This window comes from Peromyscus maniculatus, chromosome 23 (genome assembly GCF_049852395.1).
Source record: "Peromyscus maniculatus bairdii isolate BWxNUB_F1_BW_parent chromosome 23, HU_Pman_BW_mat_3.1, whole genome shotgun sequence".
NCBI classification, from domain to species: domain Eukaryota; kingdom Metazoa; phylum Chordata; class Mammalia; order Rodentia; family Cricetidae; genus Peromyscus; species Peromyscus maniculatus.
Genome location: NC_134874.1, coordinates 54,483,321 through 54,553,010, shown reverse-complemented (window position 1 = coordinate 54,553,010; position 69,690 = coordinate 54,483,321). Strand labels below are relative to the sequence as shown.

The window sequence follows — 69,690 nt, the reverse complement described above, 5'->3', positions numbered from 1 at the left end:
ACACATTCAGGGCTCAAGCCTATGTTCTAGCCTGCTATTCTGTTGCTATGAGAAGAACCTTGGCCACACATACACACACACACACACACACACACACACACACCCCTAGCACCTCAGATAGAATAAGAGTTTATTCTGGAGCCAAATTTGAGTGACCATAGCCTGGGAACCTATACTTAGCTTTCCCCAAATATAACATTCGAATGTGGAAGCAGTTTCATGGAGTTCTTATAGGAAAAGAACAAAGGGAGTTATAAAGTTGTTTTTAAAATGCGTGGGTGGAAACCTTAAGGGGACATTTAGAGCAGACAGATGAACTCAGCTATCAGCCTCAGATGTAGCCAATGGTGTTCTTAGCCCCGGGTGGAGAAGAGGGTTATGTTAATTTATTCCTAAGTTTTTTTTTTTTAAATCTGTTTATCTTGAATTTTATTAAATCTGATACAGAGGAGGGCAAGGATTAGCTTTTGGCCAAAAATAAGTTGTAATTAGCCTGTTGGAGCAGCTGGTCCCCCTCTCCCCTTAGTCCCTAAAGTGTTTACCAGTCAATCAGATGGACCCATGCCTCCAGTTCCAATTTACAGAGGAAAGGATTTGTTTCTGCATAAGCTTCTGGGTGACAGTTCATCACTGAGGGAGGTCAGGACAGGAACTCAAGAAACCCAATTTTAGGTACGCAATATTCCATATTTTAACAAATGTGTGCACTCATGTAACCATCATAAAAACAAAGATGTTGATCTTTCCAAAAGATTCTCTGCTGCTGTACCCAGTGGCAACCCGATCCTCTGCTCCAGGATCCCACCAACCCAATCCTCTGCTCCAGAGTCTCACCAACCCGGTCCCCTGCTCCAGAGTCCCACCAACCCAGTCCCCTGCTCCAGAGTCCCACCAACCCAGTCCCAATCCTCTGCTCCAGAGTCCCACCAACCCGATCCCCTGCTCCAGAGTCCCACCAACCCAGTCCCCTGCTCCAGAGTCCCACCAACCCAGTCCCAATCCTCTGCTCCAGAGTCCCACCAACCCGATCCCCTGCTCCAGAGTCCCACCAACCCAATCCTCTGCTCCAGAGTCCCACCAACCCGGTCCCCTGCTCCAGAGTCCCACCACCCCGTTCCTCTGCTCCAGAGGCCCACCAACCCGGTCCCCTGCTCCAGAGTCCCACCAACCCGGTCCCCTGCTCCAGAGTCCCACCAACCCGGTCCCCTGCTCCAGAGTCCCACCATCCCGGTCCCCTGCTCCAGAGTTTTACAGACATGCTGTCTGTCTTTATAGATCATTTTCCTCTTTAGAGCATCCAGCACGTGGAACCACTCTGCACTGTGTTTTGTGTCTGTCTTCTTTGGATCAGCATAATGGTTTTGTGGTTTGATTCATCTATGCTGGGAGAGCTGTTAGTTTGCTCTGTCTTATGACTGAACAATCCCACGATAAGAATACACCACAATTGGTTTACTTATTCATTTGTTCACAGATGTTTGAGTTGTTCCCAGTTTGAATTATTTTGTATAAAACCACTGTGAACATAGTATGGGTCTTTGTGTGGACAAAGGGTGGATCCGATTCACATGAAATTTCTTAGGCCTGCTGGTACTAAGAAAATTTCCAGGAATTCAGTAGTCCTAGCCCATTGCAAAGTATCCCTTCTAAGGTAAAGAACAAGCTTTTACATCTAGTTCCTCTTACTACAGAGGAAAAGACATAATTCCTAGATTTGAAGAGCAGCATGTCATGTACTTTATTTGGCCATGGCATGGCAATCCAGTTATCGAGTAATCTAAAAAGCAGCCAGGATTTGACCCCAGAGCAATGAGGGCCCTACACACAAGGTCAGGCTGCCATGTGCAAGGCCAGGTCACCACATGCAAGGCCAGGTCACCACATGCAAGGTTAGGTCACTACATGCAAGGTCAGGTCACCACATGCAAGGCCAGGCTGCCATGTGCAAGTCGCTACACTACTTGGGTCTTGAGGACCAAATAGAAACGATGTACTTGAAGTGCCAGGCAAAGACAGGGATCTTGGGAAGACAGCTGTGGAGATCATCAGCCAAGCCCCTGAGGACTCTAAATCAAAGCCACGCCACCCTCTGGCGATGACTGGAGGCCTTTGGAGAAAGTTGATCTGCTATTGACTATTGATAAGCATCCAGCACATCACCATGGGCCACTGTGTCAGCTTCTGAACCCGAGTTTTCCATTAGAGATGTCACCTGACACAAGTGAGAAACTTGGGTCCTCACCGTCCACACAACAACATTTCTGATAATTTCATACACAAATGCTATGAAATATGATGATGTCTATCCATATTACCCTCCTCCAACTCCCCCCATATACTCACCAACACACCCCCTCACAACTTCATGTCCTTTGTGGGTTTTTTTTTGATAACCCACTAAATCCAGACGGTGCTGCCCACATGCGCATGAGTGGGTCCGAGCACTGGAGTATGGAAAGGCGTGGGACATCCTCAGTGAGGAATGAGTCTCCTCCTCAAGCACCTTTCACAGCCAATAGCTCCTCGGTACAGAGCTTGGAGACCATCTACTCCAGGAGGATGTCTCGATCTTGTGTAGGTCTTATGCAGGTGAGGTGTGAAATGGTACTTGGGGTTGCTTGTTTTTCTTTAAACTATATTGGCACGTGACATTTAGAACAAAACATGCCTGTGGTCTCTTTGTTCGTCTCGTTTATCTTCCAGATCAGTATTGGTCTGAATATTGTTTTGAGCAGCTGAAGTGAAAGCAAATTATTTTGCAACGATATCTAATTTGTACCTATAGACCAAGCCTGTGTCTTCCTGACTTCCCTAGGACTGGTCCTATCTCCTGTGCCCTGTCCCTCACCGTCACGTGATGGTTAATGCTTCTTTTAATGAGCGTGGGGGCAGCCTTGCAAGAGAAGTGAAGGAACCCCGAGGTGCATGTGGAGGACACATGAATGCTGTTCCCTGGCAGCCAGGCAGAGTGGTCCCATGTTACCATGGCAACGGAAGTGCATTGATGCTAAATGTCTGAGCAACCTCCACGTTTTTAAAAAGCAGCTGGTCAGTGCCACTGCCGTTCCTGGATTGCTCTCTCTCAAGTCACTGCTTGGTCCCTGCTCTCTGTTGACAAATGGCTGTCCTTCACAGTCACACCACTAATAGCACGCTAATTAATGAATATGCTAATTATCCTTCCCAACTCCCAGGACGTTTGTCTAAGTGACCTGTCACACACAGTGATGCAGCTAACGTTGAGTCCCGAGGGGCTGGGCATGAGACAGTGGCTTCATAACCTTGGAGTTGTGAGGTACTTCTGGTGAAATTGCCTGAACCCAAAGACAGGTGTCTTGGGGACACATTATTTCCTGCAACAAATGTATGTTTTCCTTTTAAAAGAATCTCTCTTCAGAAGCAGAGAGGCGTGGCCCAGTTGTTAGCCCCTGGGAGATCTGCTAAAACGGAGCTGTAGAAAGACCAGGATTTCCCAAGACCCCCAGATTCCACAACAGAACTTAAGAGTGGTTGGACCTCCAGGTTCTGCAGCGTGATCTCTCTCTCTCTCTCTCTCTCTCTCTCTCTCTCTCTCTCTCTCTCTCTCTCTCTCTCTCTCTCTGTTTGTGTGCACGCCTTTAATCCTAGCACTCGGGATAACTTTTTTTTTTTTTTTTTTTTTTTTGGTTTTTCGAGACAGGGTTTCTCTGTGTAGCTTTGCGCCTTTCCTGGAACTCACTTGGTAGCCCAGGCTGGCCTCGAACTCACAGAGATCCGCCTGCCTCTGCCTCCCGAGTGCTGGGATTAAAGGCGTGCGCCACCACCGCCTGGCTCGGGATAACTTTTTTAAAGATTATTTTATTTTTAATTATGTGAATCAATCCCCCCCCCCCGTGTGTGTGTGTGTGTGTGTGTGTGTGTGTGTGCATGTGTGTGTGTGTGTGCATGTGTGTGTGTGTGTGCATGTGTGTGTGTGTGTGTGTGTGTGTGTGCATGTGTGTGTGTGTGTGTGTGTGTGTGCGCGCGTGTGAGTACAGCAGCTCAAGCATCAGATGCGGGATGCTGGGGATCAAACTCAGGTCGTCTGCAAAAGCCATCTTTGCAGCCCCTGGTAGGGATAATTCGTCCCCTGGAGGGCTGCCCGGAAGGACGGCTGTGGAAACGTTTGGCAGAGAGCCGGGCCCAAACCGCGTCCCAGGACACAGCTACCCAGTGCCTGTGGATGTAGGCGGCCGAGTCCGACTGCGCAGGTGCTGCAGCGGTGTGGCATGCTGCAGGTCTCCCTGCCGGGAAACCCGACCAGCGCTACCTCCCGCCGCACCGCTGCCCTTTTGTTCCGTCTCAGCAGCTCTCTATTGAGATAAATGGCATTTCCAGACGCTTCACCTCTGATAAGTGCTCCTCTGCTGCCGTTGCCAGAATCTTAATGTGTGCTCTGTGATTTAATGGCCATGTAGGCTGGCTATTAACACGCTCTTGGGTGGAGTGGACTTGCGTCTCCACCACAGGCTCTCCACGCTCATTTGGTGACGCTGGGGAGCCTAGAGGGGGGCGCCCCTGGACCACTTACCAAAGGTCTTTTCAGCCTGCTGTATTGCAAGTGGTTGTGCGCTCTGCTCCCTGTGTGAGGCTCTGGAAGGTTTAGGAAGCAGGCAAGGGCCTCCCCTTCCTGTGTCCCAGAGCTGGGAAGAGTCCCAGTGAATACAATTCTCTATGTGGGGCCCCTGAGCACCCCTTTGAACGTAACCACTAGAGCAGGAAGGAGATGCAGATGAGCTTCAAGACAAGCGTGCGATCCTGAGACGTTTAAAAACTGAACGTTGGCAGGCTGGAGACGCCGCTTAGCAGTTACCTAGGACGCGGGTTCGGTGGGCAGAATCTGCATCTTGTGGCTCACAATTGCCTGTAACTCCAGCTCCAAGGGGATGGATGCATGGGTAAACACGGCACACACAGAGAGAGAGAGAGAGAGAGAGAGAGAGAGAGAGAGAGAGAGAGAGAGAGAGAGAGAGAGAGAGAGAGAGAGAGAGAGAGAGAGAATATTAAAAGACCCCAAAAACCTGCAAGGAAGAACAGATGGTTCAGTGGTTAGGAGCACTGGATGCTCTTGCAAGGACCTGGGTTCTATTGCCAACACCCATGTGGCAGCTCCCACCCTTCTTTAGTTCCAGGGGATCTATCTGATGCTCTCTTCTGTTCTCCTGGGCACCAGGCATGCAGGCAGTCACAGACACACATGTGGTCAAAACACCCATACATACAATTTAAAAAATTAATCATAGAAAATCTTGGAAATTTGGGGGCCGGAGAGTTCAGTGGGTAATGTTCTTGCCACATAAACACGGGGACCTGAGTTTGATTCTCCTAACAGAAAACACCCTGTGTGTGATTACGGACCAGCAGCTTATTCTAATTGCTGAGTTCTAGGCTGGTGGGAGATCACGCGACAAAATAAAAAATAGGGCTTGTAGGGCGGGACTGGTGAGATGGCTCAGAGGTTAAGAACATGTAATGTTCTTCCAGAGGGCCCAGGTTCAATTCCGTGTCAGGCAGTTTACAATTTCCCATGACTCCAGCTCCAGGGGACCCAACACTCTGGTCTCAGTGGGCACCCCATGTATGTGGCATACATGTACACAGACATGCAGGTATGCACATGATTAAAGATGAAATACATTGTCCCCTCGAGCTTTGCCCTCCCAGAGCTCCTGAAAGGCAGATTGGAGGGCAATCTCAGTGGCCTAGGGGTAAGTGGGCCCAGGGGCCACTAGAGACAAGGCCCTGGGCAGGGGTGGGGTGGAGGAAGGGGAATCTTAAAAAAAATAAAAACAAAGCCGGGCGGTGGTGGCGCACGCCTTTCATCCCAGCACTCGGGAGGCAGAGCCAGGCGGATCTCTGTGAGTTTGAGGCCAGCCTGGCCTACAAAGTGAGTTCCAGGAAAGGCGCAAAGCTACACTGAGAAACCCTGTCTTGAAAAACAAAACAAAACAAAACAAAAGAAAAAACTCAAGGTGGCCAGTGCCTGGGGAACGACACCTGAGGTTCTCTTCTGGCTTCTACATGTACATTTCTGAGGGGGTCCCTGCAGGGATCCAGGCAGGGAATCAGACCTGGATCAGACTTTGGGGAGTCTAATACAGTACAATTTGGGTAAAGGTTTCCAGGCAACAATCAGTCCAATTTCAGGTGTACCATAAAACTTAAGGCATGGCTATATAGACACTCCTTTACAAAGTTCGCGTGACGGTGAGGGTGGGTTCTAGCTAGCCTGGACTCTAGTGTGGCCTCTGACCGAGAGAACATAAAGTACATGTGACATCCCCCTAAGGATGGGTCTGTTGACTGGGAACTAAAGATAGCGGTCTAGGGAGGGAAAGTCCGAGAGAGACATTCTGGGGAATTTGGGTGAGGCCCAACTCTGTAGCGAACGGTGGGTGAGGTCTACAGGCACTGGTAGTAGAAAGGTCTCCAGGTCGTTAACACAATCTATTCCCAGCCTTCTGGGCTGGCAAACAGGTATTTTATCTCCTCCATTGAGAAGAGGCGCCCGTGTGTTAACATTCCTGGCTCCCTAGTGCTCTGTGGGCGCAAGGACATGGGTGCTCCCCACAGGTTTCCCTTTCCCCAGTCTCCAAATCCGGAAACTTTAGTTTTGGATTATAAGTGGTGGGAAGTCCCAGCTGTAACGTGGGTCTATCAACAGTTCCTAGGACCTTATTTTCTAGGGGACACTCCCCTCCTCCAGACTCTTTCCTCTTCCGGGCCTTTGTTTAACCTCCTGGGAATAGAAATCCTGACAATTTGAGATTGTCCTCAGAGCTTAGCTTAGCAGAGTCTACCCTCGACAGGTGACAGATCCCATAAGATGTTAAAAGGCCCAACTTGGGCTGGGTGTGGTGGTGCACGCCTTTGATCCCTCCACTAGAGAGGCAGAGGCAGGCGGATCTCTGTGGGTTTGAGGTCAGTCTGGTGCACATAGTGAGATCCAGGACAGCAAGAGCTGCATAGTGAGACCCTGTCTCTCCAGCCACCACGAACCAACCAACAAACCCAAGTGGTAGGCAAGATAACTTCCGCTGTGTGGAGAAAGTTGTTCTACACAGAGGAAGTCCAACATGCCAGGGAAACGGGAGAGACTGTGGTTGGTGGAGGGCCAGTGCTCCATTTGAGCATGCAGTGTGTGTGTGTGTGTGTGTGTGTGTGTGTGTGTGTGTGTGTGTGTGTGTGTCTGTAGAGAGATCCCTCCCTAGCTCCAAGGTCCAACCCCGTTTCTGTTCTTTATAACTTTCAGTGTTTCAGCCCTTCAGAGTCTCTGGGCCAGAGTTCTCCCTCCCTTCCCACAAGCCAGTTTGAACTGTTTCTCTTCCGTGTGTCTGGAGATCCTTTAAGGGGACTGATACGTCATCACTAAGGTGGTTCCTTTTCTTTCCCTTGTTGGAGACAGAGCCTCACTTTGTAGCCCGGGCTGAACTCAGATCCTAAGTCTTCCTGTCTCAGCCTCCCAAGTGCTAGGATTTCAGGCATGGGTCTCTGTGCCAGCTGGAAGAGCTAACTTTTTTTTTTTAAAGACTTATTTATTTTTCTTTTATGTGTATGAGTGTTTGCCTCATATGTATGCCTGTGGAGGGCAGGAGAGGGCACCAGATTCTCCCGAACTGGACTTAGAGATGGTTATTCATGTGGGCACTGGGAGCGGAACCTGGATCCCTGGAAGAGCAGCCAGTGCTCTTATCACCCAGCGGCCTCTCCAGCCATGGCTGACACCGTATCTTTATGGGTGCTCAGATTTGTTCTCCGAGATCTCACCCTGGTGCACACACACAAATCTTGCTAGTGTTGAGTCCCTAACCAAGTATGTCGCAACTGTGTGTACCGGGTCCCTGGGTTATGGAATGCCCAGTTAGCTGATAAAAACATTGTTTCTGGGTGAGTCTGTGAGGATATTTCTAGATGAGCCCACTGAATCACTGATCACGTGAAGATCTTCCTTCAATAATTTAGGTGAACAACATCTGGTCTTACTGAGGCCCAAGAGGAACAAATAGAGAAAGAATGAATCCCCCTCTCCTGAGCTGGGACATCCACCTTCCACCCCTGGAGATGGAAGGACTGGTTCCCTGGCTTTGGAATTCAGTCACGGCCTTGTACCATTGGCGTCCCCGACTGTAGCACACCATCTTCTTTCCTGGGTCCCCGGCTGGCACATGGCAGATCATGGGGTTCCTTGGCCTCTGTGTAAACGATCCTCACATTTAATCTTAACTATACACCACCGAGTCCTGTGTATCCCAGCTCCGCACACCACCTCTGTGAACATCTCAGAGTTCACCGAGGACACACGATCTGACCTGAGCTGCTGTAGATGTAGCGCAATGGCCTCATGATTGCTGACAAAGACGCCCTCATTCAGTGTGAGGTTTTCACAAAAGAGCCTCCTGAATATTTGGGTCTGGGACAAAAATTGCAGGCAGCTTGCGTTTTCTGTATAATTTCCGAAGGATTGCTATTTACACAGAAAGATGCCATGTTGAGTGGCACCCGCCAGCAGGTCTACCCATACAGCATAACTTATATGTGAGAACTGTAATATATTTACATATTTATATATAAATGACATAACTTTCCCTCTTACTCCCTATAACTTCTCAAATCCATTGCCACTTTCTATAATTATTACTGTTATTTACCTACAGACATGTACATACAAGCATGTAAATACACAGATATAGCCTGCTGAGTTCATTTAATGTTGCTTGTATGTCTATGTATTAGGGCTGACCACTTGGTATTGGATGACCAATTGGGGGGCTCATCCCTAGGGAAGACTTAATTCTCCCATGCTCAGTGGTCATTAACTGCTTGCATTCATCTGTGGGTGGGGTCTTGTGAGATTTACCTCAGGCCTGTTGACATGTCAACTGGTGTCATCGTTCAGTTCTTGTTTGGGTGACCATATTGTTTTGATTTCAAAGGTCCAGCTTCCCTGTCATAGAGGACACAGTCTCCCCCATGCACTTCCTGTCACAGTGGGAACTGGACTCTTCTCATTAAGCTGGAAATAAATCCGGGGAAGCCAGTCTAGGTGTTTGACAGTCCTCTTCCGGGCGTTCTCCTGGGGGGCTGTCTGGTAATCCTGTTTCTGACTCTTTTTTTTTTAATGGGGTTTTTAATTTTATTTATTTATGTATTTTTTGTTTTTAGGTATGAGTACTCTGCATGCCAGAGAGAGCTTCAGATCCCATTACAGATGGTTGTGAGCCACCATGTGGGTGCTGGGAATTGAACTCAGGACCTTTGGAAGAGCAGCCAGTGCTCCTCACCTCTGAGCCACCTCTCCAGCCCTGTTTCTGACTCTTGATGTATTCTTTGGTTAGTTTTAATCTGTAATTGAATGTATAAATTCCTATTATTCATTTCCTTTTTTTATGGTGTGTGTGTGTGTGTGTGTGTGTGTGTGTGTGTGTGTGTGTGTAGAGATCAGAGGTAAACCTTGGCTGTAGCTCCTCCAAATGAAGTCATCACTTTATTTTTTGAGACACAGCCTTTCCCTGCCTGGAACTCACTATGACGCGAGTCCCGTGGACTCGCCTGTCTCTCTTCCCCTAGCGTGGGGTTATAAGTGTTCTACCACACTCGACTTGTGTGGTGCTGGGGATTGAAGGCAGGTCCTGACGCTTGCGTAGTTAATTCTTTACCAATGAAGCCAGCTCCAAGCCCCACAGTTTTCTTTTATTGCAGGAAATGAGCCACCAGCTGTCTTGTTATCATTCGTTCATTCATTCATTCACCATCCCTCCGTTCGTCCCAGCCTACGTGGCTGCTATGCTGCATCCTATAATATGTCACATGGCGTTGCCCACTAGGAATTCAAAGGACAAAGGGCGCACTCAGGACACAGGTCTTTTGGTGCTGTATTCCCTTCATTTTATTTTTTAAAAACTCATTCCCCCCCTTTTTTTCCCAAGACAGGGTTTCTCTGTGTAGCTTTGGTGCCTGTCCTGGAACTCGGTAGACCAGGCTGGCCTCGAACTCACAGAGATCCTCCTGCCTCTGCCTCCCGAGTGCTGGGATTAAAGGCGTGCGCCGCCGCCCCCTGGCCCCCTTTTTCTTTCTTTTTGACAATGCAGGAAATGGTGGTGGCTCCTGGAGCCTCATGCTGGTCGGGGTCCGGAATTCCTGCTGAGTGCTCCCAGGGAGGCTGCCCAAGACAAGCAATATTGAGAATGTGCCACACACTTGCTTTTCCCCCAGACTCTGCTATTCCTGGAAGGCAACACGGAACCATAGTCCGGCCACTTTGTGGAATAATAATTAGAAAAGAAAGAATGAAAAAAGAAAGGAGGCGGAGGAGCAAGGGGAGGAGGGAGGAGCAAGAGGAGGAGGGGGGAGCAAGAGGAGGAGGGGGAGGAGCAAGAGGAGGAGGGGAGACAGAGGAGGGGGAGGAGAGGAAGGGGGGGAACAAGAGGAGGAGGGGGAGGAGCAAGAGGAGGAGGGGGAGGAGCAAGAGGAGGAGGGGGGAGCAAGAGGAAGAGGGGGGAGGAGCAAGAGGAGGAGGGGAGACAGAGGAGGGGGAGGAGCAAGAGGAGGAGGGGGAGGAGCAAGAGGAGGAGGGGGAGGAGCAAGAGGAGGAGGGGGAACAAGAGGAAGAGGGAGGAGCAAGAGGAGGAGGGGGAGGAGCAAGAGGAGGAGGGGAGAAGCAAGAGGAGGAGGGGAGGAGCAAGAGGAGGAGGGGGAGGAGCAAGAGGAGGAGGGGGAACAAGAGGAGGAGGGGGAACAAGAGGAGGAGGGGGAACAAGAGGAGGAGGGGGAACAAGAGGAGGAGGGGGAACAAGAGGAGGAGGGGGAACAAGAGGAGGAGGGGGAACAAGAGGAGGAGGGGGAGAGAGCAAGAGGAGGAGGGGGAACAAGAGGAGGAGGGGGAACAAGAGGAGGAGGGGAGGAGCAAGAGGAGGAGGGGGAGGAGCAAGAGGAGGAGGGGGAACAAGAGGAGGAGGGGGAACAAGAGGAGGAGGGGGAACAAGAGGAGGAGGGGGAGGAGCAAGAGGAGGAGGGGGAACAAGAGGAGGAGGGGAGGAGCAAGAGGAGGAGGGGGAGGAGCAAGAGGAGGAGGGGGAGGAGCAAGAGGAGGAGGGGAGACAGAGGAGGGGGAGGAGCAGCAGCTGTGAGTGACTGTGCTGGGACCTTTGGAAACTCTGATGGTGAAAGGCAGAGCCAGGCTGGCACTTCCCCTTTCTGCACAGTGCAGCGGAGGCGCTGGGGCCAGACTTGTCTCTGGAGAGCCTGAAGCCAGGATGGATCAAGAGACTGTGGGCAATGTTGTGCTCTTGGTCATTGTCACCCTCATCAGCGTGGTCCAGAACGGTAAGGGGAGCCCTCCCCCAGGGAGAACGGCGTTGTGCGTCAGGCACACCCAGTTCTGTGTGCGCATGGACTCCACATCTCTACTTCTCCGGACTTGAGTGTGTAGGGGTGGGGGCCTCTCTATGTGAGTTTGGGTTTTCCTCCTCCTGGACCTTCTTTTGCTTGAGTGGTGATGACCGGTCATGTTTCCGGAGGAAAGACAGCAACCTGGCCCAAGTGTCTGCAGTTGGTGTATGGATATGGAGGGGTGGAAGGCACGGGATATGTGTTCATTCGGATGTCGGCTGAATCGACTAATCTGCAGGGCAACCGCGATCACCTGTCATCTGTGTGTGTGTGGGCGTTGATTTGAGAGCTATAAACGGAAAAGCACTTATTATTTTACTTCTGAACTTAAAAAAGTTCTTTTGGAGAAACATTCAAAAACATACTGTGTGTATGTGTGTGACTGGGGCTAGAACTCAGGGCCTTGTATATTCTAAGTAAGCAGGTAAGTTCTCTACCATTTATCCACACCCCGGATGCTTGGTGTACAGCTTTACACACACACACACACACACACACACACACACACACACACACACACAAATCTATGTATGTGTGTATATATGTATGTATATGTATATCATCTGTCTTTCTGTCTATCTCTCATCTATCATCTGTCTATCTGGGGAAACAGTCCTGTTTCTTAGCATTGCTATTAACCACATTAAAAGCTAAAGAACTGACAGGAAGGACACAGATCTGTGAAGGGCAGAGCTGTCACCAAAGTTCTGCTTTGGGCCTTTTTCAGGCTGATTTTTTTTTTGGGGGGGGGGTTAAGGATACCAGTGGCTTTGTGGTTTACGGTTTATTAAGAGAAAATGGGAGTGTCATCACCATAGGCAGCAGCCAAGGCTTCCTGGTAACTGCTCATGGTTATGCATTGTCACACTTGGGGATGTGGAGCACTGAGCCACCTTGGGATGCTCTAATATTTGTCCTCGTCTTGAGTGGGGAGATGCTGGCACAGAGCAAGGGCCCCGCTCGGCACACCATGCGCATGCTTTCTATATGCAGCAACAGTGTGGAGCGGCCGGACACCATACGCATGCTTTCTATATGCAGCAACAGCCAGACCCAGACTACTTCATGCTGCATCACGCTTGACCAACTTGCCACTCGGAGAGGGAACAAGTAGCTTATTTAGGCCACTACTTCCTCAAACGGCTGCTGCCTCATGCAGACTCTCTTGGCTCGGGAAACTGACAGGGAGGAGGAGTAAGTGGCCGACCCACACCCACCCATGGTAGACCTTGCTTGGCGCTAGGCGGTGTCCAGGGGCCTGGTGATAGGGCAGTAAGCAAGGCTGCCTTCCAGGGACAGTGACAGCAGGACTCCTCCAGTCTCATGAAGACAGCTGTGTGGGGGCAGGACAGCGCTTCTCAGCCCCGGGTAGGGGTCCCCTCTATCCCTGTCCTCTGTACCTGACACTGTGTCTTACGAGCATCAGGCTGGCGACTGTGTCCTCTCTTCTGCCAACGCAGCTGGAACTGGGCTCAACAGGAAGTTCAAGTTCACTTTCCCCATCGGGAAAGCTGCCAGGCTCCTGGTTAGACTGGAGACCCCTGCGTGGAGACACCACTGCTCCCCCCACCCCACCCCGCCCTCCTCCCCGTCCCCCGAGGAGCCCGGTAGAACAAGGTGGAGACAGAGCATCACGCCGATGTTGGCACCCAGCCATTCCACCCGTGCTCAGGGAAGGGAGAGGCCGCTGCCTTGAACACCGATGCCACACTGTGGCTTGGGATGAGCTCTGCTCTCCTGTGAGGGAGGAGCCTGGGCGACCAGGTGAGACTGAAAGCCATCTGCGAGGGCCTTCTGTAACTGCTGGAGATGCCTGTTGGGGACAAGAGTTCTTTAAATAACTTCAGACACAGTACTGGTGCTGACCTGTACCCGTGAGCACAGGCCAACGCTAAGTCCTAAGTTCAGGCTCTCTTTGCAAGTCTAATGAACTCTGGGCTTCATCTATAAACCTGTGAGAGAGCTAAAAAGATATGCAAACAACCCACGCTTTTCGTCCCCCACGCCAAAACACCGTAGGGAAAACTTCCTGTTAGTCAAAAATGTTTTCCATGTTACCGAGTATTGAACACTGTCTTGTGGGCCACATAAGGATGTGCAGTGGCCGGCTCCACTTCCTCAGTGACCCCGAGAGCCTGGTTTTCGGAGGATGGGCAGTGCCCAGCCTGCCTGGTGTGATTTCCTCCTCTGCCTTCAAACACTTTAGTCATCAAGACGTTTGAACTTGAGGCGCTCTTCCAGTTTGAGCCGGCAGAATGCCGATGGCGAGGCCAGGCTGAGCTGGGAAACCCAGTCGGGAATCATCAAAGCCCAGCTGCTTTCCCAGCACGCCTGTGGAGGAGCCTCTGCCCCTCCCGCCAAGGGGCCAACAGCTCTGTCACCAGGCGAATCTGGAAAAACCATGCAGATAGTCTCTAACTTGCTGTCCTGGCCAGTTTTAGGTCAATTCCACACAAGCTGGGGTCATCGGAGAGGAGGGAGCCTCCACTGAGAAGATGCCTCATAAGACCGGGCTGTCGGCAAGCCTGTAGGGCATTTTCTTAATTAGTGATCGATGGGAAAGGGCTCAGCCCATTGGTGGTGCCACCCCTGGGCTGGTGGTCCTGGGTTCTATAAGAAAGCAGGCTGAGCAAGCCACAAAGAGCAAGCCAGTAAGCAGTGCCCCTCCATGGCCTCTGCATCAGTTCTTGTTTCCAGGCTCCTGCCCTGTTTGAGTTCCGGTCCTGACTCCTTTGATGATGAGCAGTGATGTGGAAGCGTAAGCTGAATAAACCCTTTCCTCCCCAGGCTGCTTTTTGGTTATGGTGTTTCAGCGCAGTGACAGAAGCCCTAACTAGGACACTTACTATGGTTTCACTCGTGACTTTTCAGTTTTATCAAGGTAAAAGAAGGCTGCCTACAGAACCATTCCACCTTTCACTTTTAGCAGGACATACAGTGGGTTATGTGAAAGTATTGCAAAATAAGCTTTCTGTTAGATACTGGAAGTATCCCGAGCACATTTAAGATGGTCCAGGCTGAGCTGGAGCCCTGAGCAGGTTAGGTGTATTAAATGTAGTTGTGACTTAAAATATTTCTTACTTAGGGTGGATTTATTGGGAAAGCAACTCCATCAAAGCAGAGGAGCATCTATTTGGGAAAAATGATCCAGGAGCCCCGGGGAAGAGGGTGGGTGAAGGAGGTCTGTCCTGGACACGGGGACAGCGAACACAGGACTCCTAGAAGGCAGGAGCGCTGTTCCCACAGCCCACGGAGTGATGAGGAAAAGTGGGAGGAGTTAGCCTCCTCTCCCCCTCCACCATGAGCCGCCTTCTCCCTCCCTGGGTTCTTTCTGCCATGAAGACCACAGAGGAGTGGTTCTCAACCTGTGGGTCACAACCCCGCAGAGGGGGTCGCATATCAGCTATCCTGCACCTAGCCTAGGACATTTACATTACTATTCATAACAGTGGCAAAAATACTGTTAGGAAGTAGCAATGAAGGAATTTTATGGTTGGGGGTCAGCACAGCAGGAGAAAGTGCATTAAAGGGTCACAGCGTCAGGGAGGTCGAGGACCACGGCCATAGAACAGCTCCTGGTAACGCCGGCTACAGTAAAACAGCCTCACATAAAATACTTTTCCGTGGACCCGTGGCTGTTAACTCTGCTGGCTCCTATTCACGTGGTAGTGAACTGGAATCTCAGGATCCTTTTTATGTGACCCCAAGAACCTTATCTGAGTCCTCTCAGTCCCCGCTCCCCATTCCTCATCTGGGAAGTGCAGTAGGGTGAGAACTGCTGGGGTGGATGTTGAGGGTGTTGTAAATGATGCTTCAGGAGTTGTCGGGATCCCCTTGGCGGTGAGTTCTGAGGAACTGTTTGCGGCCATCTGTGGGTGTTGGCCTCTCATTTGCTTGCTGGTTCTGGTTTAACATTAACAAGCCAGGAAAGGGGGCACTAGCGGCCTTTGCCTACGTGGCTTCTGGAATTTGCGGGAGGATCCCAGGGGCTTAGGGAGAGTGGCGAGGAGTAAGGAAGACGAAGGAAGGAGAGGGTGGCATCCACAGATACTGGACTGAGGAAGACGTGCCCAAGGCGGGCGCGTGGGGAGGCAGGGTTTGCAGGTGTCGTGAGGTGACGTGAAAAGGAGATCCCGGGAGGGAAAGGAGTGAGGACAGTGAGGACGAATCGGACGTGAGGAGGGCGGGGGGCTTGGGCCGCACAGCAGAGAGATGGCTTCTTCTCGGGGGGGGGGGGGGGGGGAAGGGAGGCTTTGCTTTTCTGAGTGCAGACGAGGCGAACAGCGACACGTAGCTAAGTCCCGCTCTTGACTGAGGCGCTAGCCTTTGAGTTCCATGACACCAGTCTCAACTCTGTTCAGAGGCAAGAGAAGCCATCTTGAGTCCTGGAAAGGAGACACCTAATTTTCTGTTATGTTTTCTGCTAGTAGAGACATTCAGAACAGACAGACTTATATAATAATAAGAGTAAGTATAAGTATAATAGTTCAGTATCTATTATACTTATGTGATAGCAAGAGGTGAGGCTCGACTGGGCTGGAATTCAGCAGTCCTGAGGCTGAGCCCCCCTGAGCTGTGATCCCCCATCTTCAGAGCAGAACACCCCCTCTTCCGAGAGTTCACAAAGATTCAATGAGGGGATGCTTACAGTGTGGTGAGCTCTCTTCTAGACAAGCTAGTCCTTTGGATGTGCTCAAAATGGGCATGTTCCTACAGAAGAGTGTTAATTTGTGTTTATGTCAAAAAAAAAAAAGCCATGAAAGGCTGCATTTGGTGCATCTGGTAAGGCGCCCTTCTCATAATTTTTGGAAGAGACGAATAGGAAATGGGTAAAGAAGGAAACCAATCACACGCTCCACTTTCCACTCCTAGATAGGAGTATGGGAAGAAGACAGGAGAGGGAGAAGCAGCCTTTATTCTGCACCATCTGCGGCCAAGCCCTCTGGATCCTCTCTCTTTCCTCACTACAGCCATGGCCAGCTCTTTAGTTCTTCCCACTTGGATCTGCCTTCTCTAAGCATCTGACGCACTTCAGACAAAGCAGCTTTTGGTTCTGCAGTTGCTGTGTAAGGCCGTAAGACGCTCCTTGTTCTCAGCACGTAGCTCTCACCAGGACCCGGCAGCTTCTCTAAACCCAATGCACAGCTCTAGACACTCAGCTTCCTTGAGTCTTGGCTCAGGTGCTGCCTTCTTCTCGAGCTTGGGCCTCCCTCTGGGAATCCTGTGCTGTACACGTTTGTGGCCTCAGGCTGGCCTCAAACTTACTGTATAACTGAGGATGACCCTGAACCCCTAAAGTCCCTGCTTTTACCTCCTGAGTGCTAGGATTAGAGGTGTCTGCCACCATGCTCGGTATTATGTGATGCCAGGGATCAACCTCAGGGCTTTGGCAAACCCTCGACTGACCCGAAACTACAACTCCAGTCTCTCTCTCTCTCTCTCTCTCTCTCTCTCTCTCTCTCTCTCTCTCTCTCTCTCTCTCTCTTTCTCTCTCCTCCCCCCCCCCTTGCTGGAGTAGAACCCAGAGACTTTCAGGTGCTGGGCAAGAGCTCTTCCACTGGGCCACACCCCAGCTGCCTCCATCTCCTTTGTCTCTAGCTTTATACACCACACATTTGTATTCTAGAGGTTTTATTTACTGGCTACCTGTCTCCCCTTTTTGCTATTGTCAATAAAACATGAGCTCATTGGGCCAAGGACCTCAGTCTATTTTGTTTTCAGATTCAAGCTAAACGTCTGGTTCATAGTAATAGACAACAGATAAATCTTTAAAATAAATAACCATTCACTGGAGATGGCTGAGCTGTTAAGAGCACTGGCTGCTATTGTAGAGGACTCTAGTTCAACTCCCAGAACCCACATAGTGGCTCACAACCATCTATAACACCAGGTTCGGGGATCTGATGCCCTCTTCTGGTCTCCATGGGCACTGCATGCATGTGGTACATATACATGCATGCAAGGGAAGAACCCACATACATAAAAAATTAGAGTAATCTATATAATTGGAAAATTGTCCTTTATAAAATAATCATTCTTAGCCTCCTTTGCAGTTCTGCTGGGTCCTGATTCCCAGCTCAGTCCATCTCCAGTCCTGAGCTGGACCTGCTGAAGCACACACACACACACACACACACACACAGTTCTTGTCCTAGCTGGACCTGTTGAACCACACACACACACACACACACACACACACACACACACACACACACACACACACAGCTCTTGTCCTGAGCTGGCCCTGCTGAGGCACACACACACATAGTTCTAGCCTTTGCATAAGCTTCTCCACTCAAGCACAAGTGATTCCTGTTGCCTCCCCTGCTCCCTGCAGCCATTGGCAAATTCCTGCCCCGTCTTCAGATTTTATCTTAGGTATCGTTTTCTCTAGCTATCCTGTGACACAACCAATAAATTAAGCTAGTGGGTTTGACCCTTCTGAGCCATTCTGTGGAGTCATTGCTGCTTTTCTCGGTTGTCAATAGTTTTCAACTGTGAGTTTCTTAAGGCAAGGCTGTGTGTGCCTCGCTCGCTGCCTCGTCCCAACACCAAATGCATCGATGTCGGAACCGATGCTGAGTACATTCTCGCTCAGTGACATTTATGGTGGTGGGGGACATGGAGGCCTTGTTTGGACACCAAATCCAGGAAGCATGCTTGTGTTTTAGGAAAACAGTTAGGGAGCAGCCTCCCGAATGTGCCTGATTGTGAACCTCACCCAAATCTTTCCCTCCGGCAGCGTTCTTCGCCCACAAGGTGGAGCATGAAAGCAAGACGCAGAACGGGAGGAGCTTCCAGAGGACCGGGACTCTTGCCTTTGAGCGGGTCTACACTGCCAAGTGAGTTCCAACTCTGCTGCTGCTAATAGCAGGACATGGGCATGAAGGGATGAGACTGTCCTCCAGGGCACATCTGCCTCTGCTAACCTTCAGAGTGCTCAGGAGGCAGGCTTCTGGGAAGGCTGGACTTCACTTGGAAGGCTTCTGGATGCCCTTCCTCATCCGGGAGATCACAAGCCTTAGAGGAAGGAAGTGGGCCAGGGGAGGGAGGAAGGGGCTCTGTGATCCAGAAACACCCAGGGACCAGTTTCCTGTGGGCGTTGAAGCTCTTCATCGCAAGCCAGCTGCGATCCACAGCAGCTCTGAAAGCGCCTCCCTCATACCACCCTGGCCTTGTCCGGCGGCAGTCTGGAGGTGACATCAGTGAGTTTTATAACACAGGGTCCCCTTGAGTAACCAAAATGAGAACAGAAAGATGGAAGCTCTGAGTAATATATTCCCCTGCCCTCTTGCCTTGAGTTTTGAATAGAAAAGCTGTTGGCAGACACCTGAATGGCCTTGGAAAGAGGTCTGTGGGGTTCTGTTGGGCTCACAACCCTGAGATGACATTACTCAAACATGATCTTCCTTTATGCAGAATGTATTTAACCAGGGGTCAGCCGGGCACGCTGGCGGCCAGAAGGGCAGCTTCCCTGCTTTGATGCAGGGCTACTTTGAGAGAGGGTGTCAGTTCCAACCCTAGGGGTGACTTTGGTTCTTCCAAGGGAAAGTCACGGCCATCCAACAGTAGGATCAAAGCCAGGGACTCTCTGGGAAGGTCAGGAGGCTCTGTAAGGGGCCCCTGCCAGACCTGTGTGAGCCACTTGGTGGGGGCTCCCATTCAGCTGTCATTGGCTTCTTGTGAATTAAACTGATTCCGGGGGCGAGGATAGGATGGACCTCAGGAATGAATGCATCTTCCCTCTCGTAGATACCATTCACTCTTTCTGTGAGGTATAGGGTGTGTGCAATCCCAGGGAGGGTCTTCTCCATTGGTATTTCCCAGCCCTGGCTCCCTTTGCCCCTAAGCTTCTAAATTGGTGCATGCCTTGTCTGGAGCACTCACAGTTACTTCAGGTGTCCCCACAGAGCACTCCGAGATGCTCGATTTCCATCCCACAGCAGACACTCCCGCCAGCTGAAGGAAATCCTTTACTGAAGTACCCACAGGGAGATTTCTTTGTTAGCATTTAGACCTTGGCTTTGTTAATCCTCAGTGTCAATCAATGTAAGGCTTTAAAAGACGTGGCTTAAAAGGCATTACAGACCCATTTGAAGAAGAGCAGAGAGAATCTATAGGTTGGCATCAATGTTTCTGCACCATTTTCTGTGGAGATAACACAAAGGGGCCCTCAGAAATGTCATGTGTGCAAGAGATGTAAAGGTATATCTCTGATCAGGGGTGGAGACAAAATTGTTGAAAGAAAACCACAATTTCTAGCAGTGGGGGTGAGCAGTGTCCTTCTGCCCTGATAATTACTTTCTCACAGTGACACTGAGTTTTTACAGACGCCTCAATCCTCCAGTGAGAAGCCGCAGTGGACTGACCCGCACGTTCTTAGAAGTTAAGTTCCCACCATGCTGGCAATGCACAGGGAATGAAGCGTCCTGGGCAATCTGGAGTCTTTCTTTTTTTGACACACAGTCTCACTGTGTAGCCAAGGCTAGCCTCAAACGTGTGGTCCTTCTGCCTGTGCCCTGCCCAGTATTGGGATTCCAGGCGTGTGCCACCATGCTGGGTCTCACCTCTGCCGCTTCCCCCTGCTTGATGAATAGCTTTGTTTTCTATGAGCCTGGTGCCGCTGGCCTCCAAGTTGCACCAGTACCCGAGGCTGGTGGTTGAGCCGCATGATGGGGGGAGAGTGCCTTAGAAACCCTGTGATTGTGTGGAGGTTCCAAAGATAAGAACCTGTGCGAGGCAGCGAGTATCGGGTGATCGTTGTGTGTGGGGACCCAACCATGAAGACACTGCCGTCTGGTTTTCAAAGTCCCTGTCTTTACCACTCAGCCCTCGTGAGAGGTGGAGGAGAAGGAGCAGACGGGAAGTTGTGTGGAGTGGTAGGAAGTTAAGCCCCGGGGAGAGAACTTTCTCTAAGATAGAAGTTGCTCAGACACTGTTGCGGTTCTGTTACAAAGACCACTTCCTCCCTTGGCCAACAAGCATGCGTGCATGCACATGCAGATTGCATAAGGGGCTGAAGCTCTGTACAGCAGGATCCTGGCAAGGCCCAGGCGTGCCCTGGCTGTTTGCCTGTGCGGGTGACCCCCAGGAAGGTGCTGAGGGGGAATAGAAAGCCACACCAGCAGTCTCCTCTCCAGGCCTCCCTCCCCAAAAAACAAAGCACCAAGAAGAGGTAGAAGAAGAAAAGAGGATGTCTTTAAAGAGTCACTTATTTTTACGTGTTGAATGTCTGGCCTGCACGTATGTATGTGCACCTTGTGTGTGCAGTGACCATGGAGACCAGGAGAGGGCACCAGATCACTGGAACTGGAGTTACAAATGGTTATAAGCTTCATGTGGGTGCTGGGAATCAAACCTAGGTCCTTTGCAAGAGTAGCCAGTGCTCTTAACCTCTGAGCCATCTCTCTATCCCAAGAGCATGCATTTAATCTTGCTATTTAAAATTTAGGATGTGAAGCTGTATCTGTTGTTAATACACAGAATGACATTAGTACACTATACATACATACATGCATAAATACACACATATCTATACATACAGCACACTACACTATAAGCTATATATAATTTATATGCAAATATATCTGTCCATAAGCTGTAAGACCCAGTTGTTTTTTTTTTTCTTTTTGAGACAGGGTTTCTCTGTGTATCCCTGGCTGTCCTAGAACTCACTCTGTAGACCATGCTGGCCTCGAAGTCACAGAGATCCCCCTGCCTCTGCCTCCCAACTGCTGGGATTAAAGGTGTGCTCCACCACCATCCTGATAAGACCCAGATTTTTGTTGATGAGTGTAGGATCATGAATATTTCGAGATCTTGGCTACCAAGGAAATAACCTGAAAGGCAATGATATTTACTGATGGACATAGAAGCCCAAGGCATGTTATTTGAGCATGAGCTGTGACTGTTGAGATATAGATAGACTGAGAGTCTGGGACAGTGGATGATCACATGACCCAGCCAACATCAGTAGAGTCCATCAGGTGAAATCCCTTGACGGACGGCTGTCGGACCACGGGGGCAGTGCTGAGCCAGAGCTTTCTGGATAAAATGAGCTGGACCTTGGCTCTTTCATGTGTGCAGGATGCAGATCAACGCGCTGGTCTTGGAGCATCAGCACAGCTAGTGAGTTTGTGTTCAAGTTTGACTTTGGGAGGAAGATCCTAGTTAGCTGACTGTGGGTTCTTCCTGGGGAGTGAGTGCAGGTAAGCATAGCTGTGGCGTGACATGGCTGTCCAGAGATGTGTAATTTCCTGAAATGTGTTCTAAGCTTCCACGTCCATGAGTCATTAACAAACGAAACAACAAAGAACAAAGTCCTGGCGATGCCCAAGAAGCTCCAGAGGACAGTCTAGTTCACCAAGAGAGGGGTGGCGTAATTAACCACAGAGATTCCCCTTTCTGCTCACTTTTTGTCAGAATACATTCGGAGAAATGTCACGATACTCCAGCATCTCTTGGTGTCCACTGTGGGCTCATTTTTTTTTTCAAGCAGTGTATAGTGATTTAAAGTCACCGAGGCTACAGGAGCCTGACTGGGGTCGATAGTGTGATTAGCTCTTATTCATGGTACTTCCTTTTTTCAACGTAATCCAAACAAACTAACAGAATTCTAAAGGGTTTCTCTATTGTATTTCCAGAGGTGGGAAAAAAAAAAGGAAAGAAAAGATAGCCCAGGGCCTCTCCATAAAACAGTCAGATTGTGGGGCTTCAGCTTTCCAGCATGGCGATTCATTGCAAGACCAGCTGAGCGGGCTCTGCTTAGACCTGCATGAGGGTCAAGATGGGATTACCAGTTCTGTTCTGAGAAAGAAAAGATACAAAGCTCCTCAAAAGGAAAAGAAATGCAGTAGTACTATGTGGGGTGGAGGGGTTCATTCAGATGTACCGACTCTCCACAGAACGGAGCGTGTTTCATTAGGAAGAAGGTAACTGGAATACAGGCAGGAACAGTGGAAGCCTGCTGAAGTCACTGGACAGTTCTCGCTAAGCTACAGACTTCCGGGTAGCTGGGGATCCTCGCCTTTTCATCACCGAGCCAAAGTGACTACTTCATGGGCTGTGGAGACGGCTCAGGCAGCGAGGGCTTGCTCTGCAGACATGGGGACCAGAGTTCGAGCCTCAGCAACCCTGTGAGAGAACAAAGGAAAGAAGAGGGAACTGGGTGGAGGGGTACAAGCTTGTAGCCCAGCTCTGGGGATGCAGAGACAGGCAGGTCTCAGTGCTGGGGAGGCAGAGACAGGCAGATCCCAGCTTTGGGGAGACAGAGACAGGCAGGTCCCAGCTCTGGGGAGGCAGAGACAGGCAGGTCCCAGCTCTGGGGAGGCAGAGACAGGCAGGTCCCAGCTCTGGGGAGGCAGAGACAGGCAGGTCCCAGCTCTGGGGAGGCAGAGACAGGCAGATTTCAGGGCCTCATGGGCCAGCCTAATCCACAAGCTCCAGACTCAATGAGAGAGCCAGGCCACCAACCTCTGTGCTCCACACACACAGGTGCTCACATGCACATGTGCACACATGCACACCAGCCTGCACATCCCCTCCCAAACCACTACTTCAAAACAGACAAAATATGAGGATCGGACTGAAGCAGAGAGAAATCCTTGTTACTAATCGTCAAGCCAGCTGGCACTGTATGCTGGTAACCAGGTGGAGGAGTTTACCCTGCCTTCCCTGAGCTGGGGGACGGCTCTCCGTCTCTCAACCCTGAGGCTGTGGTGTTGTGACTCTACTGATAAGTGGGCATAGGAATACCACTGCCACCCCAGGGCTGCTGCAGTTTAATGTGGACCCACCTGTTGAGTAAGGTCAGGAACTGCAAACAGTGTGAGAACCTCCTGCCCTTTGGAATTCTGGGTTCACCAGACCCGTGGAATGTATGGGTGCAGATCACCACCCCATGAGACCAGCAGGTTCTGCCTTGTGTGCTGTGCCTAGTCTGAAGCTGTCTCCAGGAGAGGAGGCATGGGTCTGTCACCTCTGACATTCACAAACTTCTCTAGTGAAAGGCTCCTTTGACTATCGAGGGACATAAAGGTCCTCGTGGCTGGGAAAGGACAACCCGACATCTCTAGGCTCTCTTTACTACATGGATCAAGGGTGTTTGATTAATCCAGATGTATTATCCAGCTGTGCTGGTTAATTTTTTTTGTCAACTTGACACAAGCTAGAGTCCTCTGGGAAGAGGAACCCCAAATAAGAAAATGCCTCCATCATATTGACCTGTAGGCAAGTCTGTGGGGACATTTTCTTAATCCATGATGGATGTGGGAGGCTTGGCCCACTGTGAGCTGTACCACCCCTAGGCAGGTGGCCTTGGGTAGTATAAGAAAGCAGCGCCCAGTGGCGGTGGCGCCTTTAATCCCAGCACTCAGGAGAGGCAGGCGGATGTCTGTGAGTTCAAGGCCAGCCTGGTCTACAGAGTGAGATTCAGGACAGGCGCAAAGCTATACAGAGAAAAACCAAAAAAAAAAAAAAAAAAAAAAAAAAAAAAAAAAAAAAAAAAAAAAAGCAGGCTGAGGGGGGCTAGAGAGATGGCTCAGTGGTTAAGAGCACTGACTGCTCTTCTGGAGGACCAGGGTTCAATTCCCAGCACTCACATGGCAGCTAACAACTGTCTGTAACTTCGAGATCCGACACCCTGACACACATGCAGACAAAACAACAATGCACATAAAAGAAAGATAAATTATTTTTTAAAAAAGAATGAAAGCAGGCTGAACAAGCCATGGGTAACAAGCCCGTAAGCAGCTCTCTTCCATGGTCTCGGCTTCAGTTCCGGCCTCCAGGTCCTCTCCCTGACTTCCCTTCATGGACTATAAGCTGTAAGGTGAAAAAATAAAGCCCTTTTATCCCGAGCTGATTTTGGTTATGATGTTGTATCCCAGCCATAGAAAGCAAAAGCAAGCCAAGGTTTTTGCTACTATAACAAAACAGCTGTCTCGGGCTGGTTTTGAAGAACCGAGGTTTGTTGGGATCGTGGTTCTGGAGGTTCAAGTACATGATCAGCTGGCCCGATAGGGTTGGGTTAATGGTGGGGGAAGCATAGCTTGGATCGCAGTGGAAAGGTGTTAGTCTGAGGGGTCATAGTTTAAGCCAGAGAAAGAGGGGAGGAGGGCGGGAGGGAGAGTGGTGAGGGTGAGAGAGGAGAGAGTGTCCCGCAAACCCTTTGAGGGCACATCTTCAGTGACGGCCATAGGCCCGTCTCCCGGAGGTCTTTAGCACTGCATTCTTGGGACCGGTGTGCAGTGTATGTCGATATGTAGTGTATGTAATATATGGGGGACTGCACCCATACTCAAACGAGAACAGCAGATCTGAGTGGCTCTGAGGCATGAGACCCTAGCCAGAAGCAGCCTGAACATCGAATTTTGGCTTTTACCTGCGTAGCTTAAACCCTGCCGACCCATGGCCCCAAACTGCACCATGCATGGAACCACCTGGAAGGCTGGCTAAGGCATGGGTGGCTGAGCACCTTGCCCAGTTTCCAGTGCCACACGCCTAAGCTGGGACGTGCACTTGTGGATCTAAGACGTCCTCAGTTGCCTCGTTTACATAGTGAAAGAGTTCCGGGGTTTGGAGACCAACAGGCTGCGTGTGAGGACTTCTGGGATGGGGCCCACATGAGTACCTCTGCATTACACCCCCAACTTAGAACCTCAGAGGGCAGAGTTACTGCTGCGCTCTTCATTTTGTGGGTGAGGGCATGGAACCCAGAGAGGCAGCTCATGCCAAAGCTGGTTAAAGTCCCGCCAAGGACTGCGTCCCAGTCAGCTGTTCTTTCCAGTCTCCTGTGGCTCCCTGAATAATACCTCTCCTTCCCTTGTTCCAGTGGTTTTCCATATTCATTGCAGTTCTTTGGTTGTTGTTTGTTTTTTGAGACAGGGTTTCTCTGTGTAACAGCCCTGGCTGTCCTGGAACTCACTCTGTAGACCAGGCTGGCCTTGAACTGACAGAGATCTTTAATCCCAGAGAATGCTGGGAATAAAGGGGTGTGCCACCACCACCCGGCTGCATGTATTTTTTAAATCCTAGTTTAGGGTCTATAAGCTGTACCCAAGAACACTTACTGTTTACATTGTGAAAAAGTTCCAGGGTTTGGATACAAACAGGCTGGGTGTGAATTCTGGCCTTCTTCAGCCCCCACTCCTGAGCTGGGAAACCCTAGAGAGTTAATCAGCTGCTCTAGGCATTTGGTTTCTCCTCTGAATATGGCTGTAGTTATGGTAGGCAGAATAATGGCCCCTAACACACCCTATTCCTACGAGGCTGTCATTTCATTATATGGAGAAATGCAGGTTGGTTTTGGGGAAAAAAAATCTTTCCTGGCTCATGTAAGTCAGGCGTGTGTGTGTGTGTGTGTGTGTGTGTGTGTGTGTGTGTGTGTGTGTGTTCAGGTGCCCAAAGATGCCAGAAGAGGATGTTGCATCCCTCCCTTGGAGCTGGAGTTACAAGTGGCTGTGAGCCAATGGAGATAAATGCTGGCATCTAAAGTTGGGTTCCCTGGAAGAGCATCAAGAGCTCTTAGTAACCGTGCCTTCTCTCCAGACCTATAAATAGAACCTTTTAAATGAGGAGACAGGCTTTACATGAAGAAAGGCTCATTGGTCGTCCTTGGCTTTGAGATTGGCCGGGGCCATGAGCCAATGAATACTGGAGTATCCTCAGAGTCTGAAGAGTCAAGGCAGTAGCCGCCCCCTCCCCCCTCCAACCCCCTTGAGCTTCAGAGGGAATGCAAACCTGTCCACCCCTGAGCTACAGCTCAGGGAGATTCATTTCGAACTCTGCCCTCGGGAACCGTAACAAAATGAATCTGTGGCGTTTTAAGCCACTGAGTTGGTGGCCAAGTGTAACAATCGCTAAAGCGAACCCCGAGTCATCTGGTGCAGTCCCAGGAACGTGGGACGCTTACAAGGGAGAGGACGGATGGCAGACGACAGCACAGTGCCCGGCGTGGAGCGGCAGCATTCCCGGGGACTCTGGAAGCCCTCCTGCATCGGATTTTGTGAATGGACCTTGGTTTCTTTCTTTCTTTTTTTTTTTTTTCCGAGACAGTTTCTCTGTGTAGCTTTGCGCCTTTCCTGGAACTCACTTTGGAGACCAGGCTGGCCTCGAACTCACCGAGATCCGCTGGCCTCTGCCTCCCGAGTGCTGGGATTAAAGGCGTGCCCCACCACCGTCCAGCGGACCTTGGTTTCTTTAACGCTTTGAGGATCTGTTTTTCCACTGGCCTGCTGCTCCCCATGGGACACAGTTTCCCTTGGTTGGGCATTTTCCCCTCTGCCACACCTTGTGGTCTGCGTTGCTCACTTGTTTCTCCAAGAAGTGCACGGGCACCACCCACCACAGGAGCTCTGCCAAAGAAGCGCCCTCTGATCCGCTTCACCTAGGAGCCGAGTTAATGAACTCCGAGCGCGCTTCCTTGTTCCCACTATCTGTGGGATGTGCTGCTGGCTGCTCCCTCAGGGTAGGCGGCAGACAAGAGAGGGGCCTGTGACCCCTGCACAACGGTGATTATGAACTGGGGTCTTCAGGTAATTTTCAGGCCACACTGTAGTCACGTGTTTTCTGCTTTCTTTCTGCCCTGTTTGCCCTGCAGCCAGAACTGCGTCGATGCATACCCCACTTTCCTTGTGGTACTCTGGACTGCCGGACTACTTTGCAGCCAAGGTAACCGTGACTTCTCTTTGTGAGTTCTCTTTCTATAATGTGCAGCTCTCGGGGGTTCAGAGGGCAGGCATTTTGTTGAATAGCCTTGACTGGACCAACAGCTCTCATCCAGGTTGCCCTGGAGAGATGAGAAGCCCTGGGGAGGTTGTGTTCCGGGCATGCTCAGTGCAGGCGCAGTGTGGCGTGGTCATGCATCGTTAATGCTTGCTCCCTGGTGGCTGGTTGAGAGCGCTTCGCTGACAAGGGTGGTTTAAGGCAAAATGTGACTCGGAATCTGCAAGCAGTGTTAGCTCAGATACAAGGGCATTGTAAATGAGAGCGCCAGAGGGCTGGCTCTATTTGGGGACTGCCGCCGCTGGCTCTTGGGTTAATAAGCTCGCAGCACTCTGGCCCTTCCTCGGGCATGCATCTACAGAGCACGGGCTGGGCTCCAGCCGAACCTGGGTGATCAGCTGCACACAGTCTTGATTTCAACGATTCTGAAGGACGGATGGATTCCCAGAGGTGCTCTGCAATTAAATGGAAACCAGAATCATATGCTCTTGGCTCTCTTTGGAGATGGAGCACCAGAAAGCCTTGGCCGAGACCTGCATTTGTCTGGTGGCGGCTCAGTGTGATTGGAGCCGCTTCAGTGGTCCGGCAGGGCCCATACAGAAAGGCCAGAGCGATCATTTGACAAACCACTGGATTATTATCATTTTCTACTGCTCTATAAAGTATGCCCAGTGGATGTTAGTTTCCCCGCGACCCTTGAGGACACTTGGGTTCAGGGTTCGTCAACTGGTGAACGCATGGGCAGGATTAGAGCCTGCCCGGCTCTTTCAGTTCCGACTTCTGGAGTTTCTCTAAGCATTCTTTCTTTTACTGGACTGATTTATATTGTAAATACCCTTGGAACATTTATTGTATGCCAACTTTGTCCTGACTGTAGGAAGGTTAATAATACACAAAAGGACAGTTACAAAGTAGGTGGATGGGGGCTGGAGGGAGGGGCCTCAGTGATGAAGAGCACTTGCTGCTCATGGAGAGGACCAGAGTTCAGTTCCCAGCTCCCACTCTAGGCAGCTCACAACTGCCTGTGACTCTGGCTCTAGGGGGCTCTGATGCCCTCTTCTGACCTCCAGGGGTACTACACACACACACACACACACACACACACACACACACACACGCGCGCGCTCCCCCATATACATATAATTAAAACAACAATAAAATTAATCCTATTAAAAATTAAGAAGATAAGTAGATAGATGGATATGTTACTGCCAACAGGGAGACTTACTCCCACGAGCATTAGAAACCACTGAAGAGATGCCACATAGTCTCCTTTAGCGCCTTGAAGGCTCTCAGTAGCTCGTCATTTATTTTCCATTTTCTATCCTGAGTGAGATTATAAAAATGTATCTGGCATTATTTGAAAAATCAAGTCAAAGAAAATCCATATGAAGAGTTGTGAGTTTTGTTGGGTCTGAATGATGCTAGGTAAATCTGTTGTTGCCTCTCCAGCTAGGTGAATACAAAGGGAGTCTGAGAGTATTTCAGAGCCCTGGAAATATGTGTCTCTGTCAAAACAAACATCCACATCGCCAGGGCTCAAATGCACCAGTAAGCTACAGTTGATTATTGTCATTTTTTTTTATGAATGCAGAGATTATATAAGCTGTTCAGCTGAAAGAAACCCCAGAGACTATTCTGTTCCAGACCTCTCACTTTAGAGACTATCCCAAGATCTGGACAGACAAGTGGCTTATTTAATTTCATAATTTTAGAACCTAGGTTTGTACCTGCTTTGTGGTTCACATGGCTTGAGTTCCCCTTGAAAGGTCTCTGCTATTACCTGCATAAGGCAGGGGATAGGAATCCTTTCCACACCTGTTGCCCATCAGTTTATGTCCGGTTAAATTTCAACTGAAAGAGAAATAGGCCAATGAAAGTCAGAACAGAGATGTCCAAATGGGAAAACTTTATGCAATGCAAATCATTAATCATGACATAATTAATTGTGGCAATCTTGTGACTTTTAGGAATTAGGACAGACTTCAAAGTTTATTTTTTCTTCCCCCTCCTTTATTTCTAGATGGTTTAAAAAAATGGTTAATTTTATTTTAAATTCTGTGTCTGTGTGTCTGTGTATGGGTTTATGCACATGACTGCAGTTGCCTCTGGAGGCCAGAAGAGGGTGTCAGATCCCCTAGAACTGGAGTTACAGATGGATGGGAGCCCCTGGCTTGTGTGCTGGGAATCAAACCCTGGTCTTGGAAGTGCAGCAAGGCTCTTAACCATTGGCTCATCTCTCCAGCCTCTCTCTCTACAGGTTCTCCCCTACTCCCAAGAGACAGGGTTTCTCTTTGTAGCCTTAGCTGTCCTGGAACTCACTCTGTAGATCAGGCTGGCATCAAACACAGAGACCCGCCTGCCTCTGCCTCCCAAGTGCTGGGATTAAAGGTGAGCACCACCACTGCCGAGCTTCTTTCTGGATTCTTGACATGTATCCTAGGCTGGCCTTGAACTCCCCTCAGTCTCCCGAGTGATGGGATTACAGGTGTAAGCCACCATTCCCAGTGTGGGTTTTCTGGGCTTTTCTCAACCTATGTCTCCTTACTGTAAAATAAGACCATTATCCATTCACTCATGTTAAAGTCCTCATGATGATGAAGGGAAACGGTGTCCATGAAGCCCACAGCAGCTTCAACACAGAACACTCGAGCTTTGTATCTATTGAGAACTTTGCTATTTCTGGCTCACACACAAAGGATTATTTTTTTTTTCCTGTTGAGAAAGGATTTATTTCAGCACACAATTCTAAGTTACACTCCTTTACAGTAGAGAGGTCACAGAGCTCGAGGGAGCTGGTCACGTAGCATCTGTACTCAGGAACAGAGAGCAGGGATGAAGGGATGCATGGATGCTCAGTGTGCTTCCTCCACTTATATCCAGTCTGAGGTATCCTGCCTAGGGAATGGTTCTGCCCAAAGTTAAGATGGATCCTCCCGCATCATCTAATATCATCAAAATGACTAGGCCTGCCCAGAGGCTCACCCCCAAGGCAATTCTAAATTCTGAGAGGGAACAACACCAACCACAAAGGAGAAAATATGTATCCTGGCAAGTCTATCAAAAAAAGTGTTACTTTTGCGGGGCTGGAGAGATGATTCAGCAGTTAAGAGCACGTGCTGCTCTTGCAGAGGACCCGGGTTCAATTCCCAGCACCCGCATGACAGCTCACAGTCAGCTGTAACTCCAGTTCCATGGGCTCTCTCTCCCTTCCTGGCCCCTGTGGGTACTGCATGCAGATGGTGAATATACACACATGAAGGCAAAATACTCATACACGTAAAATAAAAATGAATATTAAAAAAACTTTAAAAAAATGTTTCTTCTGTGTGGTTCAAATTAACAATGGGAACTCCATAAATGTTACCCATGCTGCTGATGGCAGTGATACGGATTTGAAATCAGAAAGACCTGGATGATACACAGTAGGAGAGCTGTGACCAACCTCTGTCCACACACAGTAGGAGAGCTGTGACCAGCCTCTGTCCACACACAGTAGGAGAGCAGTGACCAACCTCTGTCCACACACAGTAGGAGAGCTGTGACCAGACTCTGTCCACACACAGTAGGAGAGCTGTGACCAGCCTCTGTCCACACACAGTAGGAGAGCAGTGACCAACCTCTGTCCACACACAGTAGGAGAGCTGTGACCAGCCTCTGTCCACACACAGTAGGAGAGCTGTGACCAGCCTCTGTCCACGCACAGTAGGAGAGCTGTGACCAGCCTCTGTCCACACACAGTAGGAGAGCTGTGACCAGCCTCTGTCCACACACAGTAGGAGAGCTGTGACCAGACTCTGTCCACACACAATAGGAGAGCTGTGACCAGACTCTGTCCACACACAGTAGGAGAGCTGTGACCAGCCTCTGTCCACACACAGTAGGAGAGCTGTGACCAGCCTCTGTCCACACACAGGACCAGTTAAGCATCTGTTCTAGATCATCCTACTCATAGGGAGCTGGTGTTTTCAGCTCCCAACCCTAAATTTAGGATTTTATGGGGGTGACTGGAGTGCTGTCTGCAGTTTCCCCAGATGTTGGAATGCAAAGAAAGCTTCCCTAGAGGCCAGAAACCCCAGGTGCACAGGGACCAGTCTCAGAAGTGGGGCTTTGGTTCCCGCCATGGCCCCTTCCCCGCCTTCCTTCCCAGCTGATGGCCTCACACAAGACCCTCTGGCTGCCCAAGTCCTGCTTCTCATATCTAGGGATAGACATGTTATTCACATCAGATGATTCTTAAGCAGGTACTCTGGGTAGCATGCCACAGAGCTGGTCAAGGTAATCTATTATCCCAGTACTTGCCCTCCACCCAGCACTTCGCTTTTATTTGAAGTGTTTGCCTGCTGGTTGCTTTTTGTCAGCTTGACACAAATCTAGATATGTCTGGGAAGAGGGAACTTCACCGAGAAAATGCCTCCATAAGATTGATCTATAGGCAAGTCTGTGGAGAAGTATCTCGGTTAGCGATTGATGGAGGAGGGTCCATGCCATATGGGTGGTACCCCCACCTACCCAGGCAGGTGGTCCTGGGGTGTATAAGAAAGTAGGCTGACAAGCCATGAGGAGTAAGCCAGTGAGTATTGGTCCTCCGTGGCCAAAGGGTCAGCTCCTGCCTCCAGGTTCCTGCCTTGAGTTTCTGCCCCAACTTCCTTGGATGATGGATCCTGATGTGGAGCTGGAAGCTGAAATGAACCCTTTCTCCTCCAAGTTGCGTTTGGTTGTAATGTTTTGACACAGCAACAGAAACCCAAACGGAGACTGTGCAAGCCTCCGCTTTCAGAACCCAGGGTCTCTGATGGGTTTTGTGATCAAACGCTAATCGCTTAACCACTGTTACTGTTGTGTGAAAAACATTTCGGGAGACTGAAACGGATACATGTGTTTTCGTTTCTCTACTTAGTTCCTGCTGCCTTCGCCGGACTGATGTATCTGCTTGTGAGGCAAAAGTACTTCGTGGGCTATCTGGGCGAGAGAACTCAGAGGTAGGTCTCAGGGTGCTGAAGAACTTGATTTGATGAATGCTTTCCCAGTAGGAGGGTGATCCTGCCCAGGAACACCCCGACTGCCTCTGAGCGCTCAATAGGATCTCCTTGGATGAAGGGAGGACAGGCTAGGACCCCCCTCCCCGAACTTCAAGGGCTTTGAAAATAAAACTGGGGAGTTGCCTAGTTTTCCCATTAAACTTTTCCTCCGTGTAGCCTTGGCTCACAGGGGTGTTTTAGCATGCTGGGCTGTACATTGCTTGCAACCGCATACCAGCTGTTCTCTGTGGTGGAATCTGGGGCAGCAGTGACTTTTCAGGTCTGATTTCTCTGGCCTCTTGTGAATTAAACATCTCAGCGTCTGTCAAGAGAAATGAGACCTAAAGCCTGCGCCTTACCACAGCTTCCCTTGAGTAATAAATAGATCCGGGGACCCACAGGGCCATCGAGAATACAAGATTTAGTAATACTCAAGTCCGAGGCTACAAATGAGTTCATTGCACTGTCTACAGATGAGCCCTACCCAGCCCTCCTTCCTTGGACTATGACACTCCCAACCCCTGACTACCTGACTGGACTCCTGCAAGTTGCCTTGACACCATAGGTACTGATGGTGTGCGCACACACACCATCAGTCAGTCAATGCTAAAGAATTCCGAGAGAGAGGGACCTAGTGACCTACATCTCCTGATAGCACCCCACTCCCCCAAAAGCCCATCCAGCTGTGAACTGATGAGGTTGGTACCCTCGCGATCCAATGATTTGTTCATAATGCCACCAACTGGAGACCCTTCAACACGTGGGCCTTTAGTGACATTTTCTACCCAAGCAGAAAGAGCCAGCCGGTTGAGCGTCTCAGCTTCCGTTGTCTGTGAGCTGCTGGGGAACTTGTTGGAATGCGGGGTCTGGGTCCTGGTTTCCGAAGGACCCGGGAGTGTCAGTTCCCCACACGCTCCCCGTAGATGCCGATGCTCTTAGTCCAAGGGGGACAGGGTAGGCAGGAGGTTGGCACCCAACTGCTGAGCAACTTTCGAACACTTGCTATGAGAGTCGAGAGTCTCTGGGGTTCCTCTCAACTGCATAAAGTTCTGGTATAGAAAACAGTGGACGCTGGCTTTGGCTCCCTCGGGTGACAGCTTGAAGCCGCCTGTGGCCGCGGGAGAACGCCTGTCCTGCCCAGTGGGCTCTGCTCGGCCCTTAGTGCTGATTGTCCCGTGCCCTCGGCTGGTTCTTTACCGACAATCTTAACAAACCATTTCATGGCCCTTTCCAGACAGGTCAGCTCCACTCCGATGGGCCCCAGCCCAGCAAGCCAGGCTCTTGCAGAGGGACAGAGAACGTGGGTAGCCTTGGCTTGCCGCTGGACAGTCACTTCTCATGAGGAATTGCCTCCCACCCCTGGCAGTTTAGAAAGGAGAGACAAGGAGGGGATAGGGCTAAGGGGGAGGGGGAGGGCCGAGTGGGGGAGGGGAGAGTGAAATCTTTCTTTTCTCTCAGTCCTCGGGAATGTAGGAGCGGTTTCCATCACTGGGTGCTTATCTCTCCTTAGTGCAAACCTCATTTCTTCCCTGGCAGCCTCAGGAGGGTAGGCTGAAGCGCCTTCACTGGCTTATTTAAACTTTCTCTCCGGCGCAAACTCCATTACACCCGGCGTCTAGCAGGAGCTTTATGGACACTCTTGACAGGGACCACCCTGCAGAGGCGCTTAATGAGTCCACGGTGCTCCCAAGCCTCAGTCAGATTGTCTGACCGCTGTCACCAAGGGGCTGGAGTTAAGGACACTAAGAGGACTCAGGGAAGCCAGTGCCCCTGAGCCCTAACGATGACAGGCCTTTGATGACAGCCTCAGAAGGCGGGCTCCCTCACCTGGCTCTGGAGCATGCTCAGTGGTGGATAGCAAAGGCACTTCGCCATTGCTATGAAGGAAGAGGGTACATGGAACATTGCTGAGTAAACGAGTTAGACTTTGAACCCCGTGTGTGTAAGCGGCAGCCTTTTGGGGGTGAACTGGGTGTCATTTGTCTGTGCCTAACTGCCCCCCCCTTCCCTTCTGCTGCAGCACCCCTGGCTACATATTCGGCAAGCGGATCATCTTGTTCCTGTTCCTCATGTCCCTTGCCGGAGTACTCAACCATTACCTCATCTTCTTCTTCGGAAGTGACTTCGAGAACTACATAAGAACTGTAACCACAACCATCTCGCCTCTGCTTCTCATCCCCTGATTGCTGGATGCAGAGGGGGGCAATCACCTGATCGATAGAGAGGCATTATAACTCAGCCCCGTGACGGTCTCTGCTCCTCCTCAGCTGGAAATGCTGTAAATCCAGCGGCCCTCTGGGTCCCACAGCGTCAGCTAACCTTGCTTTTCCAGGAAGAAAATAATGTTGTGTCAGCTCTGCCCCTTGAGTGTGGCAGTGGCCCAGGATTTATCGTCTCACTCATTCCTGCACCTCTCCTGGCTTATCTTGCTCTCTGAAGGTGTCTTGTGACCAGGCATGTGTTTTCCTAAAATAAAGTAAAGACATAGACAGACTTTTGGCTGATGGCTCAGTTTGGGGGTGGTATTTCTGTTTTAACTACGAGCATTCCTTCAGGCTACACAATGATAATTAAAATCACAATATCCTATTATTGACAGTGAGGTCTTTAAGAGTCCTTTATTGACCAAGAGTCTTGCCCCACCGTGGGAGCCGTTTTCTGGTTCCTGTGTCTTTACCCAGCAGGTTCACATACAGGATGATCAGGACCACGGGCCTGAGTGCAGGTATCTGAGATGGTCTGCACTTGGCTGTGCTGGGGGAGGAGGTCTTTTGCTCCACCCCTTGGCGTCCCTATAAAAGCCCTGGGGCAGAGACAGTCGGGGCCCATTGGAAAAGGTTCTATCTAATATTTCCTGCTGCTCACACTCAAGAAAACTCTGGGGAGCTTGGGGTTGGTGGGTAAACGCCCCACACCCCACCCCATATTTGGATTAGGTTGGCATCTTATATCACTAGTGTCATGCCCAACATTTATCATGTTGTGCAGTTTAGAATGTGCTGTAAGAATTGAAGATATCATCAGGCCCATCCTAAGCCAAATGTTGGCTGAACAAATGAATAAATGAATGGATGGCTTCATGAGTTACTCGCTAGTCAGAGTCCTTGTAAAGGGGCAGCATTGATAGAATGAATATATATATATATATGTATAGTCAATATGTTATATATAGAGCTTATATATATGCTCTATAGGATGGGCTTGCAGGATTCGGTGCAGGTGGCTGTCTCACATTAGAATCTGTAGTCATCTGTCTACAAGGCCCGATATCTCTTCAGTCCCAATCTGGTGCTGAAGGCCTGGGGAGATGCTGCTTTTCAGTCTACACTGGAATCCTGAAGAAGTTGATCCTACCACCAGCAAAGGGATGCCACGGCAATGGGGTAGATGGGTTCATCAGCAAGAGCGAGGGCAAGCAGGCAAAAGGCAAAGACTTCCTTCTTCCCCGTCCTCGTATGTGGGCTGCCGCTAGAAGGTGAGGCCCAGGCTGAGGGTGGGTCTTCCAACCTCAAATGATGCAGTCAAGAAGAGCCCTCACAGGAGTGCCCAGTGTCTTGGTTGATTCCAGATCCAGTCAAGTAGGCGACCAAGACTGGCTGTTACGATTAGCATGCATAGATTTTCATACATAAGTGTCATCATACTTTGTTTTTAATCCCATGCCCTGTCCTCTGAAATTTCTTTGTCCTTCTTGCTGACTTCCTTCCTCCCAGAAAAGTCACCCTTCCGATCATGTCACATATATCCCATTGTCCCCTCCTTCCTTTAGATCTCTTCCTCCCTCCCATGGTCTGTTTTTATGCCTCCCCCCACACACACCTATATCCTGTGTATCAGAGAAAACACATTCTATTTGTCTTTCTGAGTTGGCTTATTTTGCACCAGTTGAAGCCATGTTCCTGCAAATATGACAGCTTCATCTTTTAAACCTTAATACAATTCCATTGTGTATACAGACTGCATTTTATCTATCCACTCATCTGTTGATGGACAGCTGGCTGTGTGTCTTAGCTATCATGAATAGCACATCAGTAAACACGGATAAGCAAGTATTCTGTGGTATGGTGACTTAGGGTCCTTTGGGAATGAACCCAGGAGTGGTGTAGCTGATCATACGCTAGTTTTAAGAAGCCTCTGTACTGGCTTCCACGGTGGGCTCTCGAGTTTATATACCCACCAGACAAAACAAGAGTTCCTCTTCCAAATCCTTGCCAGCATTTGTCCTGATTATTTCTTTTTCTCAGTGATAGGCATTCTGCTGAGGGTGAGCAGGTACCTCAGAGCAGTTTTGTTTGTTTTTAAAGGTGTGGGTGACCACACCTTCTTCAAAGCAGTTTTAATTTGTGTTTGCCCGATGACCAAGGATATTGGATATAGCTTCAATTATTTACTGGCCATTTGGTTTCAGTCCTTTGAGAACAGTCTATTCTGCTTCCAAGCAGCCCATTTATTGATTGGTTTATTAGTGTTTAATTTTTGATTTCATTATAAACCCCAGATATTAATATCCTATTAGATATATATGTTAACAGAGATTTTTTTTCTCCCATTCTATAGGCTGTGAACCTTTTATTGTTATGACTGTGAGTGCGAGTGAGTGAGTGGGCATGTGTATGGGTGTGCACAGTGTGTGTGTGTGTGTGTGTGTGTGTGTGTGTGTGTGCTATGGTGTGCCTGTGGAGTCAGTTCTCTCTTTCTGTTTTTATGTGGGTTCTGAAGACTGAACTTTTTTCATTGCAAGAGGTCCCATTTGTCAATTCTTGCGATTATTTCCTGTACTATTAGAATTCTTTTCAGAAAATCCTTGTCTCTGAGTCTTAAAATGTTGTCCATATTTTTTCCATAGCGCCGCATGTCATTTTGAGTTTGTTTTTGATCTTAGTGGGTCTTAGTTTCCTTGTTTTACATGTCTCCCGGCACCATTTGTTGAAGAGGCTCTTTCTCCTAATGCAAATTTTACACCTCGTTAAAGATGAAGGGTTGTAGCTGTGTGCATTTTTTCTAGGTCCTCTGTTTTCTTCCATTGGTCTCTGTGTGTGTGTGTGTGTGTGTGTGTGTGTGTGTGTGTGTGTGTGTGTGTGTGTTTTCGTCACTGTGGCTCTGTAATACAGTCTGGGTTCAAGCACCAGCTGCTAGCACTGCTCTTTCCGTTCAGGATGGCTGTGGCTGCTCAGGTCTTCTGTGTTTTTGTTTGCAATTTGGGATTTCCCCTCCTTTTTCTTTGTTGCGTGCTGTTGAGAGGGACCACACTGGAGCTGTAAATTACTTTTGGTGATTAAAGCCACTTTCTCCGTGTTAATTCTGTGAATCTGTGATCACTGGAGATCTTTTTATCTTTAGCATCCTTCACAATGTTTTTCAGTGGTTTCAAGTTTTAAAGATTTATTTACTTTTATGTGCATTGGTGTTTTCATAACCTTCATATTTGACTGTGTGAAGGTGTCAGATCCCCTGGAACTAGAGTTACAGAAAGTAGTGAGCCACCATGTGGGTGCTGGGACTTGAACCCGGGTCCTCTGGAAGAACAGTCAGTGCTCTTAACCGCTGAGCCATCTCTCCAGCCCCGGTTTAAAGTTTTAATTGCAGAGTCCTTCAACCTCCTTGGTTAGTTTCATTCCTAAGTATTTTATATAGTTTTTATTTTATTGATTTTAATTTTATTTTTACTGCTTTTTTATTTTACTGATTTCTTTCTGCAAATTTGAGGGTTTTTTGTTTGTTTGTTTGTTTTTGTTTTTTCCCATGTTTATTGGATCTAAACATTTTACGATGAAGACTTTAGGGTCTTTTAAGTGTAGCGTCATTTCATCTACAAACAGGGATAATTTGACTTTATTCTTTCCCGCTGTCATCCCTTTCTTTCTTTCTCTTGTTTGAATGCCCTAGCTAGGACCTCTAACATCGTGTCACACAAGGATGAAGGGAGTGGGCACACTTGCTGCAGTGGTTTGAATGAGACTGTCCCTAGGCTTGTGTCTTGGCATGATTAGTCCATGTTGAAGAACTGTTTGGAAGGAATAGGTGTGTCCTTGCTGGAGGGGGTGTGTCCTTGCTGGAGGGGGTGTGTCCTTGTTGGAGGGGGTGTGTCCTTGCTGGAGGGGGTGTGTCCTTGCTGGGGTGTGTGTCCTTGCTGGAGGAGGTGTGTCCTTGTTGGAGGGGGTGTGTCCTTGTTGGAGGGGATGTGTCCTTGTTGGAGGGGGTGTGTCCTTGTTGGAGGGGGTGTGTCCTTGCTGGAGGAGGTGTGTCTTTGTTGGAGGGGGTGTGTCCTTGTTGGAGGGGATGTGTCCTTGTTGGAGGGGGTGTGTCCTTGCTGGAGGGGGTGTGTCCTTGCTGGGGAGGTGTGTCCTTGTTGGAGGGGGTGTGTCCTTGTTGGAGGGAGTGTGTCCTTGTTGGAGAGGTGTGTCCTTGTTGGGGAGGTGTGTCCTTGTTGGAGGGAGGGTGTCCTTGCTGGAGGGGGTGTGTCCTTGTTGGAGGGGTTGTTTTGTTGGGAGTGGCCTTTGAGGTTTTAAAAAGCCAAGGCCAGGGTCAGTGTTTCTCTCTACCTGCTGCCTGTGGCTCAGGATATAAAGCTCTCAGCTCTTTCTCCAGCACCACACCTGCCTGCCTGCCACCCTGCTCCCCACCATGACTAATAATGGACTCAGCCTCTGAGACTGTAAGCAAGCCCCTAGTTAAACGCTTTCTTTCAGAAGAGTTGCCTTGGACATGGTGTCTCTTCATAGCAATGGACTAAAGATTAAGACACTTATATTAGTCCCAATTTTACAAGAAATACTTTCATTTTTTTCTCCACTCAGTAACATTGGGCATAGGTTTGTCATATACAGTCTTTCTTATGTTGAGATATGTTTCTTCCATTCATAGTCTCGTCAAGATTTTCATCATGTAAAAGTGATGAATTTTACCAAGGGCTGCGTCTCTTGGGAAGATCATGTGATCTCTGTCCTTAAGTCCATTTGTCTGCTACATTACATTTACTTATGGTGAACCATCCTTGCAGTCCCGGAAGGAAGCCAATTTGGCCATCATGTATGGTCTTCTAAATGTGTACCTGAGCTCAGTTTGCAAGGGCTGACTGAGAATTTTTGTGTCTGTGCTGGTCAACAGAATGGGTCCCTGGTTTGTTCTTGTTTGTTGTTGCTATTGTGTCCTTACTCGGTTTGGGTATTAGAGTAATACTGTTTTCATAGAACGTGTTTAGCAGTGTGGGTTCCCTTTCGTTTTTATGGGACATTTGAGGAGTATTTGCAGGAGCTCTTGTTTAAGGGTGAGAAGGAAGGAGGGAGGTGGGAGGGGAGAGAGAGAGAGAGAGAGAACCCACCATAAAACCTCAATGTTTGGGTGGGAGCTCCACCTCAACGCCTGGCACCCTGGCGTCCCTATACCCAAAGAGTCTGGAATGTTTGGAAGGAGTCTGGTGGAAGACCCACCTCGGCTCCCTTACCCATCTCTTTTCCCTAATCCCGCCCCTTCAGAGCCCGCCAAACGCAGCTCCTCCCCCAGAGAGGCTCAGGATGACTCCCACTGGGGATATATAAGCAGCATCCCCCAAAACTGACTCGTGGTTCTTCCGGTCTCCCGGTCTGTCTCCTCTCTGTGGGGCTGGGGAGTCGCCCCGGAGCGCTTCACCCATTAAATCTGGGCTTTTCCTGATTCGGTCTATTCCTTTTGTTGTGACGGTGGCGAGGCCTAAAGTTCAGGAGGCCTCAACCTTACCACTCAGGTCCTCTCTTTCCTTACTTCCATGTGGTTTGGTTCATCCTGCATCTTCCACAATCTTTCACACTGTCGCCAGCTGGGGATCCAGTGTTCAGACACCCGAGCCTCTGGGACCCGTCACATTCAAACAATAGCAGATGGTCTCAGAGATAACAAGCACAACACCGGCTAGCTATATTAAGTTGTTTAAAAATGCCAATTTCAGTGCCACTCCAGAGACAGGATTTGGTAGGTGGGGACAGACCCCATGGCAGATCTCATTCCTGTGGGGAGTCTTGAGTTTTCTTAGTGTGGAAGCCTGCAGGATCCCCGGATCTCAAGAGAGCTTCGCTTCGGCGCGGCACCATCACACGACAACCGCCCACTCAGTTCCTCTGAGCAGAGATGTGTAAGTGTAAAAATGCACACCGGATTTAGAGAGCAACATGAGGAAAGCGGGTAATGCCACGTGATATCTTTGTATCCATCATCTATTGAAATAGTGGTTTTGTGGATATATTGTTTAAATGAAGTAGATTGGTAGAGTTAATTTCATGAGTTTCTTGGTGTTCTTTAAATTCTTTTAAAATTGTATTTTATTTTGAGCACTTGCATGTATGTGTGTGTGTGTACTATATTTATGCAGTGCCCCAAGAGGCCAAAGAGGGCACCAGATCCCCTAGAACTGGCATTACAGATGGTTGTGAGTTGCCATGTGGGTGCTGGGAACCAAACCAGGTCATCTACAAGAGCAGCCAGTGTTCTGACCACCAAGCCATCTTTCCAGCTTCCTCCACTGGAGAACATTGATCTGTGAGTTCTGCTGGAGCTGGACAAGGCCTTGAGGCTGAAATAAAGGCCTCCGTCTAACCACTGATCCTCAGGTGTTCTAGACAGTGGGATACAAAGTACCTATGAAAGTCGCTGCTGCTCACAGCGTGTGCATCCTCCTATCTAGATCAGGAAAAGCGTTCTTTGCAGCTTGTTGCCGTATGATTATCCGAGCACTGCATTAAGTAGTTCTGATCACAGGTGATGCATTATCAAAATATTGTTTACAGACGCCCGAGAGACTGGGGTTGTCTGGATATGGAGGAAGACAGCTCGTGGATCTGTGGTATAAATGAAATCACTAAGAAACAATGCCCTAGACTGCAGATTGGCTTAGGCAGGGTGGGAGGGTATTCTTACTGAAATGTTTAGGGAGGGGCTTTCCTCTTCATTTCTGCAGAATTGCTCCCCAAATTAAAATTTTGCCTTGACACACCAGCGCTCCCAAATCCCACTTGATGTGTAGCCTCCTATTTTAATGCTGAGGCCCTTAGATACTGTGCTAGGCAGGTACCACACGGTGTCCAAAGGAAGCACGGGAATTAAAATAGATCGCAGCCCTGCAAGTGAGGATGCTTTCCCTGGCATGGAAAGAAATCAGATTAGTACTGTACGACGAGACTTTTCCTGGGGAGATGCATTTCCACTCATCCCACACAGGAAGCCCACCAAGGACCAAAGTGTGGACCAACTTGGTGAACCGTGAGCTTTATTGGGGTCACTTACAGGGGTAGAAATGACTCACAGACAGCCGCGTCACCCAAGCCCACCCCAGCATGGGTGACAGCTCCCAGAGCTGGGGACTTGGAGCTCACTGCACAGCCCACAGACAGCTCAGCAGGTTGGACAGCGTCCTTTCCAGGTGCCTCAGTCCGTGGAAACCTCTTCAGGCAGCTGGTCTGGTCTTCGGTCTTTGCAGCTCTCCTTTTCTTGAGTATCATCTGCTTTGCTGCTCCATTGGACTGACAGGGACGCTCAGCTTTGATTGCTTACTCTGGTAGGGAGGGACCTAGTGAATCTGGTCAGTTTCAGGGACTTCCTGAAGCTATGTTGAGTGGTTTACCTTCCTGCCTAAGGAGCTCCCCTGCTGGATGGAAAACTTTGATCTTGGAGAAAACTGTCACACAACAGTTAGGCATCCCAAAACTCAGGAGGCCATCGGGGGCATTTCACAGGCAAACTGCAGCAGCCCTGATAACAAATGTGAACAGATTGTGTGACAGAATTACAAGATCCACGTGGCTCTTGTCTCGAAATGCAAGACTTAAGGAAAAGTATCGCTCTGCACCATGACGTCCCCTCTCTGTCATCTGGGAGACGTTGGTGGGAGAAGGGTTTGAGAAGCCTGCCTGGTGAATGCAGCAGGGTATGGCAGAGCTCCACAGTGAGAAAAACGTTCTGGAAGGAAGGAAAAATTTCCTGAATGGGGGAGAGGACGACCCATGCGAGGCAGGAATATAGCAGAAATGATTTGGCGGAATTGCAGCGGACAGCTTGGAAGACAAAACCTGCTCGGCTGGAAACAAGGCTCCATCTGGAGGTAGTCGGCAGGTGACCATTTCAGTGGTGTAAAATGTGGGTGCGGGGTTATCTGACAGCAGTGCCTGTCACCCCGTGGACGAAGGGAGTTGATTGAGCTGATCTGGCTGGCTGAGTGGGTGTCTCGTCCCTCGCCCCTCAGTTGAAAATGACAATCTTCCCCTGGAGAGAACCGTTCTTGGCTGCAGGGCTAGTGAGTAAGTCAGAGTGGCCCGTGGGGACGGTCTTGGTGACAGAGGTAGGAGGGTCCGTCCACTGTGGGTGGCACCATTCCCTGGGCAGGCAGTCTTGGGCTGTGAGCTAAGAGAGTGAGCTGACCCTGCACGAGCTGGCAAGCCAGCCATGGAGCGGCGCTCCTCCACGATCTCTGTGGAGCTCCCTGGGCTGTGAGTTCTCTGGTTGGAGCTAACGCTGCACGAGTTGGCAAGCGAGCCATGGAGCGGCGCTCCTCCACCATCTCTGCGGAGCTCCCTGGGCTGTGAGTTCTCTGGTTGGAGCTGACACCGTGTGGAGTTGCTGTCAGGCCTGCCCTCGGGAACCTGCCCAGACTTCCTTCAGTGAGGAACTGTAACCTGTGAGCTGAAGGAAGTTACTTTCCGTCAGGGTGTTTTTTTTTTTTTTTTCACAGCAACAGAGTTAGTGTATTATTTTCATGCTAGGAGAACTTAAACTCGTAGTCAGAAGAATAATCAGTGACTTCAGACACATAGATATACCTGTTCCTTAATCTTTAAAACAAATATACTACCCAGTCTTTATGCATTTACTGTAACAAAATACCCGGGTCTATGTGCTTTGCAAAAGAAATAAAAATAAAAAGATTTATTTTGGCATACAAAAGGGCCTCATGCTGTGCCACAGTGGTGGACGACATCAAATAAGAGAAGAACATGACATAAAAATGCCAACAGCGCTGGGCGGTAGTGGTGCACGCCTTTAATCCCATCACTCGGGAGGCAGAGGCAGGAGGATCTCTGTGAGTTTGAGTCCAGCCTGGGTTACAGAGCAAGTTCTAGGAAAGGTGCAAAGTTGCACAGTGAAACCCTGTCTTAAAAAAAAAAAAAAAAGAAAAAAGAAAAAAAACCTAAAAAACAAAACAACAACAACAACAACAAAATGCTAACAGCTCAAGTTTAGATGCCAAACACACAAAATGGCTCCACTTACAGTAGCTTGCTTTCCCAGTAGCGAGCTTGTGTTTGGAAGACCCAGCACACTCTCTAGAGCCGGTCTTGAAGTGGTGTCCCCATGACCTAGGTCCCATGAGCTCTCACTTCTGCTACATTAGAGACCAAGCTTCTGGCACACGAGCCTTTCAGGGGCAAGCCATTTCCACGCTACAGCAGCCAGGTGCTGTTATGACATGGGCTCATTTACAGGGAAGGAAAGCAGCCCTTAGAAAGAGAGAGGATGCTCTGTCTCAGGTCACAGAGCTGGGAACTGCTAGGGCTCAGGACTGTGTGTGTATGTGAACATCTACACCATCACGCTGCTTCAGCCAGGGTTGGGGAGGCTCATGGTCATCCAGGGTTAGGGAGGCTCATGGTCATCCAGGGTTGGGGAGGCTCATGGTCATCCAGGGTTGGGTTGAGGAGGCTCATGGTCATCCAGGGTTGGGGAGGCTCATGGTCATCCAGGGTTGGGGAGGCTCATGGTCAGCCAGGGTTGGGGAGGCTCATGGTCAGCCAGGGTTGGGTTGGGAGGCTCATGGCCAGCCAGGGTTGGGGAGGCTCAAGGTCAGCCAGGGTTGAGGAGGCTCATGGTCAGCCAGGGTTGGAAAGGCTCATGGTCAGCTTCTTTAACTTTCCTCAGACTCTTACAGGCTCCAAGAGTCTAAGTGGGCATCCTCAGAGTGTTAGCTGCTTTGTGGGACAGCTGCCTATCATAATTCACCCTCCTAACTGGGATGGTTTCCTCTTCCGCAGACAGACATTTGCCTGGCCCTATTAATCTAAGGCACATTGTCATTGGCCTAATTTATGAAGGACATCTCAGGTAAGGAAAATCACATTGGGGAGCCGAGAGATGGCTCAGCAGGTAAGAGCACTGACTGCCCAGCACCCACGGCATGGCTCACTAACTGTCTGTCTGTAACTCCATTTAAAAAACAAACATTTTATTAAAGAAAGGAAGGAGAAAAGGAGGAAAGAAAAGAATACACATCCACAGTAAGTGTGACTCCAGTTCCTGGAGACCTGACGCCCTCTTCTGGCCTCTGCAGGCACGGCATGCACAGACATGCATGCAGGCAAGGCATTCCTAACAGGAAAAAAAATCGTTAAAAATTGAAAAAGAAAAATCACATTTGTAAGAAATGAATTGATCACGTATAGTTTTCACTCATTTTTTTAAATGATTTTTCCAGTTCACAACTGAGTCAAAAGAGAACAGAATGGCTTCCTGCCCTGACAAAGAAAAGTGTGGTCCCTTTTTTTGTCCGTTAAACAAACAAGATTTTAAGGAATTTCCCTACCAGCCTCCAGGACTTGGCAGTAATTTCCAACTCCACAGTCTTTTTCTAACTGAAAAAGCAATCTAGCTCCGTTTGGTGTGTGCCAGAGTAAAATGATAGCTTTGGCGTGGTGTCAACAGAAAGGGTAATTGAAATATTTTCTTAAAATACTTTGTCTTCTATCTGTGGCGTCCTGAGTTCTTATAGCATTGTGTGTGTGTGTGTGCGTGCGTGCGTGCGTGTGTGTGTGTGTGTGTGTGTGTGTGTGTGTGTGTGTGTGTATGTGTGTATGCACACACCTGCTTGTCTGTATGTGCGCCATGGGCATGCAGGAGCACAGGGCATCTTCTATCTCTGTGGTGTCCTGAATTCTCATTAAATTGTGTGTGTGTGTGTGTGTGTGTGTGTGTGTGCGCACGCGTGTGTACACCATGGGCATGCAGGAGCACAGGGAGACCAGAAGAAGGTGTCATATCACCTGGAGCTGGAGTTCCAGATGGTTGTGAACCGTGTGATATGATGCTGGGAACTGAACCCAGGTCCTTTGGAAGAACTGTCTCTCCAGCACCGATGACAGTCTGGACTTTAATCGTAGTTTTAGAATCAGTGCATAAAAAGAAAGTGTGTGGTTTCCCTTCTCTTCAAGCCATTTGCATAGATCTTAGGCATTGCCAGGGATTTCTATAGAAAAGGTATATATATATATATATATATATATATATATATATATATATATATATATATATATATATATATATGCTTCTTCTACAGCAACAAGTTGCAGCATATTGCACCCACACATACCCAGGAATTCACTTGAAGTCCTGCCCAGCGCATACTTTAGAAATTAGGTTAGAACAAGCTGCTGGTTGTACTTCGCTCATGGCCTTTTCAGGATTAGAGTGCCTTTGAGCACGGAGGCTGTCCTGGGGGGTGGGGGATCATGTGATGGTGTGGTTACGTTACACAGAGGCTTATGAACTGCCTGCCTCACAGCTCGAGTGGACAGAACTGAGAAGCCTTTCAGGTTACTTTATCAGAACACAGGGAGAAATTGATGTGGAAGCTGGTTTTCCAAAGCCTCGACATTTCAAGCACAAAACCCGTTTTATCTGGTTACTTCTGGGGAAGCCACATATGGGGGCTAATGGATTCTGGGAAATGATGGTAAGACATCATTTATCTCCATGTTGGCTCCCATTTCCCTTCCTGGCAGAAGTGTCCTCTTAAAACTGATCATCCAGGCAAAGCCTTCTCTAGGGCCAGCAAGCTCCCAGCATGCCCTAGGGGCCAGTTCTCAGAGCCTGGCACAGTCACATGATGATTCATTTGCATAATTTTGCTGAATCTTCGACCTCTTGGAACACCCATATTTCACCATGCTCCTGCAGACCACATCTCATCTAGATGGCAATAGGCACCTTGAACACACATGGCTCCCTATTCTTATGCCCCCCCTCTTTGTGTAGCAGGGTCTCCATAGGCTGGTCATGGGTTTGCTCTCCTCTGAATTTCTTCCCCTTCACCCCTCTTCCTCAGGCTGGAGTCACAGGTGTGTGCTGGCACCCTCTTTTCCTCAGGCTGGAGTCACAGGTGTGTGCCGTCACCCCCTCTTCCTCAGGCTGGAGTCACAGGTGTGTGCCGTCACATCTGACAGTTGTTTTGTTTTTTAAACACTGAGTGCATTTTCACTGTACTAGGGCTGCTTGAACTTTTCCCACTCACAACCTCTTCTTGATGAAGAAGTTTGTATGCGATCCTAAGCACACAGGTGTATAACTAGGTATACAAACCAAACATTTATGGAGACCTCATACTGAAATTCATTTTGAAAGAATTCTTTGGTAGACATATAATTTTACAATTTGGTAAAGACGTAGTAAATTTACATAGCGATGGGATGGGTGTGCTTGTTTTATTTTGACATCAAGAATTTAATCTGGGCTGAATATTTGGTACAGTGGGGTATAGAGCATCTTCAACATTTTGATTTTATAATTGGCAATGTTGAGAATGCCGTCTTGCACAAGTGTGTAGTTCAAAATGGCAGATGTGTGTTTAGGGCCATTTCAGACATTGTTGGAAATCCTGTCCTAACCTCAAGCCAAGATTCATTTACAGAATTTATGAGACTCAAGCCAGCAACTCCAACAGCAATTTTTAAAACCAAACATTCTAACAATCCAAGGACAGGCTAATTTTATATTTACATGCTGAGGTATGACAGAGGAAAATATCTAAAGTCTTTGTTTTCTGTAGTTAAACCATCATGTGTCTATAAAACCAGACAGTCTCATATGTATCACTAAATATCAAAATTCATAATATTCAGTAGTCTTGAATCTGAGCTGAGGTGTTTTGGGCAGGCCTGTTGATATGTTGTGTGATGGCATGATGGCATGGTGATGGCATGATGGCGTGGTGATGGCATGGTGATGATATGATGATGGCATGATGGCATGATGATGGCATGGTGATGGCATGATGGCATGATGATGGCATGGTGATGGCATGGTGATGGCATGATGGCATGATGGCATGGTGATGGCATGGTGATGGCATGGTGATGGTATGGTGATGGCATGATGATGGCATGGTGATGGCATGATGATGGCATGGTGATGGCATGATGATAGCATGGTGATGATATGATGATGGCATGGTGATGGCATGATGGCATGGTGATGATATGATGATGGCGTGATGATAGCATGGTGATGATATGATGATGGCATGGTGATGGCATGATGGTGGCATGATGGTGGCATGATGGCTGGCATGTTGCAGAGTGCTCATGCTGTGTGCTCAGGACTGAGACAGCAGTGAAGTTTTCAGATGCCGGAAAGGCATGGGCTCCTGGAAACCCCCGTGGTTCATCACGTTGGATCTTGAATTAATTGTTGGCGTTCAGAAACATTTACTATTGCAAACATGTTCACAGCTTCCATATTTAGACAGTCGCCACGGGGTTGTGGCCACAGTTGGAGAAGCTGGGCTGTGGAGTGTGTACCGTGGGGACGCAGACACAGAAGGACGGACTGCAGCGGGGGTTGAGGACGAGTGGCCCTGTGAGAAGCAGTGACTGACAGTGGCTCTGTCATGAGTGACATTTGGATCCAGCTGTCAGGCTGTACGCGTGGGAGGCAGCGCATCCTCTCCAGGCTGGGGCTGGGTGACAGACCGGAACGTCTCCTGCCAGGAACGCGCATCGGTCAGCTTCGCCCTGTTTTTAGTTTTTGCTCTGTGTAGAGTCTAATGTTAACTTGCAAAATGATTCATGTATGAGGGAAGAGTGAGGAAAAACTCCTTTAATTTTTTCCCCTGTGACTTCTGGAACTATGAAGAAAACAAACCAAGATAGCGTGAGTCCAAAGGAGAGGAGAATGGCATCTATCCCAAGGCGTATCTGTGAGGCCAGATGTGTGGCACGTGACTGTAACCCCAGCACTAGGGAGACAGAAGTGAAAGAATCATGGGTAAAAGGCCAGCCTGAGCTACATAGTGAGCTCCAGGCCAGCCTGAGCTGTGAGAGCCTATCTCAAAACAAAATAAAGCAGAACAGGGAGGAAAAAACAAAAAGAAAAACAACTTGGCGTAGTCACTGTTGTATTGCTATGAAGAGACACTATGATCCAGGTGACTCTTCCATAAGAAAGCACGTAACTGGGGGCTGGCTTACAGTTTCAGAGGGTTGGTCCATGATCATCCTGTCAGGGAGCCTGGTGGCAAAAAGACAAGCATGTTGCTGGAGCAGTAGCTGAGAGCTTTATAACTTGATCTACAGGCAGGAGGCAGAGAGAGCAGGGAGACAGAGATAGATAGATAGATAGATAGATAGATAGATAGATAGATAGATAGACAGACAGATAGATAGATAAAAGTTGTAGAATATTATTTTAAGATGTGTTACTTTTGTTTATGTTACATTCACATCTGTGAAGCTGTGTTACTGTGCCTGCCTAAGACACCTGATGGTCTAATAAAGAGCGGAACAGCCAATAGAGAGGCAGGAGAAAGGATAGGTGGGGCTGGCAGGCAGAGAGGATAAATAGAGGGAGAGATCTGGGAGGAGAGGAAGAAGGAGTGAGAGGAGGAGGAGGACTCCAGGGCCAGCCATTCAGCTACACAGCCAGCAAAGGAGTAATGAAAGAAAGGTATACAAAATAGAGAAAGGTAAAAGCTCAGAGGCAAAAGACAGACAGCTTTTGTTTTGTTTTGTTTGTTTGTTTTGTTTTTCAAGACAGGGTTTCTCTGTGTAACAGAGTCCTGGTTGTCCTAGAACTTGCTTTGTAGACCAGGCCTCGAACTCACAGAGATCCTCCTGCCTCTGCCCCAGACAGCTTAATTTAAAGTTAAGAAAAGCTGTCAAGAAACAAGCCAAGCTAAGGCCAGGCATTTGCAATTAAGAATAAGCCTCTGCATGTGATTTCTTCGGGAGCTGGATGGCGGGTCCCTGAAAAGAGCAAAAACAACCAACAGAGAGAGAGAGAGAGACCGAGACACCTCAAAGCCCATTCCTGAGTGACATGCCTCCTCCAACCAGGCCACACCTCCTAATCCTTTCCAAACATTCAACAGGGGACTAAGCATGCAGATATATGAGCCTATGTATGGGGGCCATGCTCATTCAAACCACCACAGCCCCAAGACCAAACCAAACTGGCTCCTGTGCTGACAACAGACTGCTTTCTGTCAGGTTCTCCCCCGTGACAGGAACTCCCCGTGACTCGTGAACACGCATACTTCTTCAAAGGAGGAAGCAGAAAGGCCTCCTGGGCTCCATTTTGTAAATCACACTGTGAATGAAATCCCATGTTTCATAGTAACATGATCGTCCCCAGCTTGGATGGAACTCTGTTTTTGAACCAAGTGGTTCAAAACCAACCCAAGGATGGTTCTCATGGCCGTAATGATGTGTGTAATAAGCATTGCCATTTCCGGACTCCACAATGGTCTGTACTCAGAATGCGTCCCATAATGCAGGAGAGATCCAAATGAAGTTTCTACAGGTCTCTTCCCTCCTGGTGGTCTAGAGGTAGACCACACTGGATAATAGGACCTGAGTATCAACAGCAGTGACCCTAAACAAAGACTAGATAATTTCCTCTGCCATACCTCAGCATGTAAATATAAAATTAGCCTATCCTTGGGTTGTTAGAATGTTTGGTTTTAAAAATTGATGTTGGAGTTGCTGGCTTGAGTCTCATAAATTCTGTAAATGAATCTTGGCTTGAGATTAGGACAGAATTTCCAACAATGTCTGAAATGGCCCTAAACACATGCTAGTGTCTATGTCTTAATCAAGCTGTATGATGTTGTTATTTATGAATTGATTGCAATAAAGTGATTATATTTTTTTAAAAAAGTGCCCCTGGCCAGGCAGTGGTGGCACATGCTTTTAATCCCAGCACTCAGGAGGCAGAAAAAAATGGGTCTACGAGTTTGAGGCCAGCCTGGTCTATAGAGTACGTTCCAGGACAGCCAGGGCTACAAAGAGAAAGCCCTGGTGGAACCTGGAGAGAAGCCCTCCAACAACAACAAGATCTCTTGTTCTCTTCAATTTGACTTTATGTCGTTCTCTATAATGGTCGCCATCTGTTGCGAAACACATTTTCAGGATTTAGGGTGAGACCTATACTTTTCTGTAGTTTAAGGACAAATATTTACAGTGTTATTAGGATCCTAACATAGACTGTTAAGTCCAGGCCCACGACTACAACAAATTTAAGAGAAAAAAATCTACAGTGTAATGAAATGAAACTTAAGACATCTCCACTTTTTTTTTTTAATATGAGGGAATAAATTCACACATGAAAAAAAAAAAAAGAGTGAGAGAGCCCATCTCGAAAAAAAACAAAAGAAAAAAAGTGTTCCTAGTATTACACTGGTAGATACTCATATATTTGAAACTCAAATTTCTCTGTGCATTTTAGTTATTAAGTGGCCGTCCTAGTTCTGGTTGGGATGAATGAGAAGCATTTCCGCATCAAGAGCCACTAAACCACAGATCTCTATCTTCTTCTCCTTTCTGGTCTCCTGATTCTTATACACGACTGGACTTTCCAGCATAGACAAAGAGGATATCGTCACCGAGATGAGCTGCCTTTTAGCCTTGTCCACTTCATTAGCATCTTGACTAGACTCTTGTGACTCTGTTTATAACATCCCATCCTTCCCTTGCTCTGTAGTAGAAGTGATTTTTTCTCTGTCCATCCACTCACTTATTTGCCAACTCCCATCTGTTTATAGATCAGTCCATCCATCCATCCATCCACCCATCCATCCATCCATCCATCCATCCATCCATCCATCCATCCATCCATTCTCCCACCCATCTATCAATCCATTAATCCAACCATCTACCTACATATTCGTTGATCTGTTTGTCAAATCGTCCATCCATCATCCATCCATCCATCCATCCATCCATCCATCCATCCATCCATCTATCCATCCACAGACAAGTATTTATACAATGCTATGCAGCAAATCTCTAACCTCCCTGAGAACGTGTCATGAGAATATGATTCATATTCTATATTGAAGCCAACTTTTGGGTGCGTCTCCGGCCAGAGGAAGCAACCGTCATGATGAACACAGCATCTCTGATACCAGCGTCTTTGGATCTGTCTAACTTTACCGCATATCTTAGATGTTAACAGTTGCCTGGAAACTGACCCCAAACTCTGAAATGTGGACAGGGGAGCTGAAAGCTGGACAGGCATCTCCTAAAGTACCAGCCCGGGAAGGCTAGGGAAGAGACGGATGGGTCACCCCTTCCCATTGTGAACACACAGGGTATTCAGGCCGGCAGGGGCTCTGCCATCTTCACCAGGTTACTTCTGGGGACCATTGCCATTTCATTCAGAAAAGATGAGGATGTGGTGGCATGCAAGGTGATTAAGATCAGGCCTGTCAGTGGCCTTCATGGCTTCCTCTCACCAGAAAGCTAATAGCTAGCTATCTACTAGAGAAAATACATCATCCAAGTGGCTAGCCACCGGCTGTGCATTCCCAGTGAGAAAGCATGATGGTGGATTTGGGTAACTTACTCAGTTTCCTCATTTCCTCCTTCCTCACTTGCTGGGTGAGATGGAGACTGTATTAGTTGCTTTTCTGTGATAAAACACCATGACCCAAAGTAACTTAAGGAAGGAAGGTTTTGTTTCAGCTTCTGGTTCCAGAGTCGTCATGGCAGGGAAGGGATGGCATGGTGGCATGAAGAAGCTGGCTGATGGCATTGCCTCTGCGCCGGAAGCAGAGAGTGTGGAGGAGGACGAGGGGAAAGGCTATAAACTCTCAGTGCCCGTTCCCAGAGTTGTCCATCCCCCAGCAAGACTGCACCACCTCCCGAAACAGCGACACCAGCTAGGGCCCGAGTGTCCAAATCCCTAAGCCTGTAAGGGACATTTGTCATTCAGACCACCACAGATGCCACCTCTTCCGTCATAGATGAATGTATAGCTCTAGTCTGGGAGTCCTATCAGGGTCACTATGTCTTTTTCCCAAGATTCCATGCAGACCTTTAGAAAATGACTGCTTGCCGGGAACGGAAGTTCAGCTATTGAGGACACGTCAGTACTAAAAATATCACCCTGGAAAGATGCTCTGCTCCAGTGTTCAGTCACAGGCATTCTAGATCTTCAGGGCTGACCTAGCCTTGGCTACAGGTTTGTGGCCGCTCAGAGGCATTCTGCAGTTGCCATGGAAACCATCCACTCACAGAAGTGTTCTTCTCTCGGGTCCCCTGAACTCTGCCACAGCTGCGGCGGCGGCTAGCATCTTCTCGGATGCTGCCATGGGAACCACTGAAATGCTAGCATCTCTCTCTAGCCCACCAGCCCACCCAGCAGGGAGAGCCTGGGGGCCACACAGTGGGGGCTGGGCTTCTAGAGCATGAAGCTACCCAGTTTCTGCTGCTTCTATGGAGTAGTACGTTCAAGTTCAAAGTGGCCAGCTAGGACATGGACTATTGGAACACATCCCAGCTGGCTGGAAAAGAGTGAGACCCAGCACAGCAGGCCGAAGAGGAAAATGAAAGACGGTATCTGTGATGTGTCCCTCTGAGGAACCTGACAACAGTACTTGGAGACATCTGCCCCCTCCCAAGAGGTGCAGACTCCAGGTAAAAGGAGCTTTCTCCCCCGGTGGGGCCAGGCCCACTCTCTACTGTGAATTCTCCCCTGGGAAGTCTGAATGTATTCATGGAGGAGTCAGGACCCTCCCTGCTTCTCTGTCCATGGTGAGGTGTCCTTTTGGGCTGTGACGATGGGAAGACTTTTCTTTCACGCTCCTGAATTGCAGTTCATTGACTTCTTGGTCATGACAAGGTTGCCTCGAGCGAGCTCTGTGTGCAGAGTTCACAACACTGAGGATGACACCGAGAAAGGGAAGTGACAGGAAGGTCCCCAACTGATCAACACACCTCAAACCCTCAGGACTAGTGCTTCCTTCTGTGGTGCATGCACGGGGTGGTGTGTGTGTGTGTGTGTGTGTGTGTGTGTGTGTGTGTGTAGACCGGCTTCAAAGTATATCTGTGCTCCCCTTGAACAGCTAGGCTTAGTGTTGGTAACATTCCTCCCCTGGGGAGACAATGTCTACCCTTCCTCCTAAGGTCCCAATGATAAACCAAGGCAGATTCCACCCAAGTTCCCTCTGACTTTATTGGTCTTACCTCCAGAGCACAGATGAGCAGTCAGCTCCAAGAGTGTGGATGCCCCCTTCCCAGAAGGCTGCACGGCAAGTCTTTACTCAGTAAGGACGAGGGCTTTCCCATAGTTACAAAGGGAAGCACCACCCTCCTCCAAGTCTAACTACGCCTGCTTCTCAGGGCCACATGCAGTTAGGGTGGCATGCGGGGTGGCTGGACAGACAGTCAGCAGGCTCAGATGCGATGATGGTTTGCAAATGGAGAGAGCTGAACCCCTGAAGATGGCTGTCAGCCTCAGAGGCTCCTTCAGTACAACACGGGTCACCTACCTTATCAAACACAGGGAACTGAGTGTCGGCCACACTTCGCCTCTGGAGACATGTGAAGAAGCTTTCAACCAGGGCGGGCCTGGTCTACTGTCTTGTGGGACCAGAGCAAGCATTCTGCCTCTACCTTATTTTTCGACTACTTGACTCACAGGGGACCGAAGGCCACCACTTGGGCCTCGTGGATCCCCCTTAAGTGCTGCCCTCCCACACACACACTTTGAGGACCGCAGACTAGTGACCGCAGCCCGCTGGCTGGCTTCTAAAATCTGCTCTCCTTATGGCTGAAATGCTGTGAGCACTGGGCCTCCTCAGAATTCCCGTCTCAGCAAGGGGTCGCCCCTATATGCAAGCGCTTTAGAAAATACTGTGTGTTCTTAAACAGAAGCCAAAACCACCATCGCAGCCTCCAGAAGACTGAACTTCTGCTAAGCAGAGGGAGCGGGAAAGCGCAGGCGAGTCGGCCAGGGCGGCCAGGGCTCAACTCACTGCCCAGCGATTTTACGCTGTTGCGGGCTTTAGCATCTACCAAGTGCGAAGGGAGGCAAGCCGAGCTGCATTCTGCGGACTTAGACAGTGGGGTGATGAGAAAGGAGGGTACTGGGAGACGCCCCGAGAAGGGAGGTAGGCTGTGGTGTGGGCCGGGAAAGAGGCCCTAGGAAAAGCTTCATCTATAGACTCTCTTAACCTTTTTTTTTCCACCCCAGCAAGGCTCATGCAGGAGGATCAGGCTGACTCTGGTGCATACCTGCGGGGCCCTAGGGTCAGATGAGGGGAGACGCCAAACCTCCAGGCTGGAGCAGGGAGCCCTCCCGAACAGTGACTGCCCCGCCCCCTCCCTGGGGCCTGCCCCAGAGCCCTGCAAGGACTCTGGATCTCATTAGGCTGCAGCTGCCTATAGCCTGCTCTGGGCCCGGGTCTGGTTTCTATCACTTGACTGTTGATTTGACCTGTAATCAGCATCAGAGGGCACATTCCTGGCCCGTGGTTTAAGAGAAAAGCATACTTTTGCCTGCAGCCCAGGCGGCTTTCTGGTCAGAGCTGCGGGGCCTGATTCCGAGGCTCTCTCTCGGCGCTCCTTCGGTCTGCATCTGGCTGTGCCTGTAGTTTTGATTTCAGAGACAGGCAGGCAGGATGCAGGAGGGCATGCTCCCTCCCCCACCCCCAGTCAGGATCTGAAAAGTGCAGACGCAGCCAGATGAATGTGCATGTGCGCGGCAGTATTTGTGGTGGAGGCCCCCAGGGAGTCCTGGGACTCCGTGTCTTGACTGGAAACACCCAATAAACTGCTGGCCTCCAGGCCTCCTGCCGTTTCAGTGCTGTGGAGAAGGTTCCTTGGACCACATTCCTGCTTACAGTCCCACACCAAACATGGCTTTCCCACGCGCGCTCGGCCCTCCAGGAGCCAGTCTGGGCTGGAGAGATGAGGGTTAGTTCTTGGATACAAGCGTCATTTCTCAATGTATGTATCCACTCTCTGTACATCATCCGACGATGGGGACCTCTCAGGAGTGAGGGATCAGCTGTGCCTATCCGGGTCCCACTCACCTCACAGAGAAAAGACAATGTCAAGGTTGTCCCGGGGTGGACTCGGCAGGCACCTTGGTGGCAGCGCTGGGTAAGCAGAATTAACTCAGTGGCTGAGCGGAGAACCACAGCTGGCTGTCGGGGCCAGTGCTGAGCAGGCCGCCTCCTGGCACTTAGGAATCTGGGCTCAGTTAGGGAGTCGGTGGTGCCAAAGGATTGAAATAGTTGCTCCAGCAGGGCAGGATCTGCTGGTTCCCACAGTGGAAAGCACACACAAAGAAGATTGCACTCGGCCTCCCTGAGGTCAGTGTTCTACCCATAACAAAACCCCACTCTCCACAAATGGGATTACCCATGGCCAAGGTCGAGCCTCTAGAGATGGCGTGGCAGTGACTGATGACCTACCTTTGACCCAGCGGGGGATGTACCAATGAACATCTGATGACCACTTGAATCTAACCTAATCTGATTTTACCCGTACCTTACGTTTTTCCGAGTAGCAGGCTTCCTTAATCCGTTGACTGACAAGAATGTCAGGTCTCTAGATGCTTGTCTAATCAGCTCTCATTGTTGTGTCTCCCGACACAACGTTCACCTGATGGATGGTTTAATTTTTAACTGCAGACATCTGTGACTTCAGAGGACCCAGCAGAGAGAGGAGGGGGTGAGAGATTACTCAAAGTAGGGGAAAGCGGAGGTATTGGCTGTCAGGAATCAGAGGGAGTGCGAGGCAGGGGACCTGGAAGCCAGGCAGGGACATTATCATGGCTTATTCTTTATTGTCAACTTGACTCAATTTAGAATCCTCATGAAAGCCATACCTCTCAATACAGTGGTGGTACAAACTGATGCCCTGACTGCTCCATGGTGTGGTTAAGGGGAATTGTTTTGCTGTAGACATGAGAGAGAGCAGCCAGAGGCATCTGGAAGAGTCCAGAGCAGAGAGAAGGAAGTAGACTGAACATGGTCGGCAGACTGGAGTCCAGAGCAGAGAGAGAGGGTAGCAGACTGGACCTGGCTCTGAAGGAAGAGGAAGCGGAGCAGAGAGGCAGAGCTGGGGGGGGGGGTGTTAGAGGAGAGCAAGGTGAGCAAGGTGGGGGACAAAGAGTGAGGGTGAACAAGAGCCTGAGAGCAAGCGATAGAGGAGGAGAAGGAGGAGGAGGAAGACAAAGGCATGAACATAGAGGAGCTGTAGGAACAGCAGGGTTATAAGGAGAATGAGCCGTTGTGCGGAGGGAGCCCATGAGCTGGAGGGAGTCTGACGGCAGAGAAGATGAGAAGTGGTAGGATGCTGGAGTGAACTTTGAAATGTGCAGCATGTCCTCGGGATGCTGAGGGACCTGGAGGCCAGCATGTGCTTTGGTATGGTTGCCGCTGGCCTGTGTGACACATCATGGGTGTGTGTGTGTGTGTGTGTGTGTGTGTGTGTGTGTGTGTGTGTACATGTGTGGCAACATGTACACACACACACTCATATGAGAACTACTCATATGATGGCCAAAGGCAGAAGAGGGAGAGAAAAGGGTCCCACTAGCTCCTTTAAATGCATCCCCTAATGACCTGGAAACCTGCCACTAGACCCTCCTCACAGTTTCTACCACCTCCCAATGTTACCAGTCCTGGAATCAATCCCCCTGCCCTCAGGCCTTTGGGAGATGCTTAAGAGGCAGCCATAGCCATGGTCATGTTTGCCATTTCATGGGAAAGTGGGTGTCTTAGTTAGGGTTTCTGTTGCTGCAATGAAACACTATAACCAAAAAGCAGCCTGGGGAGGAAGGGGTTTATTTGGCTTACGCTTCCACATCACTGCTCATCATCAAAGGAGTCAGGACAAGAACTCAAACAGGGCAAGAACCTGGAGGCAGGAGCTGATGCAGAGGCCATGGAGGGGTGCTGCTTACTGGCTTGCTTCTCACTGTTTGCTCAGTCTGCTTTCTTATAGAACCCAGGACCACCGGCCCAGGGGTGTCCCTACCCGCAGTGGGCTGGGCCCTCCCCATCAGTCACTGATGAAGAAAATGCCTTACAGCCATATCTTTTGGAGGCATCTTCTCCACTGAGGTTCCCTCCTTTCAGATGACTCTAGTTGCTGTGTCTAGGTGACAGAAGAGCAGCCAGCACAGTGGTTTACCGCAGCCTGGTTTCTCTTCACCGTCAGCCTGGCTGGATTCAGAGTCACTATGGAAACCCACCACTGCTGGTGTCTATAAAGGTGTTCCCAGGGGGGTCTGACCCATCCTCAATGTGGGTCTTCTTGCTGCATCATCCTGGGACAGAAAGCAGAAAGCCAGAGAGAGTAAGAGAGATCCAAACTCACTTTATCAAGGCATGTGCTCCTGTGGTATCTGACTCACTTTCACAACAGCACTCATCTGTGGATGAGGGATCCGCCCTTGTGACAATCCCCTCGCCCAGGCTCTATCTCCGGCATTGTTGCTTTGGGGATCAGTGAACTTGTGGGACACATGTAGACTATAACATTCTCAGGATGAAAGCTTGCCATGAGGTATCTGTCAGGTCCCGAGTCACCATCCCTGGCATCTAGAGAGTTCCTGGACTCTCTCCATCCTGGACCTACCCAGCCTGTACACCATGAAAGTTCTCCCATGAATTCTATCCCAAGCACATCCTATTCGTCCAGAAAGGTTCCTCCCAGGCCCCTCCCCTTCACACCCCTCTCCAAGGCCAGCGCTTACGTATCTTGGTGGTAGAATTTTCCTATCATTTATTATTCAACTTGCTTGAATAGTGACTTTGTGATTGCCTTAAACTGCATGGATCTCCTGTCCTCATGTACATGGCATGTTCCTCATGCCTTCTGGCATCTGTGCCAGGTGTGGAGTGACGGAAATGATGGGAGCAGAGGCTGGGGACCCTGGCCTAGCTTCCATCCTCCTGCCCAGGTGACGTCCAGTGGCAACAGGGATCCACCTTGTATGCCTGCTACCTCTGCTGGCCACGTGTCTCAGCGCCAGACTGGCCTGTCTAGAGGGACCTCCCACCTATCCTGCAGAGGGCTTCCTCTGCAGTGCCTTCCAATCCTAATGAACTGTTAGCCTGACTCCTTTCTGTTAGGAGCTCCTAATGTCAGGATGGCCAATTTCTCCTGGCCCCCAGCGATTCCTCCAGTGAACAGTGTGTCCTAACACACTTTGAGTTGACCGAAGACTATGTAGATGGAGTGGGCCTGTTTACACTCTCTAAGACAAGATCTTTCTAGAAGGTAATTGTAGAATAACAATTCTATAAGAAAAACAGTGGTGGCTGAGTCTGTTCTGTGGGCTCCCTCCTCTAACCACACCCCAGGAGTGAAGGCTGCTGTCTTCTCTGTTCCTAGGGGCCAGCCTGCTAACCACCACACTATGAAACATTCTGCTGTCACCTCCATCTTCAAGAAGGGTGTATTGGGCCACCATCATGGCTGCGATAAATGATCACAAATGGAATTCTTAAAACGGACAAACTCAGAAACCAGACCAAACCAAACCAAACTGAAAAAAACAGAGAAAATACGTCCCACTGTTCTGAGAAATCTACATAGGCGTCAGTAGGGTGCATGCCTTCCAGGGTGCTAGGGGAGAGGCCTGGTCTTTTGAAGCTTCCTGCTGCCTACTCTCTCTGGCTCCTGGGTGCATCTCTTCCTTCATGGCGTATCTTAGGATTGGTAGTGACTCTGGTTTCCCTCCTACAGGCCCTCTGTGCCTTCTGCAGGTCTACCAGATAACCCAGGAGACTCTCCCCACCTGAAGGTCTTTAACTGAGTCATATCTGCCAAGTCCTTTGATCATGTAAGGTCTCATGCTCACTGGTTCCTGGAATTGGTATATTGACATCAGGCTGTACCACCCTGAGCATGCCTGATCTCATCAGTAGGTGGGGGTCTGTACCACCTGAGCATGTTCATCTCATCAGTGGGTTGGGGGGCATTATTCTGTGTCTACAGTGAAGAAACCAAGAAGAGACAAAGTCTCCCACTGTCCATAGCTCTTTGTAGCTGCTCAATTAGTACTTCTGAGTTAAAGTGGTTCTTCAAAACTGAGATGGCTTGTCCCAGCTGTTAGAACAATCTTCCTGGAGATTTGAGAACAGTTCTCTGAGGTCACTGATTACTTCTCACTCAGTTCTCACGTTCCCTGATGGTGGGTTTTTTTTTTCTTCAATTCAGGGTCTCTCTGTGTAGCTTTGCGCCTTTCCTGGATCTCACTCTGTAGACCAGGCTGGCCTCGGACTCACAGAGATCCACCTGCCTCTGTCTCCCGAGTGCTGGGATTAAAGACATGTGCCACCAATGCCTGGCTCTGATGGCGGTTTTCTGAAGAGCATCTGAACACTGGGCTGTCACCGGGTGGCTGGTTATCCTGTCTGAAAGCTCTGTGAGGCAGCATTTCCTAGTGTCTGGGGGAAACCACGTCAGAGAGGAGTTTTGATTGGAGAGAATGGAATTAAGGATGATCCTGACACAGAATATGCAGTTGGCATGCGATAGTTTCATTTTCGGGCTACCTCTGAGTTCCTCAGCCATCCAGCTGGCGTCTGCAGCATGTCCGCTGTGTGTATCCTGGGTACATGCCTGAAAAGCGCAGCTGACCTTTCCAATGGGTCTGAGGGTCACGGAAGCCCCAACATGTACACACACAATTGCCTCCACGGTCAGGAGGTATGTAGAGAGGAGGGCCCGAACACGGAGGACTCTGAATGGCTCGTTTCACCTCTGATGGGAACTGCTACATGGAAACATGGTTGAGGAGCTTACAGGTGATCAGGGTACCCCAGGGCATAGGGTAGAAGGGCTGGCTGTGCGGAGCCAAGTGCAGAGAGCAGAGGAAGACGGCCAGCTGGGCAGGGTCGAGGGAAGGTGAGGTTTTTCTCTCCTAAGAGGGGCACAGCCCCTCGGTCCCACACGGCTCTATTTTCATCTGCCTCTGGGTTCCCAGTCTCTCTGTTGTTTTTAGAGACAGGATCTCATTTGGTAGATCTGGCTGACCCAGAACTTCTGATGTCGCCTCAGCTGGCCTCAAACTCGGGATCCTCCTGCATCTACCTCCCAAGTACTGGGATCACAGGCAAACGCTACCACGCCTGACCTGTCTTAATAAATAGAACATTTGAAATAAGACAGGACGTATTTCCCTCTGGGCATCTGTAAAGCGCTGGGGCGTGACTGAGCGTCCTGCGCTGCCAGCTTCTCCACGGGCTCACGCTGCAGCCTCGCATCTTGAGCTCAGAACCCAAGCAATGCTGCTGACCGGGCTCCGGGGTCACAGGAGAGCGGTGTGGCTTCTGTTTGCCAGGAGGCGGATGCATTTCCCCGATTCTGGGTGCATCCCCTCGATCCGACACCAAGTAGTGGTAGAATTGGAGCAAATCACTTAACCTCCCCGAGTCCCCCTTTCTGAGTGGCAGTAGTAGCCTCCTCCCCGCCCGTTGTCAGGACTAAAGGAGCCAGTGTATGTAAAGTCCCCAGCCAGAGCCCAGAGCTTAGTTGCCAACTGCCATTGCTGGGAAATTCTGCCCAAGGGCAGCTTTGATTACAGGCCCGTTCTCTTTCTCTCCATTCCAGGGTCCGCTTCCAAGACAATTAGCAGACCAGAGAGTTCTGCTACCTATCAGCCACCGGTGGCCAACAGACTCCCGATGTTGGCAAAAACACCGTCTCTCGAAGCCGGGCCACTTGGGCAGGCGCCAGCTTGTTGCCTCATAGTGCCCCGTACAGTCCAATCGGTGACAATCATGCAAGACGCTCGCTTAAATATTTACCTTGCTCACAGCCACCCCAGTGAGGCAGGGAAGGAAACCCGAGAAGCAGGGTGGCTTTGGCACCCTCTGCTCCTAGTCCGGTAGAACACGTGTCTTGATGGGACGCATCCTTGCGGGCTACCCAGCCTGTTGCTTTAAAAAACAAAGCACAACAGTGTTGATCTCCACTCAGACTCAGGGATGGAATCAGAAGTGTCAGATCCCCGGTCACGACTGGGAAGTTTGACTAGTCCCCCCGTGAGTCTGGGTACATATCCATATTCCCTGTAACACAAAAACTAAAGGAGTGCCTAGGAAGGGTCACACAGTTCAGTTCACATAATCACTACCTGCACGCTTTCGATATATCGTTAACATATGCCATAACAGTGTCTCAGAGAAAGCAAGCAACAAAGTCCGCCCAAGCTAATACCAACGCCACACAGCTAAAAGAAGCAGCCCACGATTCAACTTTGGTTCTAGTAGCACGGCGTAAAGAACGTCCCAGGTCCTATCCAAAGGCTCTTACAGAAGATAGGTCCCTAAAGGTTCCACAGTAGCCTCGCTGCCCTGGCTTTATTTCATAGAGGGTGGGGTGGCCCAATGCTTCCCCATGACTCGCTTCCACTGATCACTTCTCAGGATGGTGCTGGATAGGGTCAGAGAGTCAGATGTCCAAAGTGCTAAACAGACATCTGGGCTGAGGGCTGGGCTGGGCAACCAAGGACCTCTGCTTCCTGAGGAAATGGAGTCTGTGTTGTAGACAACGTGTGGAGGGACTAATTGATTGATTTCCCATGCTATCTAGGGTGCTCGGGTTAACACAGCAGTACACACACACATACACACACACACACACACACACACACACACACACACACACACACACACACACACACGTCAGCACCCAGAGGGCCAGTAGCTACAACATGATGGTTGTTCCTGCGAAGAGACCACATGGGGGTCCCTTACAACTCCAGGTGCCAGGCTATCTATCCAAATAAGTTTTCCAGACCATTCTAAAAACCTGGGAACCCTGGGTGGCTGCATATCTGGGAGACGGCCAGGAGAAGGGTTTCATTGGGAACTCTTTCTAGGTGCTTAAGTTATGTCTCTGCTGTCACCGTCAGACATCCGGGTCCTGCAGACATCAGAGCTGCCTCGGATGAATGTTGGTATCTTTCAGAAACTCGTGTTTCCCGGGGCTTTGGAAACTGGAGACCTGGGGCTGTTTGGCAACTGCTCTTTCTCTCCCAATACAGCTTTCCTGAATTTCCCATTGGGCCGCAGCGGCATTTCTGAGAGTCCTTTTTGGGGGGGGGCGTGTCTCAGGGCATGTTCTAGAAAACTAGTCTACAGTGAAGTTGATGGGCATCTTATTGGTCTCAAAGTCACACTGCTGTGGAGGGTAACCCAGGGCTGCTCCTGGGCTCTGTCTTGGGGAGCCATGTTTTCATCCTGAGCAGCACACTGTCTACAGACCCCGGGGTCCCAGGGGGCTGTGAGTCATGAAAGGATGGTCAGCAAGTGCTCAGAGCAGCTCTGTGGACCTGGAAAAGGTTAAGGGTCTCTGTGGAAGCCTTTGAGTCAGGCTTCAGGGCTACGGGCCTAGCTCTGGGGGGCTGTGACCCTGGGCCTGACTTTCCTTCTCGAAGCATCTTGGCGTGAATAGCTTCTAAGCTGGGACAATACAGGAAAATCAGGGACACACACACACACACACACACACACACACACACACACGTATACATATATGTATATGTGAAGATAGTGTTCTTGGGGCACTGTGAGTCTGTGAACAATTGCTAAATGCTCTGGAAAGCAAACTAATCCCCATAAACAAACGCACACAGTGGTGATTTAACAAACGTCCATTTTACATCTGGACAGCTACAGAGGAGAAAGGATGGGGCTCCCCACCCCCACTCCCACCGCCATTGGACTTCTCACTGCTCCCTTGATCTCCAGGGCTGCAACCACTATCTCACCGACTGATAGAAAGCTCCATTAGAGCCTTTATGAAGAGGATTAATGACTTTGTACATTTAGTGGTTGGTCAACACGGCAGAGGAAGCATTTCCCCAGGCCGGAAGCAGGCTGGCTGGAAGGGACTACCGCCAGCCTGCTGAAAGACACCAGCGGCAGGCGCTTGGCCGCCTGGATTGCTTTTCTGAGAGCTGGGTCCCGTGGTACTCGGTGCCCAAATACCCCAAGAAGGATGTTAAATAGGAGAGTCAGAAACAGGAAAGTCAGGAGCCAGGGAGAGGGAGGCCTTGCCGTGGGACACAAGCAACATCCAGCTGTGGCATGCACGCCTGTGACCCCTGTACTTGGGAGGCTGAGGCAGGAGGATCGGGGAGCGTGTGAGGCCAGCATAGGCTGTATGGGCTACAGTGTGAGATACTGTCTCAAAAGACAAACGAAAACAGCAACCAACACAAACTGAAAACCAGGGAGAATTTTAATGATAACTGTGTGTTTAAAGGAAATCTGTGGCTGGGAAGCCCAGGTGGTGAGCGGAGAGGAGGTTTTTTCACCTGAGCTCCCGGGCCTGTGAGTCACTTGTCCTCTTTAGGCATCTCTGGAAATAAAAATGCTTGGAGATAAACAGCTACGGAGACAGATAGATTTCAGAAGGAGGAGGCGGGAAAGGGCTGGATGCAGTAGATTACTCCTGCGGGGCCGGGCGAGCGGAGGAGGAGAGAGAGAGAGGACTCGGTTATTATAAAATCGGCATTTTCAGGTGTGTCCTTACGATGCCTTTATCCACTGGGTCTTTGTCCTTCAAACCCGGTGTGGTGCACATTTATGATCTCTCCTTGGGAGGATGAGGCAGGAGAATCTTGAGTTTAAGGCCCACTGAGGTCTGAAACTACAATCTAGCAAGACGCTTTCTCAACAGACAGACACAGGCAAACGAACACCTGTCGGTTTTCAGAGGTCGGCGGCCAGCATTGGCCTAGTCCCTTCTCCCTTGAGAAGACCACGGCTTCCATTCACAAATGTTCATCTGTTTGCAGGTTGGTCACTCTTGCCTGGGGACATGGCTATGGAACAGCCGCTGACTCAATTGCTCCTCCGTTCATTCTCCCTGGAATTGTGGGTTGGTTCCATTAATTCATGTAGTCATTCTACAGATCTTTGAGATTCAGGAATTGAGATTTTTTTTTTTATCTTATTTTATGTGCGTGAGTGTTTTGCCTGAATGTATTTATAAGCATCATGTGCATGCCTGGTGCTCTCAGAGGTCAGAGGAGGGCGTCAGTTCCTCTGGAACTGGGGTTACGGATGATTGAACTACCACGGGAGTGCTGGGAATTGAACCTAGGTCCTCCGCAAGAGCAGCCAGTGCCCTTAACTGCTGAACCATCTCTCCAGCCCCAGAAATTGAGAGCTTTGAAAAGTGTCTTAATATTTGAAACAACAGCTCACATGTGCTGCTTGGGGGGGGGGGATCGAGAGTGTGGCTTTCTCTCGTTTGTTGACACACGTTTGAAAGCAATCTGCCGGATGAGGAAGATGGCCTTGCTCGCTTTTGCCTGTGCGAGTCAGGTTTCTGTTGCTGTGACCGAACACAGGAGGGAATCAGCTCAGAGAACGAGTATTGACTTCCATTTGACTCATGGTCTCCAAGGCTTCAGCTCACGGTTGGTCCAGTCACTTTGGGACCTGAGGTGAGAGGCAGAACACCATGGTAGTGAGAGAGAGAGCCATAGAGGAGGCTCTCACCGTGGACGGAAGGAAGGGAGAGAGGGTGGGGAGGAGTCCGTGGCCTCAGTATCCCTGTCTAGGATACACCGCCAGTGACTTAGCCTTCTCCTCCTCGACTCGATCTTCTGGAGATCTCAGCATCTCCCGACAGGTCCGAGGCTGGCAGCCATGCCTTTTTACATTAGAACGTTTGTGAGTCATTTCGGATCCAAACTGTCACCGGGCTACTTAAACCTCCCGATGCACCAAATTTAAATGTGCGAACCTCTTCCCCCAGCCAGCTACCGATGTCCTCGGAGGGAAATTAGAAGATAAATGTCCTACCTCTTGAAAATCAGAAAATGAGGGCTTTGTGTATCGCCCGCAAAATCAAAACGTGTAGGAGACATTGCCGCCTGGAGCCGTCTAAATGAACGGCAACTCTTAGGAGAGGCATTGTAGAAAATGTCATCGCTTGGGAAGTCTAGCAGAAATTTATAAAATTTTCCTGGGAAGGTAACCTAAGGCCACAGGAAAAAAAAAGTCTCTGCTGCCTGTTTTATTTTGTGTATGTTCTGTTTGTTCTGTTCTGTTCCAGAAAGGACCTGAGGTAGCTTATCAGGGGGACAGAGAACAGAAGTTTAATGTACACTGGAAAGGATGGAGTGGAGAAGAAAGGTCTGTGTGGACAGCATGGAGCTGGGAGGAGATCCACGTGCAGGCTTAAATGCTTCCTTCCAGGGGGCTGCCAGGCCTGGGAGCTGCCGGAGCAAGGAAAACAGACGAGTGCGTGACATCAAAGCAGATCAATTGCTCAGGAGAGCGGTATTTTTGGAGCTCAGGAAAGAGAGGCCTTTCTCCGGCAGGCCTCCCCCCACCATCTGTGAACGTAGGAAAGCCACAGTCCTAAGAGTATCCTGCATCTGCTGCGGCCTCCTGCAGCCCCGAGATACTGGGGGGCGGGTGGGGGGGGCAGCTCAGCTTGTTCCCGAACACTCTGTATAAGGCACATTCTTCTATTATTTTTATTTTATGTGCATGGATGTTTTGTCTGCATGTATGTATGTGCACTACCTACATGCAGTGTCCAAGGAGGCCAGAAGAAGGCATTAGATCTCCTGAGACTGGAGTTGCAGATGGTTGCGAGCCACCATGCCGGTGCTGGGACTCGAACTTGGGTCCTATGGAGGAAGTACAAACCTTTCAGAATTTATCTTAGGGGCCACGAATGTAGAAGATCTGGCCAGGCGCTGTTTTTTGGCCTCTGTGCACATCGGGATGAGTGTGAGGCACCATGTGAGACCGGAAGTGAAACTACGTGAGAAGCTCGGCCTGCCGTGCGCTGAGCACCTGGGCACAGCCCCCTGCACCCCTTTTCCTTCTCTGTCGGGGCTGGGGGGGGGGGCTCACACCCAGGTCCTTGTCCTTGTTAGATGATCACTACCACAGAGCATCACCCCAGCCCTTCACACTGTGCCTGCAAAACCCTCCAGCCCTTAGCCTGCTGTGGCTCCACTCTCCAGTCTTCGTGAACTTGAGACCCATCCCAAGGTCCACAGGGTGGGACGGGGCGGGCGATTCACCCATGCGCCGCAGCCCCCCTGTATTCAGGGGTTCTTCCCCCAGTCACATGCTGCTGTGGAAGCGTTCTCATGCTAGAGGATAAACAGACCTGAAACTTTGGGTGGGAGCCCGGGGCTTTCCCTACCTGGAGGCCAATGGGGAGCAGCCTGCTCATTAAAGGGTAAGGCTCAGGCTCCATCACACAGTGCTCCAGTGAAGTGCTCCTCAGTTGGCAGGGCGGGTGCGCCATCTAGTGGTTACTCCCAGAATAGCCACATGTTTCTTTCCCGTGGCTCTAATGACCTAGGGGCGTGTCCAGCACTCTGCCAAAGGTTAATAAGAGGTGGGGGCATCTGTGGTTCCCTATGTCCAAGCTAAGCATGAGGGTGGCTGTAAGGGTCTGCGTAAATGGGGCGTCAACTTGGGCGAGGAACTCAGCGAATTGGGAGGTGACAAACTCAAGATCTCAGAGTTCCGTCTGTCTACACTTTCAGCCCAGAAGCTTTGCGCCTCCCCTTCCTGTCTGGTTCCCCCCCATGCTGCCATGCCCGCAGTCCGCATCTGCCCTGCAGGACCCTGTAATTATCTTTTCTCTACCAAGCAGAAGACCCGCCAAAGGGGGTAAGGGCACCTTTCCTGAGCTGGGGGTGAGAGTTCCAGCTTGGTTGAGACTGGACCCTTGCAGGATTTAGCTCTCCCGGTCAGGCCAGATGGGGAACCAACCACCAGCAGAGGTGGGTGGTGGCTGCCCAGGCCTTGATGTGGGCGCAGACATCAGTGAGCAGACATTGATCTGGATGCGAGCCTCTAGATGTGGCATCTCAAGACGGAGCCTCGGTGGTCAGTCCAGGAGGGTCCCTTCTTAGGATACCCTAAATATCCTCAGAGGAGCGTGAGGCCTCAGGGCTCAGAGTGTCCAGCAGCCAGAACGAGGACCTCTCTCCACCGCTGAAATAATCTGAATTGGTGTATAAGGGTTAGATCTGCAGGGCCCAGAGTTGGCAAAACTTGGTTATACAGAAAAGGGAAGCAAGATTAAAGGCTTGCGACATTCCCCAACACTCATGTATGCGGAGTGACTTAATCCACTGGCCATTCCACACCCTAGGTCTTATGTTTATTTTCGTTTTATACGCAAAGGAAATGATGCACAGAAATGTTTAGCAACCGGCCCAAGTCACACAGCAACAGGGAGGCAGAACTGGGCTTTGATCCCAGGCAGAAGAGCAAGAAGACCTGTGTTCGCTCTCTGGTCCTGGGGAGGCTCTATGCTGGGAAGCAGCCAAGAGCTTGGATGTTTGAGTCCCAGAGCTCTGGCTTCATCCTCGGGGGGGGGCCTCTTCCTTCCAACTGCGAGATGTCAGGTGGGGTCCAGTCTCCTTAGCTGAGTGTGAAAGAGACCCACTCTACCTTCCTAGGACACGGAGGTGTTTACACAAGCTGATGATGTCACAGGCACGCAGGAAAGCACTCACCCCCACACGGACTCTACGTGGCTTCTTTACAGGAACTTCTGCTGCCGGGTCCTGCGGCTCAAAGGATGATGCATGTGACTAAATCAGAAGAGATTTCACTGGAAATTCCCTCAGGCCACTCAAGCCTCATCCGGCCTCGGGCAGGAGCCTTGCATCCAGCTTGTGGCGCCGTGGAAACCCCGTGAGAGAGAGGGTTCTGCTTGTTGCTTTCTTGCCAGCTCAGCCCAAACCCTTCCAGTGCGGCAGGCTGTCCCTGCTCTCTTTGCTGAGGGTAAGGGGTGGGGTTGCAGCTGGCAGCCTGCTGCGCCTGCGCAGTCCTGCCAGGGTCTGATTCTGTAAGCTCTTGATACCAGGCCCCAGAGGCGGTGGGCCTGGCAGGGAAAGGCTGAAGTTATCCCGTCAAAGAGCGCCAGGCCTCTGGAGAACCACCGTGGAGAGCAGGAAGCAGGCCCTTGAGGAGAGGCCTGAGTAGGGGAGGATGCCCGGCAGCCTGGGTACCACTTGCTTTCTATCAGCCGACCGGGGATGCTCTGCGGAGTAGCGATGAGGGAAGCCTGGCTTTGTGAAAGGATATGCTTCAAGTGGGCTGAAGTGTCAGATTAACACACATTTCATCAACACAAAACGTCCTCCCGCCACGCTTTATGTAGAGTAATACGTACTTGCATTCAGAGATGCTGGAGGGAAGTCCCAGAAAAATCTTCCTCCAGGCAGAAGAGGATCTTAGTTCTGAAGATAGGGAAGGGATGAAGGATCGTAGGTGTGAGGGGCGCCTGGGGTGCGCGCACAGATGGTTGTTTGTCTTCGAACATGATCTAGAAAAGTGAGAAATAAAAGGTGCTTTCACTTAGAGCACGAGGTCCAGCCAAGGCTCCCCGGCCTTTCGTGGAGGCTTTTCCTCCACAAACCTAAAGTTGTTCTTTCACGGTTCTGAAGCCCTTGGGTGGTCTTGTCTTCACAGAGGTGTTTTTCTGGGGTGCTCTGCTGCCTCCTTCCAGTGCTGGGGGTGGAGCTGACCAAGGGCCTTGCATGTCCTAAGAGAGGTTAGCAGGGACCAAGCCAGAGGGGGAGTGGAGTGGGGTTCGTGGGTGATGTCTGGGGACTCTGTGGCAGGTTTGTAAGGAAGGAAGAGAACTGACTGACTTGTGTTTTACAGGAGACTTATCGTCAAGGACTTGGCACAAAAATAATAAAGACAGGTAAACGCAGAAGGCAGGAGGAGGGTAAAGGGGAACAGCTGAGTACGCGTGATCTGATGGGGGATGGGGGAGGGGGCTGTTAGGGAAGGGGGAGGGGAATAAACACAGAAGGAAGGGGGTGATTAAAATAACAGTAAGGACTGTTGTGGAATGTTAGTTTAAGATGTGTTACATTTGCTTATGCTGTGGAATATTTGCTTAATGATGTAAAGACGGGCTGCATTCTTTTATGTCACATTTGTTTAACTCTGTGAAGCTGTGTTACTTTGCCTGCCTAAGACACCTGATGGCCTAATAAAGAGCTGAACGGCCAATAGCAAGGCAGGAGAAAGGATAGATGGGGCTGGCAGGCAGAGAGAATAAATAGGAGGAGAAATCTAGGCTCAAGAGGGGAGTGAGAAGCAAGAAAAGGAGGAGAGGAAGACACTAGGGGCCAGCCATGCAGCCACGTAGCCACGTAGCCACACAACCAGCCACAAAGTAAGAAGGAAAGAAAGATATACAGAATAAAGAAAGATAAAAAGCCCAGAGTCAAAATGTAGTTAAAGAGAAACAGGATGAATTAAGTTAGAAAAGCTGGCTAGAAACAAGCCAAGCTAAGACCAGGCATTTATAAGTAAGAATAAGTCTCCATGTATTTATTTAGGAGCTGGGTGGCAGGCCCCCAAAGAGTAGAAAACAGAACAACAACTACAAAAGACATCTGAAGAAGCCACAGTCATGACTTCTAAATTTTTTTTCCTACTAGGCAGGACTGTCATCTGATGAACTGTCTCGACTGATTTGGCAACTGGGGAGAGTGAATTAATCATGTTTTTATTTCTGGATGCTTTTGCATCATGGGTATTAAAGTC

General features: G+C 49.7%; 1 protein-coding gene and 3 long non-coding RNA genes across 6 annotated transcripts in view; 3 read left to right on the top strand and 1 right to left on the bottom strand.

Annotated features, from left to right (window-relative positions):
* The first annotated feature begins 11,136 nt into the window (after positions 1–11,136).
* On the top strand, positions 11,137–34,643 carry Alox5ap (arachidonate 5-lipoxygenase activating protein). 2 transcript variants are annotated; one of them, XM_006979609.4, is made up of 5 exons: positions 11,141–11,340; positions 18,149–18,248; positions 27,005–27,075; positions 32,030–32,111; positions 34,171–34,643. In XM_006979609.4, exons 1-5 carry the CDS (start codon positions 11,175–11,177, stop codon positions 34,331–34,333), a joined length of 582 nt encoding a protein of 193 aa, XP_006979671.4. In that variant the 5' UTR covers positions 11,141–11,174; the 3' UTR covers positions 34,334–34,643. The 2 variants fall into 2 exon arrangements, with proteins under 2 accessions (XP_076417533.1, XP_006979671.4); XM_076561418.1 differs by lacking the exon at positions 27,005–27,075 and having other exon boundaries at positions 11,137–11,340.
* Positions 34,644–52,377: 17,734 nt separating this feature from the next.
* On the top strand, positions 52,378–54,962 carry LOC143270470 (uncharacterized). Its single transcript, XR_013047646.1, has 2 exons — positions 52,378–52,795; positions 54,354–54,962. It is a non-coding gene; the product is annotated as an uncharacterized LOC143270470 (long non-coding RNA).
* Positions 54,963–63,349: 8,387 nt separating this feature from the next.
* LOC121825308 (uncharacterized) lies at positions 63,350–66,561 on the bottom strand. The gene is made up of 2 exons (XR_013047844.1): positions 65,678–66,561; positions 63,350–64,578 (listed from the first exon to the last, which is right to left on the bottom strand). It is a non-coding gene; the product is annotated as an uncharacterized LOC121825308 (long non-coding RNA).
* Positions 66,562–68,945: 2,384 nt separating this feature from the next.
* LOC121825307 (uncharacterized) overlaps positions 68,946–69,690 on the top strand; it is a 9,396-nt gene continuing 8,651 nt past the window's right edge. For both annotated transcript variants that reach the window (XR_013047838.1, XR_013047839.1), the window contains exon 1: positions 68,946–69,690. This exon is cut by the window's right edge. This is a non-coding gene — a long non-coding RNA (uncharacterized LOC121825307).

Bases quoted from the DNA above. Each gene is read 5' to 3' on its own strand.
- Alox5ap (XM_006979609.4), top strand. From the start codon at position 11,175: ATGGTGAAAGGCAGAGCCAGGCTGGCACTTCCCCTTTCTGCACAGTGC. The intron at 27,076-32,029 runs GTAACCGTGACT...TTCTCTACTTAG, and splicing joins CGGACTACTTTGCAGCCAAG to TTCCTGCTGCCTTCGCCGGA. The intron at 32,112-34,170 runs GTAGGTCTCAGG...CTTCTGCTGCAG, and splicing joins CTGGGCGAGAGAACTCAGAG to CACCCCTGGCTACATATTCG.